Source organism: Sminthopsis crassicaudata, chromosome X (assembly GCF_048593235.1).
Source record: "Sminthopsis crassicaudata isolate SCR6 chromosome X, ASM4859323v1, whole genome shotgun sequence".
NCBI classification, from domain to species: Eukaryota; Metazoa; Chordata; class Mammalia; order Dasyuromorphia; family Dasyuridae; genus Sminthopsis; species Sminthopsis crassicaudata.
Window position 1 is genome coordinate 65,177,742 of NC_133623.1, and position 72,089 is coordinate 65,249,830.

The 72,089-nt window shown below is 43.9% G+C and overlaps 1 protein-coding gene across 2 annotated transcripts; it reads right to left on the reverse strand.

The window, feature by feature from the left end:
* Positions 1 to 3,565: 3,565 nt before the first annotated feature.
* LOC141548675 (heat shock factor protein 3-like) lies at positions 3,566 to 56,846 on the reverse strand. 2 transcript variants are annotated; one of them, XM_074277730.1, is made up of 13 exons: positions 56,616 to 56,805; positions 35,493 to 35,601; positions 32,444 to 32,565; positions 26,215 to 26,342; positions 21,727 to 21,802; positions 21,212 to 21,273; positions 19,395 to 19,476; positions 19,057 to 19,223; positions 14,643 to 14,867; positions 11,284 to 11,395; positions 10,293 to 10,358; positions 6,383 to 6,452; positions 3,566 to 5,463 (listed from the first exon to the last, which is right to left on the reverse strand). In XM_074277730.1, exons 1-13 carry the CDS (start codon positions 56,709 to 56,711, stop codon positions 5,135 to 5,137), a joined length of 1,644 nt encoding a protein of 547 aa, XP_074133831.1. In that variant the 5' UTR covers positions 56,712 to 56,805; the 3' UTR covers positions 3,566 to 5,134. The 2 variants fall into 2 exon arrangements, with proteins under 2 accessions (XP_074133831.1, XP_074133832.1); XM_074277731.1 differs by lacking the exons at positions 21,212 to 21,273; positions 21,727 to 21,802 and having other exon boundaries at positions 56,616 to 56,846.
* Between the last annotated feature and the right edge of the window lie 15,243 nt (positions 56,847 to 72,089).

Here is a 72,089-nt window from a genome sequence, read left to right on the forward strand (position 1 = left end):
TTACACAATAGAAGTTAAAAGGGGATTAAAATGAACCTAGAACTGGGGTGCTGACATAGGACAGGACAGAAATGGGAGGGAGTGGGAATGGTGAAACCCATAGGTTTAGGATGATTAAGATGTAGGAAAAAGATGGAATGATAGGGTGTTGGGGAGGAATAGAGAAATTTCAGAATTCTTGATAATGGAACCGAGATAAACTGTAGAAGTGACTGGGAGATCCAGAGAGTGACCATGCTTGAGAGTGAGCTGAGCTGAGATATTTGACAAGAGGCCAGGGATAACTTTGAAAGGAGCATCATTCTACTAGCTCTTCTAGCTGAATCCAGTGCCATTTGCTATCCCAAATACCAGTCCAAGGTCATTTTCTGGCTCTATATCAAATGCTCCAAACTGTGCCTTCTTTCAAAGGGAAGTTCTTCCTGTCTTTTCTCTTTTGGCTCCCCCCCTGGTGATCCCCAATGGGAGGTGGCTGTATTTCCTTGATCCTTCATATCATGGGGTCAGAAGGCTATGTTTGAACACTTCCCTCCCCTTTGTCAACTGACAGAGCGGGCAGAGACCTCAGTTACAGATGGGTGGGTCCCTGGGGCACACATATGCCCACGGAACAAAGGAAAAACTGGGAACTGTCATCTTTCTGTGTGCAATCACTTTTTCCGTCTTTGCCAAATCTTATTCCTTCACTGTTGCATCAGGATTGCAGGATGGGAAAGGCCAGATCAAATGAGATATTTGGAAAGTATTTTGCAAACCTCAAAGCACTATATAAATGCTTTGATGATGATGATGATGATGCTGCTGATGATGAATCATCAAGACATGGATTGCCCATGTCTTTTCCTTTTTCCTCCCTAATTTTAGACTTCCTAGTTCTCATTTTTGAAGAATAACCTCCTTCTTCAAAAAAAAAAAAAAAAAGAGGAAGTGAAAATATACAATGTAAAAGGGATTTGTATCCCTATTCAATGGGACTTGGCCTTGGAGGTCATATGAAATCCCCAGTGACAGTTGTTGACCACTTAAAGTTTCATCAAAGAGCAGGGGAATAGCCTGGGAAGCATACACCTTGGTTTCAAAGCCCAATTCTGTCATTAACTGCCAGTCACTTTGTTCTCTGGGTCTCAGTTTCCTCATCTGTAAAATGAGGATTACCCTTAGATGATCGAAGGTCCCTTAAGATTATCGTGGGAGGTAGATGTTATCATTATCCTCATTTTACAGGTGGGGAAAATAAGGCAAAGACATTTAAATCACTTTCCCAGACTCACATAGCTATTGAATCAAATCTTAACTCGGGAATCCCTGAATCCAGGTCTGGTGCTCTCACAACTGACTCTCAAATTGTTGATTACACCGTTAGGAATCTATCTCACCATTAAAAAAGCAGTCCCTAGTCTAGCAATTTACTATTTGCTTCTTGAAAAATGAATTGGCCCCAGATGCAGATGTTTTGGGGGCAGGTAGAAGAGAGGCCAAAGTTGGCCATTCTGCTTTGTACCCGTATCATTCTGTGCTTGAATTTGCTCATGGACACCCTAGCAAATGTTATTACAAAAACCTGTGCCATTGGGGACACTTGAGTGGTGGGTTCCCCTATTGGAAGGAGCTTTATCAGATTCAGCTGGGGAGGAAAGGGATCTCTGGGCACCATTCCCCCTTCCTCATGCTTGCCCCTACATCCCAAGTGTGGAGTTTAGAGAAAGGATCCTTTGACAGAGCAGCATGCTTCCTCAATATTTTGAGAAGTGGATTTCAATATATTTGGTTTCCTTTGAGATTGTGTATTTTATGCACTTAAAGACATGATTCTGAAAAGAGGTCCATGGACCTCAGCAGCCTGACCACCCAAGCATCCAGTATCCAAGGAAAGATGCAGAACCCTGGGTCTGGAATCTGTTTATGAGATTACCTAGACCAATATGTTGCCAGCGCAGCGATATTCAGAGCCTCTGAAGATTATGTTGGCCAACACATTGTCAGTCTTAGAGGGCATATTAATGTGACAAATATGGAATCCTGGATTTTCAAAGGACCTTAGGCTTCTAGTCCCTTAATCTTGCAAGGCCCAGTCTTAAGACTTATCCAGTCATCCCAATAGTTAAATGTCTTAAGGTGTTTTTTTCCCCCTGATAACAACTTTAGTGTCATTTATTTACACATGCCTATTTATATATCTACGCCCCATAACACGCCCCTCGATGTAACATTAGTTTTCTGATTAGCATCCTATGGTCGGTTCACTTGTCTTGAGCCCTCATTGGTTAGGAGCTAACAGCCTCTTCCTCACTGGTCTATTTGCTTGGCCTGCTTCTTATGTAGCACTCAGCTACTCTGAGCTCCTAAGACGATCCTTGTGAACCCAGAACTAAAAGAGCACTGGGCACTTTAATGATGTTTAATCGCTATCTATTAACTGATTCTAGGCAGGGTGGGGTTGCCCCTCTTCTTACTTCTCAGTCACTCTGGATCTCACAAGTATTTGCACTCCGTGCTGCTGAAATTACTTTGAATGTATTTTGCACAACTATCCCGGGTAGGTTTCTCCCCGAGAAGAGCAACTCCTCAAGGCAGCCAATTTGGACTTCTACCTTTGTATTTCTTGCCCAAACTCATGTTTTAGTGGTCCAGAGAACTTGCAATAAGGGAATCTCCATTCTCTTCAGGTGCAGCATTTAGTTTAGGGAATGGCCCAAGGGTATCGGGTGACCTGCCCAGGACCATTCTGCTCCTCTGGCTGCTATACTCAAATGTTGGTGAATTTTTGCCAATCTAACCCACAGCTCAACAGAGACTCTCTGCTCCCTCTTTTCACAACTGGCCATACAGCCATGTCTTAAAGGCTTCCTGGGATGGGAAATTCACTCCCTAATAAGGGTCCTTCATTTCAGTCTATATGTGCCCCAGTTAGGGACACAAAATTTATCAATTTCATTGCATCATCTTCCTCTTCCTTGAGGTCCTTTGCTTAATTTCTTATTACCCACAAGGATGAATTATAAGTCCCCACCCATAAGCTTGGAGGCTCTACTGGACCCCATTCTTTTTTCACTGTATGTATCAGCTAAGCCCATGTATGGGTCATTTCCTGAACATGGTTCTCTCTCTGTTAGTCATATGATCCTTGGACTCCAAATCTATTGTCCCTATGAAGTCTTCTTCAATTTAACACCCTCCATTGGGCGGCAGAGGGCAGACCTATTGAGGATGGAATTTCAGATAAGGAAATTCACTTGACCAGGATAGATCAGCAGCACATCTTCCATAACTACTGTCTTAAGAATTGCTTGCCGGTATCACATTAGCATATGTCTGAAGCAGAACTTGAATCCAGGCCTTCTGACTTGGGAGATCAGCCTTCTGGGTTACCTGTCTCATGCACACTCATTCCTACTACATTTGGCACCAAGCCATGCAGCCCATAGTTTCTGTATTGGGAGAAACACTGTCTCCTTATCAGTTAGCCCAGATACTTGTGAGGGATGGAGAACACACAGAAAGGTCAGAGGTAGTTTCTTTTGGGTTAGGCTGCAGGAAGGGTAAATAGAAAGCAAATCATCCAGCATTGGTGAAATTCTTTATTAACCTTGTGTAAAAAAGTTGCAACAGCATTTAAGCTACATGGCAGGAGACAATCATATCTCGTCGTTGTGTGAATTGTGCCAACTACAGCGAGCCAAACTTTTCTATGGATCAAAACCTAGGGTCTTCATTTTAGAAAGAAGACGACATTAGTTTGTCATGTATGTTGTCTAAGACGACATGCTGTTTGGAAGGCGATGCAGCTGGAAACTCTAATATTTGCCAGAATACAATTTCCCCAATGTGATATTTTTTATGGGGAAGGCACTAGAAGCACATGAAAGAGTGTATACAGAAAGCAGCGAGAAAGAGATACAAAAACAAAGCACACCAAAAAAAAAAAAAGGGACTAGAAGGACACAATTAACGGGGGGGGGGAATGGGGAGGGGTTGGGGGGGCTATTTTCTAAAAAGCAGAAATTGTTGAAGCTTGCTTTTCTTATAATGCACGCTATGCAAAATTTTAAATATCTTAGATGTTTAGGACATGTGCAAAATAAAAGTGAGATAGTTTGAGAGTTTAGTTTTGTTACTGGCTTTTTGGTACTTGACCCATTAGATAAAGGAGAAAGCAAAAAAGATAATGGGATAAAGTGTTGCTTCCTACCCCCTTGCCTCCCCATCCCTCTCCAACTTCTAAAGCACCATTGCCTGCAAAGGGAGCTACCCATCTGACCTACACTGGAGCACTGAGCCTGGCTAAGGTGCTAGAGGGGAGGGAAGGGGGTGGGCGGGTGGGAGGAACTGAACGGGGAGTTTGGGAAGCCTACTTTATCTTTTCTCATGTCATTCCAGGGAGCACTGTGTGTTCTGTGGTAATCAGCTTATGGAGAAATGGCATAGGCTTTCCCACCTTGGCCTTGGCCTGCCTTCGGGGGGTCCTTACACAAGGCCATACAGGTGTAGGTGGGGCTCAGCCCCAGGGAAGGGGCACCCTCAGATCGTAGGGGAAATGAATGGAGCATCCTTATGTAAAAATAACACTCCACGTTAAAAGTTGCGTTTTCCATAGGAAAAGAAAATTGTAAATAATCAAACTAGATTTTAGTCTAAGAGGTGAAAGAGAGCTACATGTGACTGGCTATGCAACTAAACTTGAAAAAAAGCTTTGTTCCATCTTTGAAGTACTAGAAAAAGCACCTGCTTCTATATGACAGACCAGATGAGCCCAGGGGAATCCTGGGATGGGAGATCTTATGGTGCACAAGGAAATGCTCTAATCCCTGGATCACAAAAGAAACAAGCCTATTTTATGACATCTGAAACACAGCTTTCTCACCTATATAAGAACAACATACCCTAAAAATTGCAGGTCGGAACTTTGGCTTGGAATGAATGGGCGCCTCCCCCTGCCTCCAGTGTAACCCACATCTTCCTCCTCGGCTAGACTTTTATCCCAGATGACGCAGGACATCTACTAACTCACTCACTCACCCTCCCAAGGGCCTGCCCTTTGACAGCGTGAGGAGGTTAGCCACTAATGGCCCTAGATGGTGGTGGGCTTCATGGACACGGGGAGGAAGCTAGGCAGGGGGGATCCAGCTCTGGGGACTCAGGTGGTGTTTTCGATTTCTGAGGCCTCTTCGACGAAGCTAGCGACGGGGCTGAGAAGCAACAGGGGGAATAGCTTATACTCCCCATTGGGGTCTTCTGAGAGCAGTGGGGACTCAAAAGACTCAAGCGGATTCTCATTATCATCTGACAGGCTGGGTGCCACCAAGCACAGAGGATCATCAGAATTCTCCGAGTAGGTGGGCACATGCTCATTCTCCAGGTCGGCCAGGAGGAAGTCTCTGGCATCTTGGGGTCTGTCTTCAAAGGAAGGCAGCTCTTCAAACAGCGAAAGCAGAGGGTTGCCCATGTATTGGACCAGCTGCATGTCTGCAGGGAAGACCACATCGAGTATTTGGTTATGCGACATAGGTGCCATTAGCGTCCTGGGATCAAAGAGCCCTCCGAGGGGACAAAGCTGAATGTGGCCAGGCCCTACACACGCCCTGCTATCAGCACCAAACTAGCCAGCCCAGGGACTGGGTCCACTGCCAAAGGCTGTGCCCGGCAAAGCCAGAGATGGCTTGCCCTGAAGCCGACATCAGTCCTCCTCCTTGGTCCTACTGTCTGTGGGGGCGCCCCCTCACCAAGATTACAGGCTTCATCTGGGATTCTGTGAGAAGCGCTTGAAAGCCCTGGGCACTCACCACTGGGACCAGGTGTTCTCTTGCACCTCACAGGCATGCACATCACCAGAATGAAACATGAGGTCTGACAGTTCCTCAGAGACGAGTCTAACTTTCTCTCATTCACAGGGAAGGAAATGGCTCACACTGGTGCTTAATGGCACAGGTAAGGTTCGAACCCAGGTCTTCTGACGCCAGTACTACACACGGCTCCCTAGAGCAGAAGCCCCCTGCCCCGTAGGGTCTCTGAGAGCTGCTAAGCTGGTGACAAGCCTCTGAACTTGACCAAACTAAACTTAAGGCACCAACCCATGGGGAACTGAGCCAAAGGGAGCCCCCAGGAGAAGAGAATTGGAACACTGTTGATCTTCCTCTATTCTCACATGGAATGGCCTTTCAGGAGCCTAAAATGTGTGGCTTTCCTTTAAGGAGCAGGGTATATCATCGCTTCCATCAGACAGAAGGGCAGTATGGCCTAAAAGGCCTATGAGGCCAGGCAAGGCAGTGCTAGGAGGCTCCCAGAAGGGCCATGACTTGCTTAAGGTGCCCAGATACATGACCCAGTAGGAGTGGGCCTAGAAGCCAGGGGGTCTGCCACTTGCCAGCCCAGGCCTCTCTCCTACCTTTATTTCCATCAGCTCCAAATTCACTGGTCATTCCACCTTCTTCAGCACTCCTTGTGAGAGCCAGGGTCTAGAGGGAACAAAGGGCAGGAATATATTTAGCGGCTCCTCATTCCTAGAGATAGAACTCAAATCTTAGGAATAAGGAAGCGCCCTTCTGCAGAGCCATTATGGGAACAGAGGCAAGAATCAGTCCATTTCTTCTCTCATTCCAAGGGTCTGACTTTTTTGGCTCACTGCTCTCCAGACATGGGGAGAAATCAATCAGTGGTGTTGCTGAGCCAAGTGTACCAAATGGTCCAGTTGCGATTCTGCCTGAGCTAATATTGACCAATATTTCTCTGAACGGACACCAGCAAACACTGAATGGGGGGACTGAAGTCCAAACAAGCCGACTTTTCAAACATGCCTGCTCTGTCTGACAGGAAGAGGAGAAGAAGGAGGCTTTCAAGTTCTCCTGGCTCAGTCGCAGCACCAGGGCCAGTGCCCTGGGAGAGGTCTGCCACTTAGAGTTTGATCAATGCCATTCATTCCCTTTCCCGGTTGCAAAAAGGTAGCTCTGGGCCAACAGAAGAGAGGACTTTGGAGGGGGGGGAAGCTCAAACAAATGAACCATTTCCCAGACAGAACAGACATGTGTGATGAGAAGGCAAGGTGGCAACTTCTGCTCAGCAGCAGAGTCCTCCTGCTATGCTCAGAGGGAAGGGGCAGCAGAGAGGGATCATGGGTTTCTTTGAGATATCCTTCCTGAACCATCATGACCTAGTTCACGTGTCAGTGGTGCAGGGCTGCTCCTTCTGGTGAGTTGAGATGGGCTTTCGGCCCCCTGGGACTTAGAAAACAGCCCAGGATGTGCCTGACTACCCCAAACATTCACAGGGAAACATGACATCCAGACAGGAAAAAACAAAGGATGAGAGGGCCACAGAGGGAAACGGTGTCAAAGAAACTCAATCAACTAAGGCCGCATGATGCTCTAACTCAGGAGTTGCTTATTTGTGGGAGATCTTCACCTGTAGCCTTCCTCCTTTGTAAAGTAAAGAGGGTGAACTGGATGGTCTCTGAGGTCCCTTCTAGATCAAGCTAATATTCTGAGTTCCAGTTCTGGTACTCTCTGAGGCCTCTCCTGTTTCTAAGGCCCTACAATTAATTCTATTCTAATGTGAAAAGGAGTACCTTCAGCCACTAGAGTGGAGTACTGAAGATAATTTTGTTACTCAAAATAACCGCGACAGGTAAATATCATTATTACAGATAAAGACTGGACTAAAGAAAGGCCTCATTTGTACAACTGTGGAAGGTGTGCTGGGGAAATAAAGTCACGGAGAAGAGTGCAGGGAGGTTGGCTCAACTAACTGAAGGGAAGAGCCTGTTTTCAAGCAATTGGCAGCTAATATGTTCATTGCAAATGCTCAGTGTATAGGTCCCCAAAGAATCTCGACTTGGCAACTCTGTGACTGAATCTGTGCACAGACCTGAAGCCTGTAAAGCCACAACTTGAGATCATCCAACTCCGTCAGTGAAGTGTATCCAGGTATATGAAGTAAAGAGCCACGTCTAGGTTGTCATAAGACACGGCCTGACCCATGAGAATGCCAGAGGTCCCCAACTAAGTGCCGGGGGCGGGCGCTAGACAGAGGGCAGGGAGGAGGGATGACGAAGAAGTTGCTCTCATCAGGATCCTCCTTTGCTTCCATAAAATCTTCCCAAGGAAGGCTTCAATGCCTCTACACGGCACTCAAGGACCTCCAAATTCTGCTGCCATTTTACCAACTGGCCTTATTGCATGTAACCCTAAATGTCCTCTGTGTTCCAACCAGACCAGCCTCTCTTCCCACCCCCCAAATGTGGCCATCCTCTCCCATCTGTTTCACTCACCTGTTGTCCATGTCCTTTCTTTATCCACCACATCCCTCCCCATCCTTTGACAGCACAACACACTTCCTCTCCCTGCTCATCTCTGCCTCCTGGTTACGTGTGCCCCTCACCCAAAAATTCACTTCTGCAGGAGGCCTTTCCCAGTTCCCCATCGACGCTAGTGCCTTCCCTCTGGATCTATCTTGAATGAATCCTGTCTAGATCTTGTTTAGACATGGGTGTTTGCGTGTTGTCTCCCCCATGAGGCTGTGAGCTCCTTCGGCCTCTTTGTATCCCCAGCACTCGGTGCAGTCTGGTGCATCAAGGCTTGTCATAGTGGCACGGCCCGCTACCAGACCAGAGGTTCCCCAGCAGCAAGGGTTGTATGTCCCAGAAATTTTATTTCCAAAACGCTCCACATGTGGCAAGCACTTCTACCTCTGTTCAGTATGTTCACATCTGTGATGTGAATGAGATGGAATGACCAACGTGAAGAACGAAGGGGAACCTGGGAAGATGTGCATGAAGTGAATGCGTGATGACGACTCTTGACGTAGGAACAATCTTGGATGGCCAAAAGCCTCTGAGAAACACTGGCCCCAGCAGAGCTGGGGACAGAGCAGCCTAGTGCATGAAATTGGCTTCCCCAGTGCTCGTGTCGCTTGGTTTTGGAAACCATTTGCTCTTCTCCCTTTGAAATCTCTGCCACATGGGATGACTGGCAGATATTTAGAAAAGATGATGATGCACAAAGGCTGACTCCAGACCAGTGGACCCCGGAACCGACCTCTCCAACTTAAAGCCCATGTTTCCCTTTAACCAATGTCAATTCTTGCAGAACCAGGCTACGTGTGCCATCAGCCAGAGTTACCCTTTCACGCTTTTTTTCAATTATGTTAACTGTAATGTTGTGGGGTTTGTAAGGATCATCTGATGAAACAGATCATTATTTTATGTAAGCGGATGTGTTTGCTCTGGACAACTTGAGATCCTTCACTCTGCTCCCTAGCCCTCTGTAGTCAGCCTCGTGATGGGATCTCTGTGAGGGGAAGGAGAGGAAACTTCTCTTCTCCAATCCCTCCTCTCTCCGGCTGCTTGATTAAGCCCAGGTCTGACCATGTCACTGCCCTGCTCAAGATACTCCAGGGCCTTCCTCTTGCCTCTCCAGAACACTCCAACGTTTTGTTCCCCCTTCTCCTTCCTTTGGCCCTGGGCATCATGCCTGAAATGCTGTCTGCAAGCTGCTTTGGAGAGTCAGTTCAGGACTTTGATGACTCCACAGGCAGGTCACTGTCACTCCAAAGACTTCAACTTCCTCAACTCTAAAATGAGGGCTTGGACTTCACGGCCTTTAAGGTGCCTTCCGGCTCTAGGGCTAGGGTCCCCAGAGAGTCAAAGTGACCTGGGTCCTCTTTGGGTCAGCGGGGATCTAGGAAGTTGGACAGTAGTGAACAACGAATGGTGTGTCTCAAACAGCAGTGTTTTGCCAATGGCAGGTAAAGCCCTCCATGAGAGCCTGCTAGAGTTCTCTAGACACTGCCCTCACAACCAGCCAGTACCCATCCCCTTCAACTGCCACAACTCGCTGAGTGGAGCTGGAAGGCACGAGACGGTAGCCCTGCTTCTCGTCTGCTCTCATTCCAGACGCCATTCCACCTTTAAGTGCGGGGGAGCTCTTGGGGCCATCGTGTCACACCATGGAGTCTTACAGAACCCACAGCCCACTAAAATCTCTTCATCTTTTTGTATGGACCCTTAGTGTATGGAGCCACACCTCCTTTGTCCGCCCCGCACCCAAATGTACTTTGATTCTACCCCCCCTCCCTTATCTTCCCAGTGTAGCTTTTTTATCAGCAACAAAGACCTTGATTTGTATGGACGTCATAGGCAATCAGGACAATACAGACAATACATCTCATTTGCAATTCTCTTGTTAGTGATCCCACCACTGGATGGAAATCTTTCACAGTGGGTAGCCAATACACAGTGTCATAACTTGACAGTAAATACATATATAGAGATCATCCTGGAGCTACTTGGAATTCATTCTTACATCAGAGATATCGGATGAGGGTCCTGCTTCATTCATGTTCAGGACTGGAAATTCAGGAATTGGAATCTGAGGAGAAAAAAAATAATGTCATACGCGCGATACTTTAAATTTAAGAACTTAGGTTTGACGTCCCCGGTATGACAGCACAAAAGGCTTCAGATGGGGCTGTCGGAGGGAACGCTGCCAGAGCCGGTTCTTATCAGCCTTTGTGAGTTACATTTTCAATTTTCAGTGTGAGCCCTTATACCTTGGAAACTGGCAAATGTTACAAACTGGGGCTTGACTTGTTTGTTAATTGTCCAGACTCAAATGAATGATTCAACTTAAAACTTCAAAAAGTTGGTGTGGCCATGATTCCCCTCCCCCACCTCGGTGAGCCACTTGTTAAATATGCACCAGCCCCACAAACTGCTTCTGAACAGAGATTATCGTGCTGGCAAGAAGGGAAAATCTGGCCACTCTAAACTTCATATTCAGTCTGGGCCCAGGCACTTCTCTGGAGCTTCAAATTCCAGATGGGCCGTTGATGAGGCAACAGCAAAGAGACTTTCCAGTCTGGGAGTTCCCTATAATGTAGAGTTATGGCTACACCAAGAAAAAGGTCCTGGTCCAGCAACCACTATACACATGCAACTCTTCATCTGCTTTTTACAAGGGCTGTTTTAAGTGAATGACATGACTCCGGTACCAGTGAGAACAATAATAAAGATCGCATCGCAAAGATATGCATGTTAGACGAGTTTGAAGAAGGGCTCTATTTTCTTTTGATTTTCTAGTTCAAAGACTGAAGGCTCAAAGTCACACCTTGCTGGGAAATAGTGAGATGAGTACTGTCCTAGGAATCACAAGGCCTGGCTCTGGCTCACTTCCCTCGCTTCTCAGTTGTTTGTGTAGGAGAGAAGAGTCAGCATGATATTCTTTAATACAAATGTTTGGGAATCCTACACCTCACGTTAGCCCTCCAGGTCCCAGAACAAATGGCTACCCTCACCTCATTCAGGAGGTCCAAGTCTGGTTCTGGAATCTGTTCTCTTGCAGATAGCATGGACTGAAGCTCCTCCAGGTTAGCTTCAATAGCATTCAGAAATTCCTGCATATCATCCCTTAAACGAAGAGGAGAGGGGAAGTTGAAAATCTATGCCGAAAAGCAAACGAAAGCCAATGGAAAACATGGTAATCTAGTTGACAGGGGATTCATAAAGCTTGAGCCCGACACCACAGGATATCCTTGGGCAAATACCACAAAACATAAATTTCACAGATTGTGGCACGTCCTAGAACATGAAACCACCAACCATATGGCCTTCTCCAGTCAAAGGGATTTCATGTCTAGCCTACAAAGCCCGCTGCTATTCAGAAGGATGGCAGCCCCATCACTCATTGGTTAGAAGTGAGACACAGTGCCACCCCTTCCAGGCAACATACCAGAGTTCTCAAGTCTGAGAGAGAGAAGGGTGAGTGTGTGCGAGCATGCAGCAAGTGTATGTACGTAGGCAGGCACAGACCCTAAAAATCCGAAATGGGAAATCCTCCCCCATCTTTTCCACAGGGAGTCTTTATGCCCAGGTTAGGAGGGGATCAAAATATTCCACTGATCTGAGAGGAAGGGAGGGAGGAGCTGCTAGGAATTTCAACAAGCTCGTCAATGTTGTAAAACGAATGGGATTTTGAAATAGCCTCATTTCTTCCAGCATCAAGTAACGTTCTATTTGTTTACTTTCTCTCTTAAGATAATAGGCATTTAGTGTTTGCAGTTGAATGAATGAATGAATTATACTTTGCTTGAAATTTGTCACTAGATAAGAGAAAAAAAATCATTAAGCCGATCTTGTAGGCACAGAAATATTTACAGCTTTTGACTTAGCCCCAAAGTGTAAGCAATCATTCATTCGATGAGGTCCGCTGAAAAACGGCTACCTCTTTCAATTGGCTATTTGTTAAGCACCTATCTTCTATAGGCCCAGTGTTCAGGGCAGGGAACATGAAGTTTCACAAGAATCAAGTTTTCAGTCTATCACTGGGAGGATCCCTTATGTACACAAGGGAGAAGTGAGATGGGGCAAAGGGGAGAGCCCCCGCCCTCGATATCCCACAGATCTGCTCTTGTTGAAGCACGGCTGCCAAGGTACCCAGTTAAATCTCTGAGAAATCCTGACTGAGCTCTCGGACCTAGTGCAAGGCAAGGAGAATATGAGGCGGGGCAGGGAGAGTGCACCGGCTCCTATTTCACTTCTCTCTTGCCAGAAAGAAAACAACAAGAGAGTGTGTGTGCAGCACTGGACTTTCTATCAGAATGGACCTGTTGGATGTGGGCTGTTCATTTGGCCAAACTACTGAGTTGTTTTTTTGTTTTTGTTTTTGTTTTTTCCCCCATTCTCATTTTTTTTTCCTTTGTTACGATGGATGGTTTAGGGAGTAATGGGAAACAAAGTAAAGTGTGAAGGAGAAATATAAAAACACAAAATTGGAACAAAAGTGTCATTTCATAAAAATGTAGAAAGGAGGTGACATTGAAATTGGCTTGCTCTAGACCTCAGTTTGTTCATCTGTAAAATGGAGGGGTAAGACCAGATGATCTTCAAGTTCCCTTCTTGTAAATTCTACATTCTATAATTCTATGTTACATTCTGTCTGAAAGATTTTGCAATACATTTTGCCATGTGAAAAGAAAAAAAAAAAAGGAAAAAGAAAATCTACAGACGGCTATGTGGTTGGATAAACTATTCATTTCCCTGGGCCTGGCAAAGTTCACTTGTGCCCACCCTCTCCCCACGAGCGGGGGAGCGAGAGCCCGGACGAGAAGGCCCAAAAAAGTGTGCCAACACCATCCGATTCTGCAAAGGCGTGCTGACGGGGCCGAAACCCGGGCCACCGCCTCTCCCTCGCATGCCATTTGCAGTTTTTTTCCTGGGTAGAGATCTGCTGACGCTAGTGTCTTCACAGCTCTGATTTAGTAAGGCTTTCTGCTGAAGCGCACACAACCTTCTCGCTTCAGGAAATGAAGACATCCTTTCTGCCATTGTTTTGGGGCCAAGCCTCAAATAGCTACTTGCACATGTAAGAATCCTGCCACGGAGGAATACCAACCCAAAGGGATTCCTCTCTGCCTCTGAAGATGCCCAGGCTCCTCTGTACCTTGACTCTACTTAATCCTTAAGCCTGGCTTTCCCTCCCTCCCTCCCCTCTTTTTTTTTTTTTTTTTTGGTCCGTCTCCCTCCCTCCCTTCCTCCTCTTTCTCTCCCTCCCTTCCCCCTCCTTTATTTTGGTCTACCTCCCTTCCTCCTCGATCTCCTTCTCTCTCTCCCTCCTACCTGTGACCTCCTCACTTACTGAATTCTTCCTGCTTCATCCCTTACAGTCCAATTCAAATATCACTTCTCCCCCCATGGGTCAGCTGTGCCCATCACTAGACCATGAGCTGCACGGTGGCAGGCACATGGGTATGGAACGAAGTGAAGGGAATTCAGGGCAAGGAGCCCAGGGCCTTCCTCTGTGCCTGGTCGTTGTTGGGGAGTGTTATTCTTGTTGTTGGGTTTTTGTTGTTGTTTTTTTTTGGGGGGGGTAGAGAAGAGAGGCAGACTTAGTGTCCTCGACCGCTTTTTGCTATCTCATTAAATTCTCCATGGCCACAGGGAGCCAAGGGCATGTTTTCAGAAGTCTTGAATTTGGAGTTGGAGGGGCTGGGTTCAAATGTCAACCATGCTAGTTACCAGATGCATGATTGTGGGCAAGTCACTTCTCTCTGGGCCTCAGTTTCCCGCCGTATGATGGGGTTCAATATAATGTCTCCTTTCAAAAGGAAGCACTCTACGCATAAGAGACAATCTGTTTCACACAAAGCCTGGCTTTGCTGTTCTCTATGGGAAGGTTCACATTTGCCACCACACTCTGTTCACTTCAGAGGACAGGCAGAGGAATAAGGCTGATGATTTCAATGACTATAAACAACTCCCCAGTGTTAATGAGGTGCCTGGGCCAGCATGGGTCAGAAGACTTGCACCCAGAGCTTTCAGGCTCAAAGGCCTGCTCTCCATACACCCTCAAAGCAGCCGAAGTAAGGAGGGTTTCAAGGTTCCTCCAATTTGGGACTTAACTGTAGCAATAAAGAAAGTGGTGGACTCGATTGTAAATAGTGCCCATCAGCTACTGCAACCACTCCCCTAGCAGAGCTCCTCATTTCCCTACTCCAGTCTGAGGACTTCCACTGTCAGCAGTGGCCCATTCTTGAGCCTTACCATGGAGGCCTCAAGGACTTCCAAGTGGAGCCACTTCCTGCATGAGCTTCACCCCGTGAAAACCTCACAGAACTCCCCCCAACTCTTCTGGCCCTCCCCGATGGGAGTAAGGTACCTGTCCAAAAAGTTCTGGGCAGTCATGCAGTTGTCGTTCAGGATGGACTCAATCATGGCAGCATGGTCCTCAGAATCAATGCCCTGGGAGGGGTGGAGCTCCAGAGGAAGGTCCATAATATCATTAGGCTCCAGAGGATCATCAGTGATTTGAAGTGGGCAGTCATTCATATCCAAGTCCAGCCCGAAGGATGGCATCATGTTCAGAGGGGACAGACTGTTACTCCTAAGGAATAATCAACATGCGGAAACCTTTCAGCTCAGACACCTCCCAGGATCTCTCCTCAGCCCCCACATAGGGGGCTGCCTATGCATTCAAAATCAAGCCAACAGTCCACAAGCATGTCCAGCTGAGCGCCTCTATTGACGGGGACCTCATCAGGGAAACGATAGTCATGGCAGCACTGCTGTGGCAGCCAACAACCAGAAACTGGGAGGGTGCCCATCAACTGGGAGTATGAATGTCATGAAATATCAATGTGAACAATGAATAATCGTTTCAGAGAAACTTAGATGAACTGATGCAAAGTGAAGGGAGCAGATCCAGGAGAAAGATTTACCCAACAGCAACATCATTAAGATAACAAATAACTGCTCAGTGTAATGGCCTATCAGGGTTCCCGACTCTGTGTCTGCAGAAGCAGACCTCCGGTTTCAGATAGGAGCAGTGTGTCGATCGGTTTGGCTTGGCTCTACTGATTTGTACCAACAGCCACCTTTTACTTTTTGGAAGGGAGAATTATGGGGAGCAGTAGCGGTGATACAAAAGTGAGAGAGATGATGATCATCAGCCCATTAAAAGACTCATAGAAAAGAGAAGGAAGTAGACTAGAAGATGCAGCCAGCAGTGTTTAAGCTAGTATATTCAACTTCATAAATACTTTTAAAAAACTTCTTCTTAAAAAGAGTAGAGGAGGCAAGTTTGCCCGAGCAGTACCTGGAAGCACACAGGCTAGGCCTGCAATGGATGTGAGTCTTTTCTTCAGTCCCCTGAGGGAAGACTCCGCTTCATACTACCACTGTGGGGCAGCCAGTCTTACCGCTCCCTCCCTCCACCTTGCTACTTCTGTACTGGGGCATGATGAGAACCTCTCCATGATGGCAAGAGCCATCCCTTTATCAATATGGGAGTGTGGTCCAAAGGAAAATGAACTCAATTTAGAATCAATGACGTGGGCTTCAAATCTCAGCTCTCCCACTTAATACCTGCACAACCCTACACAAGTCCCTTGCCCACCCTGGGCCTCACTTTCCCTCTTGATAAAACGGCCTCTACTGGCCCTTCATTCTTGCCCTAGGATCCTGTGAGTGATGTCGGACCATCACAAGGAGGGCTTGGTCTAGATAATCTCCCAAGTCCTATATACTCAGCAGTCTCTGACAATGCCAGATACCGTCTATTCTTCCCTACGTGTGACAAGCCGGAGGAGCTTGGAGTTCCACTCCTGCTCTTCCGGAAGCCAGGCTCCCATCGGCCACTTTGGCAACGAGGGACTACCATCGTCATTGCCCATCTTGCTGAAGCTTTTAGGGGCCACAAGAATTTTCTCACAACCTTGGGAGGAAGGACTTCAAGGATTACTTCTCCCATTTTCACTGATGGGGAAAGTGAGGCTCAGATTGGAGCAACAGCTTGTCTAGTCCCAGCCATTGTTGAAGCTGGCCTTCTGGACTTTTTGTTTTGTCCTTCCACCAGGAGTTTATGAGGCGCTTTTCTTACAGGAAGCCCCCAGCTCCCCTCCCCCCAAGGAAGTAAGAAAGGATAAGGAGCTGAAGTACAAAAAGGGGAGGGGGAAGGGAGGGGGAAGGGAGGCTTCCAGCTGCTAAGGCAGAGGCTAATTTTCCCAAAGGATCAAATGTTCCTTTGCACAAGGCTAATTAAGTTGGACTTCCAAGGCTAATTAAGTTGCTTAAGTAAGCGTGATTTTCCATCTCCTTTCTTACTTGCTAGTTTGGAGAGCTGTCAGTATGGCAGAGCTGCCCGAAAGCCCAAAGTGGATAATTGGGGCTCCTCCAACTCGATGTGCTGTAGACAGGCCCACTTAACAACCATCACTCACTGTATTATCTCCTAGGACATTTTAACAGCGGAGTTGGAACTCCACTTAGATCCCTGTTCATGTTATTCTGTCTCTGCTGCTGAGCCCTGCTGTGGACAGTTGGTATCCATCCCCCCCAATTCTTCCCTCCTAGTATCCCCATTATCTGCCAGCATTAAGACAGCAAACCTTTCTTTACTCTAATGCTTTTAGCAATAATCCCAGACCTGCGAGGTGCATAATGCTAAGCATCATCTTCTCCCTCCCCCTTTAAAAACAAAACAAAACAAAACAAAGCAATCAGAAGAGGACATTAAGGCTCAGCTCAGAGAGTTGAGCCGACTCATTCAACCCCTTCTCTCCCTGTGAGCCAAAGGCAGGGTAGAATGCCCGTCTCGGGATTCTGAGTCGTGGCCTCTTTCCACCACCCTACTCTGCAGGTGGTGAGGGAGCAAAAGCTTACCCAAAAGAGGTCAACATCTGGAGACCAACACCAGGCATGCAGCCATTTGTGCCTTGCCCCCATCTTCCCACCACAATCCACTGTTCAAAATAGCTATACAGGCAAAATTGTGGCCCCTTCTCCCCCCATTTCCCTGCTCCAACAGCTCTTGACTGCCAACTTCCCCCACCCTCCCCCCCAAATAGGTCCATCCCTTCTCCAGTGCCTCTTTCCCAATGCCAATATCCTGAGGCTCCTTCTGGGGCCAAAGGCTCCTCCTCTGGAATGTCCTCCTTCCTCAGCCAGCCTCTGCTCAGACCACCCAGACCTCGCCCATCCCCAGGCCTCTTTTAGCTCCCCAGGCCTCATTTCTGCCCGCCACAGAGGGCCCTTTATGCAGGCAAGCTGGAAAAATCGTCCCTATTTACCTCTGTGTTTGCTTTGGCAGTTATGCAGAACCTCACATTCACCAACGGACTTTAGGGCCTTTCCTAGGCGGCCCAAGTTTCCATTTCAATTTAATGCCTTCGTTTAATGATATTCTTTTAACAAGCCTGACATTTCTGGCCTCCATGAGTCTACTTTAAAACATTTTATTTCTCTGATGAGCAAATTAATTTGTTCAATTGAGTTCTTCGGTGTTAAGTGTCTTGTCTGAAGATGGTGAGCTCTGTGGCCCTGGAGTAATGATGGCTCCAGTCCCTCCGTGGGCTGAACCGGGGGCCTCTTCCTGGTGGGGAGGGGACCCTGGGCACTGGAACATCGGAGCCAGTGAGGCAGCAGGGTGTGAGAGCTCATGGGATTGGTACCAAGTGATCACAGAAATCCTAGCGCTAGAGCTGGCAGGACCTTCTGAGGCATCGAGGGCAAAGGCCCTTATCTTCCAGGGGAAGAACAATGATTTCAAGACAAAAGGACCATTGTGACCATTTGAGTAGTCAGACTGTGGCTCTACCCAATGATCATGTGAAGAACCCTTCTAGAGGGAGCTTGTGACCAAGGATGAGCCTTGAGAAGGCTGGAGAGGCTTATCACCAAAGGCTGGACCACAAGCCAGGCAGATTTTCTGCTACCCCAGTACTTGGGGGGGAGGCGGGGCCCATTCTCTAAAGAAATCCTGGTCTTCAAAAGGCACAATAATAGCAGCTCAGATTTCCATAACACTTTAAGCTTTGCAAAATGCTTTTTGCCTGTTAGCATGATTTAAAAACAACCTGGGAGGTCACAGAAGGAAAAAAAAAAAAAAAAACAAAACTGAGGCCCAGGGAAGAGAACTGCCCAGGGTCACTCGGATAAGTAAGTGGCCAAGAATTTGAACCCCTAATATCTGTGAAGCACTTAGCATGGTTCCTGGTATTTACAGGAACTTAATGAACGTTCCCTTCCTTCCTCCTTCCCTAACTCCAAGGCCATGCCACCAAGTCCCAGAGACAGACATCAGGGGGCGTAGATTGACCAGTGTAGAACCCGTCAGCCACAACTGGGACAGTAATGAAAAGTGTGGGTTCTGTTGACCAAGAATGAGACGTGCTCCATGATTAGGGCAACAAATAGACTATTGAATTTGGAGTCAGGAAGACCCGAGTTCCAATCCCACACCAAATACTTAATCGCTGGGTGCCCTTCCTCTCACTAGGCCTCAGTTTCCCCTGTACAATGAGGGGTTTGGACTTTATGGAGGTTCTTGCCAGCTCTAGACTTAGGATCCCATGGGCAACCCGGGGCAAGTCCCTTCTTCGCTCTGTGACTTATTTTCCTCCTCTGTAAAAGGAGGAGGTTGGACTGGACAATCTAGGATCCCGTGACTCTTGCCCCTATTTGAAACATCCCTAAAAGTCAATTGGCACTTTCCCAGCACCTCACCCTTGGTCCCGAGGGTAACCTTTTTCCTCTGTAGGCACCAAAAATTCCAAAAGGGGAATTCCCATGCTTACCCGTCCATCAGGCTTGGCAGATCTTCAGAAAAAGTTGGAGATCCCATGAAAGTGGAATCTGGGACCCCAAAGTCAATGAGGTCATCATCAATAGCAGCTGAGATATCTTGGATCGTGATGTTATCGGAGTCTTGGACAGTTGGAGGAACAGGCTCCAACACATCCACCTGAACAGAAGCAAAGGGGATAGGAACTGGGGATGAACAGCCTGCTTATATTGACATTTGGTTTTCCACAGCTCCGATGACACAAAAAAGGACCAGAGAATTCACCAGCACTAACATATGGACACAACTGGAACCTCCCCTCCCCACCATCACTCTCTCCATCAAACTCACAGCTTCCCCACTCTCCACAGGGATCGAGACACATTGGCGGCTGAACTTCGAAGGCGGGGAACCAGACACGTCTGGCAATGACCTGCAATGACACCGCAGTCCCATGCACTATTAGCAGTAAGAATCACATAAAGTTGGGCCCACAGACTCCAGGACATCTGGTGAGGCTGTCCCAGTGGGAACAGATTGTCTTGAGTTTAGGTCTCTCACTGGAAATAACTCTAGGCAAGGGTTTACTCAAACTCAACACTCCGACCCTACAAGGGGGGGATTCTTTTTTTTTTAAACTCAGGCTTAAACAAATGTAATATTGAGAACAGTTAATGGAAGCAGGCTTTGTTCACAGACATCATCTCTCCTTTGTTTAGACAGTCTGAGGACGGGCCCTCCAGTCTGGCTCCAACCTCCTTTTTTCCAGCCTTATCTCATGCAAATCTCCTTCATGCGACAAGCAAGACGTCCCGGTTCAAAGGGTGATGGCATTGGGAGTCAGGAGCCCCCTGGGTTTGGATCCCACCTCTGGCATCTACTAGATAACGGACCATAGACCAAGTCACATATGATCTCTCTGAGTCAGCTTTTCCTCTCATCTGTGAAACAGGGAGACTATAGGTATTGCTTTCCAGGGCTTACAATGCCCTTACAGGTCACTCTGCACCCCTTCAAAGCACTAGCAGAACCCCCAGGAAGATCAATGCAAACCCCAGTCGCCCCCCTCTCCCCTAGTGAGAGGAGCCCTCTCCCTTGTCCCCTCTCCGGGCATCAGGCCGGAACCCAGCAGGCCTTTGTGTTTTTCCCACACTTTGTGCTGTGTAAAGATGGTCTGTGTCTTAGTTCTCTGCCTCCTTGGCGCTTACCATACCGGTGCCTTCCACACAGGTGGTGATTAACCAAAGCCTGCTGCCTTCGACTGGAGAGTCAAATCCCTGGCAGGGTACCAAGGGGCTGGTGGGAAGGGTGTCCTGTAGGGAATGCTCTGAAGCCCATTGCTTTCTCCCTTCGAGACTAACACAACGTGCTCGTGACCTTGGGACACCACAGGCCAGGGCTAGAGCTGAGGGACACAGGATGGGTCTGGGGAAGCTCCTGAGAATGCCAGGGCTTGGGGATGGAGGATGAATGCTTGGCTGCATCCCCACCGTGGCTCCAGGACCACCTCTGGGGGCTGGGAGCTGGTTTAAGATGTTGCTGGGGCAGGGCCGGGGAAAATCAATTTCAGAAAGGACTCGGTGCTGTTTCTCCCTGGACCTTAAATCTCTAACAACATTCATAGCTCGGCTAAGGTTTACCAAGCACTGTCCTCACAACAACCCTGTGAGGTAGGTGGTACGCGTGCTATGATCCCTCAGAAGAACAAAGAGCCTCCAAGAAGGTAGTCTTCAGGCAGGGTCAAAAGAACGAGACACTTTCTGAGCTGGAAAACAACCTTATGGCTCTCGACTCGAGCCAAGCCCCCATCCCCCTTCTCCATCATCCTCCCTGGAGCTAAACCAAAGCCCTAGGATGTCTGGTCACTGCCCAGGCCAACCCCAGCTCTGAGATGTCCTAAAAGAAAACTTTTGGTGCCAGCAACTGGGGTCCGCCCACCTTGGGACCAGGCTGCACCGAGGCAGCTTGTCATTAACCCACTTCAAAAACCACGTGCTGCTGCAGCCAGCAGCTCCCTGAGGGCCCAGCCGGCTCTCCTGAAAGGTACCGCTCCCCACCCACAAAATGCACGAGCCACATGTGGGCCTGACTAAATGCCAAAAGCTAAGAAGTGCATTGGGGAAATTATGGCCAGTTCCGGAGAGAATACTAGGGACCAGTAATTTCACCTTTTTCTCTCGACGCCCAAAATGTAGTTTTCTCTCATCAAACCAAGTATGAACTGGAAGATCTGAGAACACAAAGTATATATTTCAATCAGCACCCTAGGCTTCACGTGAACAGAGATTCTCTGAAGCACTACTAGATGCCAACACATTCGCCTAACCTTCAGTTGATGAAAATTTTATGGCAGCCCAAGGGCTCAAGGCTCGGGCAAGTTCCACTCTGCTGGAAAGACTTCCGGCATGGCCTAAGTGGCCCAGAGAGTGCAATGTTCTTGGGGCTAGGCCTGGCTGAGTAAGCATGCAGAGGTTCCCTACCAGTAGGCAGGCCATCAAGAGAGGGAAGGAAGGAGGGCAGGACAGAGGGAGGGAAGAAAGGATGAAGGAAGGGAAGAGTTCTTTGGGAAAACCCAACCCATAAAATCATGGCCAAATAAAGCTCCTTGCTGAAGGGGGTTTCCTGTGCTAACATCAATTCAAAGAAGAGTAAAAAGGAAAAGCCTATGGAGGGCAACTGCTACCTTTGATAACAGCTGCTGCTGTTGGTTGTACTTCTGTCTTAGGTTGCCCAATTCCTTCCAGAGAGCGTTATTATTCCTGTAACATACAACATACAATAGACCCCCAAAATGAAAAGGACAGGAAGCAGCTGGGCCTCTGGATAAGAAGCCGGCTGGCATCTGGGCACTGACAGATGGGTGTCATGTACAGCAGCAGCCCGGCATGTCATCACTGCCTGTCCTTGTCCGGCCAGCGCCCAGGATGTTGTACTTCGGTATTCCCAAAGCTGTGGCCTGCCTTCACGCGGAGTCCTGTCGGTTTTCTCAGCCTGCTCCTTCTTCCCTCCATCTTGATAAATGTCCCATCTCGGAGGACTGCCATGGGTCATTTCAGATGCAAAACCTTTAACTGGGAATTCATATTTAGCTCCTTTTGGCCTCCTAGGTAATCAACTAGTCTGGGGAATTTATGATAATCTTCCCTCCTTAGGAGCGGAGATTTCTAAGAGGTTTCCTAAGCCTGAAAAGACCAGGATTCTCTCCCCAGTGTGAGGAGTGGAAAGAATGATGGAGTCAGGAAGTTTGGATTCAAATTCTGCCTCTTCCACTCACTTGACTGTGTGACCTTGGACAAGTCTCTTCTCCCTTCCTAAGGTAGGCCTTCCTCACCTCTTGGGGGGGGGTTGGTTAGATTCTGCCCAAGGTCCCTTTTGTGTCTCAAATCCCAGGGTTTTGAGTCCATGTCACCTCTGCTGGAAATCCTCATTTTGTCACAATCACGGCGGACAAAGCCTTTCGGGCACATGGTCACGGGCACCCATCTTTCCTCTGCCCCTCCTCACTGGCCTGATGGGTAGGCAGAAAGGCTCAAATGGGGGAGGGAAAGGTCCTTGAGATGGCAAGGGGTCAAATCCAAGGTTGTGAGCTCCAGAACAGCCCATGAAGCTTTTACGTGGGGGGAGTGTCTCCATCAAAATAAAAGAAGTACCACTGACAAATGATGGCAGCACCGGCCTAGAGAGCTCACGCTTCCCTCCGACTCCTCAAAGTGCAGCGGGCTCCACAAATGACAGAGTGCTGTGGGAGGATGGTGGAGTGGTAGCCCCTACCCTCAGTTGATCCTTTGAAATCGCAGAATGTTGCTGAGTATCTTTTCTCTTTGTCGAAGGCTGACTGGGACTAGAGGATAGAATGACCCATTAACCCCTAAGATGTAGCGAGGAGCCCAAAGTTCCCCAGCTCGGACACCAGCCTGTCTATATTGCTGTCCCAGGCTCGGTGCTCATAGGGCTGGGAGATGGGTCACGGCTAAGGGATCCATGGCCCCCACAAACAATCCTGGAGATTGGGATAGCAGATAGCTGTTATTTCAGTTCAAATCAACAAGCACTTAGAAAGCACTGAGTACTCTGCCAGGCGCAGGCAACCCAAAGACAAAAACCAGCACTCTCTGCCTTCGAAGACTTTACAATCTATAAGGAAATAACATGAAATTCCGGGAGTAAACACAAAATATCAAGTTGACACAAAGGCCTTTTGGTGGGGGAAGCTGAAAAGGCCTGGGCAAAGCTAATTCTTGGAGGTAGCTTCCAAGCCGAGGCCTGAAAGTGGCCAAAGACTCCAAGAGATGGAAGTAAGGAACCAGAAGGTAGACATGGAGTGTCACAGTCAGGGAAGAGCAAACAGGTTGGGTTGACCGGAACAGAGACCGCCAAGAAAGGTAACAATAGGAAACTGCTCTGGAATCTGAGGTTCTGATGAAAGCAATCTGATGATGGCCATGATACTTACGCAACTGAGTCCATTCCCAGAAGAATAGTGGGTGCAAAAAGTCTACAGATTCAAGAAGAACAATCCATTTGTGAATTGATTTGTGGAAAAAAAAAAAAAAAAGATTTGTGAAGGGGATTTTGGAGGGGCGATTTTCTTGCTTGTTTCCACAGCTGACACTATGTAAGAGAAGGAAACAAAAGAGACAGGCTTGTGCCAGACTCTGAAAGGTAAGGCTTTAAATGCCAAAGAGAGGAATTTGAATTTCATCTAAGGGGCCATGGGGAGCTATCGGAACTCACAGAACTAGTGGGTGATGCAGACACCTTAGCTTAGGAATATCAATTTGGCTGTCAAGGGGACAACAGATGGGAAAGAGAAGAGCCTCGAGTCAGGGAAAACAATTAAAAGGCTATTGTAGTGGGAAAAAAAAAATCTTTGTGGCAAGTTTCTCTGATAAAGATCTAATTTCTAAGGGAACTGATTTAAATTTATCAGAATAAGGACTGTTGTTCAATTGATAAATGGTCAAAAGATGTGAAGGGACCATTCTCAGGGGAAAAAGCCAAGCTATCTATAACAAATTAAGTTGCAAATTAAAACAACGCTGAGGTACATCTCACACCCAACAAATCAGCGAGGAAAAGGCCAAGCACTGACGGGGCAGTGGAAAAGCAGATCTATTATTAATGGCCTGAGTGGAACATGAACTGGTCCGGTCATTCAAGAAAGCAATTTGGAACTAGGCCCAAAATGTAACTTGTGCATGCCCTTGGACCCAGCGATACCAACATTAGGTATGAATTCCAAAGAGATTAAAGGAGGAGGAAAAGGATTCAGATGTCCACAAATCTTCCCGGCAGCTCCTTTAGTGGTGGTAAAGAACTGGAAATGGGGTTGCTGGTACCCAAAACTTGAGGAAAGGCTGACATATGAATTTGATGGAATAGTAGGTGCTCTTAGAGATGATATGATAAAGGAGAGGTTTCAGAAAATCCTGGGGAGACTTGTATGAGCTGAGGCAGAGGGAAATGAGCAAAGCAGGAGGACAACTTATACAATGACAACAGTATTGGAGAGACACACAACTTTCAGACTTAGGAACTCTAATCAATCACGATTCCAGAGAGCTCATGAAGAAACCCATTACTCCCCTCTTGACAGAGAGATGATGGATGAACTCAGGGTACAAACTGAGGGAGAAGAGGTAGATTTTTGTTGATTAAAAACATCAAAATATAATTTTGTAAAAGGCTACTTTGATAATTCAAGTGAGAAGTGTTGTGAGCACTGACTAAGGTGGAGGATACCAGAGATGCTGGCAAGAAAGAAGTTATAAGATTTACAAGCAGGGAAGCCAATCAAGAGGCTACTGTGATCCAGCTAAGAGGTGCCAAGCACCTAAACAAGCGGAGAAAGGAGCGGAGATGAGATATGGTGTACAGGGAGAATTCGTGGATAGATCCAAAGGTGGGAGGAGGGTTAGAGAAGCTAAGAGTCAAGAACTGGAAATGTCTTTGGGGTTGTGAGTCTGGCCATGTAAGAGGCTGGTGGCACTGTCGACAGAAATAAACAAGATGGGAAGAAGAGTCCGTTTCTGAAGAAAGCTAGATATGAGCAACAAGTAGCCCGTGATAGAATGTAGGCCAGGGGAGTCAGGATAGGAGGACACATGGAGGGAGCTGGGAGGGTGGGATATATAAGCTGCTAAAAGTTTAAAATGACATGGTGAAGTTTGGGGATACCTTGTATAGATCTGGGATCCAGCTACTAGGGAAGATCATTAAACCCACGGAAGCTAAAGAGATCACCAAGAATGTGGAGAGATACAATGAGGATCTAGTAAGAGTCTGAGAAGGCAGAATCGGACAGTTAAAACAATCACCAAGAACAGGGGATATCACGTAGGTCCAGAGAGCAGAGAATCCCCAGAAGGAGAGGGGGTAGTCAAGACAGAGGCTAAGAAGGCTAAAAAGGGTCATCCCTATGCAAAGGGCCTGAGAAGTGAGTGAAGGAGTAGAAGTGGTCCTTTTTACAGACGAGGAAACTGAGGCTCAGAGAGATCCTGAGACTTCCATACAGTCACACAGGCATTAAGTGTTCGAGACAGAGATTTGAACCCAAGTATCTCCTGACTCCAAGACCAGCACTCTTTCCAACATACTTCTTCAACCAAATGGCAAACGCTAGAATATTCTGTTCGGTTGTAACAGTCAGCTCAGATACCAGTTACCTGATCTGCTTAGCACAGAATTGGGGACCAGCTTTTCTGAGTCCCTCACTTTACTGAACCATGTGCAGGGAAGGCAGAGCCTGAAACGAGAAGTTTTGTCTTCTAAATCCAAGTTGTGTTCTTTTTATATCCAGCTAGACAGAACATGATGAAAAATGAGTTGAGATCAGTAAAAACTCCCATCCCTAGAGTTTTGCTCACAATAACTCTTAAGTATTACCATGCCCATTTCACAGATGAACAAGCTGAGGTTCAGAGAGGTCAGGTGACTCACCCAAGGTCGCAAAGCTATTTCAGGGCAGGACTGGGCCTGGAATGCCAGGCTCCTGATGCTGCCAGAATCTAGCATATGATGCGATGTGGGGGAAAGGAAAAAGGGGAGAAAAGGGGCTAGATTAGAGAATGGAAGGGGCAGCCCCCAAACTCCAGCCTTGCACTCTGATGGGCAAGGAGCTTGGAGTTTCTGCCAGAAGGGCGGGGCCCCTGGCACCTGGATCTACACCCACCTCTTCAGGTTTGCCATCGTGTCATCCGTGCCATTCTGCTGCTCCTTGAGCTCGTGCACGTCAGCAGCAAGATTTTTCTGCAAGTCATCGGAACCCCCTCTGGGATCCTCGCTTCTCCCAGCTGACACCTAAAACCGAAAGGGTTACACACAGGTACAGCCGGCCAAAAATTGCCCTTGGGCTCCACACACTGCCCCCCCAGGAGTCTTGCTCGCTCCTCCTGCCCAAATCCCTACCTGTAGTCGTGCCAGGCTGCTTCCATATTGCTGTTGTGTGAAAACTAATGTTAACGTGAGTACTCCTGAGATCCAGAAGGGAGGCAAGAAGTTGAACAGAACAAGAAGTGGTTGTGCCACTCCATTTGGATTCCAGTGCTGACTGGAACACTTACTAAAGGAGATTGCACATCTATCCAAGTCTCAGGCTCCCCATCTAAAAAATATCCCCGGCCAATAGTATACATCCCACTAATCTTCACAGGCCTCTGGTGTCCTGTAAGTCAAAGGCTACTGCAATGGAAATTATTACTATTATTATTGTAGATGAGCACCCAGCCCGCAGCTGAGAAGTTCCATGATTGGCCCAGGTCACATGGCTGGTATGTTTCCGAGGTAGGGCTTCAACACAGGCCTTTCTGGCTCTGAGGCTGGCTCTCAATTTCCTATGGCAGGCTGCTTCTACCATTATTGTTCTGGTTGTCCTTATCATTATTTACATTTAAATTGAAAAGGAGAAAATTGACCCTTTATATATATTTAGCAAGTTATATATTCTGTAGCTACATATAATGGCAGGCACTCAGAAGTTCACAGGAGTTGGAGTACAAGAAAGGAGGCAGTCACCAACCCCATGGCCTACCCGTGTCTATTCACAGAGGCACAAAATAGGACTAACAATCGAGATGAACAAGAGATTCTAAAAGGCAAGAAGGCAAATTAGAGCTCAGGGGTAACCCTGAGAACATGAGACTCTCGTGGATGAGAAATGTGGCTCAGGATGGGCACCCCACTTTATTCAAAAGAAACGGGTTCAAATACACTTTTGTCACATGAGGAGGTCCAAGAACCAGAAAAGGGAAAGCATTATGAAAAACCACCGATGATCCATCACCAAACTGAATGATTGATCATTTTTCACCTGATGATTTTTTTTTTTTTGTTCACTGACATATACTAGAGATCACTTGGATGGCAAGAGGAAGTAATGAGAGATTTGGGCAACGTTACAAGGCTGGGACAGAGGTGAAGAAGGAAAGATGGCTTTGCCTATCTAGACAACTGCTGGGGATCTGGCTGCCCAAAGCAGGGGAACTTATACTTCTTAAAAGGCAGGAACAAAAAGGGGTCAATCCATTCGGGATACAATTCTCGGTAACAGGGAGAAACTGGTTACCAAGGTAGAAACAAAGAAAAGACATGACAGAAAGACGAAAGATAGTTCTTTTAGAGTTTCTAATGGAAGAGAGAAGAATAGTCTGACTTAGACCTAAAATTTTTGGGGGGAAAATTTCAAAGGGCTAAGAAGGGTAGGAAGGACCACCCCTAGTAAAAAGACCTCAAGAGAAGTTAGCCCAGGAAGGAGGGGCAATGCTCAAGAATAAAATTCTGAAGAAACAAAGGGAAACCATTCCCTTGAGAAGGCAAAAGGGGATTATCCAAAGGGACCACTCATTAAACAACACAGAAGACTGGAAACAAGGACAGGTTGTTACCTGTTACAGGTTGTTACTTCTGTTGGGACCACAAAAGTATTGTATGGACCTGTAATAGTGTCAGGAATGTTAACTCTCAGATACAGGGAAAGCTAAGAACAGCCAAAGAGGCCGTCTTTGTAACTCTCTCAGACAAAGGAAGAGGCTCAAAAAGAGACTGGAATCCTTCCTTTGGATTGATGGGGTGCTAACTCATTAATGGGAGAAGAGTTGCATAATTCTAATTCTGCTTCCATTTTCTCTACCCAGGAGATTGACCTGTGGACTGAAAAGAATAGAACAAAAGTGACTAATGGGAAGTTGATAGCAAAGATCAAACATGGAGATAATGAGAGAGAGCTTAGTGGCCAGTGATGACTTCAAGTCACCTGACAAAGATGAACTGCATCCTCAGAATTGCAAGAAGAGGCAGGCATGAGTGCTAAGCCTGGTCAGTGACCTTTGACAGACTGGAGACAATGGAACTAGAGAAGGGCACTCTGGAAGACTCAATTTTCACAAAAATGGTAGGGAATGGTAGCTAATCTCTGACATGCCCCTGGGGCTCTCCAAGTCTCTGGGCTTAGAAGGAGACCATCAACATACAATATACTGTGTCCCCTTTCAGCTGAATCTCAGGTTGCTGAAGGGCCAGTGAGCTTAACATAACATACATTCCTGGCAAAATCCTGCAAGGTCTTATTCAAGGGATGATTAGTAAACATCTGAGGAGGAGGCAGCCATTGCCAAGAGCCAGCCTGGCTACGTGGAGCCCAGGCAAATGAGGGGGAGGATCTGATTCCCCTCCTCACAGGGTCTATGTGATGCAAGAGAGCACCACAGGGACAGCCTCAGCACACTATTCCCTACAGTGGTTCAAGTCTTCTTGTGTAAAAAGATGGAGTGGAGTGATGGGAGCCACGTGAGGAGACAATTAGATGGCATCAAAACTGGCGCTCAGCCTGGGTAACAGCAAACCAAAAGCACAGCCATGAATGGGAACGGTTTGATGTCCAACTAGGAAGAGTGGCCAAAGCCCCAGGGATCTTGTCTTCAGCCTTGGCTGTTTAACCTTTCGTAGACAAAGGGCTAGAAGGCATGCTTGTAAAGCATGCCGCCAATACCAAACTGGGAAGGAGAGCCAAGACACTGTACGACAGCCCAAAAGATCTTGGCTGCCTAGCACACTGCAGTGGAGGCACTAAGATAAAATTCAAGAGGGCTAAGTGTAGTTTTGCATTTGGGTTATCCAAATCCATCTCACATACTAGAGAGTGGGAGCAGGCCTGGCTAAATAGCCAGAAGCTCGGGTGAAAAAGATCTAGAAGTTGTAGTGGACTGCAAGCTTCCCGTGGGCTGTGAATGTGGCAGTCTCTGCAAAGCGGTTCTGCCCCGGTCGAACCACAGGCCACTCATTAAGAGCAAGAAAGCAAGAGGGTAAAGGCCCTCCTCCTGCTTGTTCCATGAGAACAGAAAGACCTGAGGACGTCTAGGCTAACGAATGGAAGACTTGGGGGTAAGATTTGGGGTCTTCTGAAGCCTCTTTCACGTGTGTGTGCTCTTAATCTGCTACGGTGACAGCTGTCTTCAAGAATGTGAAAGGCTAAATAGGAAAGGGAGGTAGCTTCTTCTCTTGGACCCCCAGAGGGCAGAAATGGAAGTAATAGATGCAAGATCCAAAGGGTAAACTGAGGCTTGCCTAAGGGAAAACTTTGTACTGGAGCTGTGTGGAGTAGAATGGACTGCCTCCAGGGATGGTGGGCTCCCCCTCTTTGGGGTACAAAGATAGAATAATACTTGGTTGGAAATGTCGTAAAGACAAGTCTTTGGGGGTATATGGGCTTTCACCTGTGAAATTCAAAGACTCGGCATCTTTGGCCTATGATTGCTACCCTATACTTTTCAGCCACGTGGCCCTCATCCATCCTGTGGGCTTTTAGCCTCTTCCCTGCCATCAGCAGATTCATCTGATGGGCACACAGTATATTGTATGTTGAACCCAGAGACTTGGAGAGTCACGGGGGCCTATCAGAGATTAGTTACCACCTTCTTCTCCACAAATCTAGTGCCCGCCTGCCCACCCGCCTTGTATTCAGTTTACATTTCTTCTCTCTGTTCCATGCAGACTTAGAGATGTGCATGCTGTCTGTCCCCCCACCCCAAAGAATGCCAGCTCCTTGGGAACATACTGGCAGGCACATGGCAGTTAGGGGAATGCCTGCTGCTTAATGGAGCTAGTCCTGCCCTCTCATTTTTACAGACAAGGAAACTGAGACTCCTGAGGTGACTTCCCCAACTTCAAGCAATAAATGACCCAGAGGCCAAGCCCTCCAACTTCAGTGCCCAGCCAGCCCAGGCCATAAAGGCTCCCCCCAGATGTCTCTGTTTTCTGTCTGCCTCTGAGTTTCTAAGAACACTTGGGTTGTTTCTCAGAACATGGAGGCTGAGTGCAAATTTAAATCACAATTGGTGTTTACTAAGCATTTCAATGTTTACAAAGCAGGTCATACAAGCAAATTATCCTGCAGGTACAGAGGGGGCAGTGCCCTGGCCACAGTGGCACCAGGTGGGTCAAAGCCTCTTTGGCTTTATGAGAACAACAAGGTTGACTGCGGGAGGCGGCTTGCACGGCGGGCAGAGCTGCCAGCTGCATTAGTCCCGCCGAGTTTAAAGAGCCTTAAAGTGGATTCCTTCCCTCGGACCCCCATGGCACTGTTCCTTGCCGACGCCACTAATAATCCAGGTAAAAAGTGAACTATGTAAAACAACATGGTGCACTTACCGCCTCTTCATGTACCTTCATTTACGCATTACACTGAGTCACGAAGGGAACCAGGCGTGGGCTGGGACCATCAGGCAAGTGCAGCCACAGGCTCTGAGCTGTGTCTCTGACTGCCCCCAGCCAAAAACTGGGCCTTGCTGCCTCAGTGCCCGAGCCCCCATGTGCCAGTACCTGGGTATGGAGCGGTGGGGCCCCACACTCACCCCATCAACAGTCGGGTGAGGAAAGAAATCTTAGGGTCACAGGGCAAATTCCCGGTGTGGAAAGGAGGGGACTCCCGCTACAGTCACCGATTCAAGTCAACGTGTCCTTGGCAATGAAAAAGGAACCACCTGGGCCACCCTCACAAAGCTAGTCTCTGTCAGTCATGACTTGAACTCTTATCTTCCTGAGTACAGGGCCTCTTCCAGAGGAAAACAGAATCAGAAGGCCTGTGTATGGACACAGACTGTGGGATTTCATCTGCCTGAGCCTGTCCCCTCATTGGTTAAATGGGGATAAGAACACACCTTTAGACTATTTCCTGTTCACAAAATCAAAGGGATCAGAAGATCCTAATGACTCTAGAGATGACCTAATCCAATGCCCTCGTTTTCTAAAGGAGTTAGAAATGAACAAAGGCAGGGTTTGAACCCAGGACTTCAAACACCAACGCAAGTGCTCAATCTATGATATGACACTGTGCTTTTGGGACTATGATATGCTGCAGAAGGATCAACTAGACTAATTTTGGTCACAGAAAAATATCTGTGTGCCTAAGCTGTACTACGTGTCTGTGTATCCTACGTGATCTGACCCCGTTGCTGTCAAGCAAAGTAATTGTGCCTTTTCCAAACCTTAGCTGTCTCTTATAGCTTTCCCATTCCAGTACTTTGCACATAGTAGGGAGGTGAGACAAGGCTGGTGTGATCAGGGCTAGAAAAACAGAATATGTTCTAATGGGGCAAATCAGCAGGAAGAAGTACATGCCATAATCCCCACCAATTTCCACATAAAATGCACTGCCCCACAAAATAACTGTTACATTAGAGAATGCTGACAGTCCTTCGAACTGGGCCCAGAGCCATCTGCCCATTACTAGAGCCCGTTACAATCCCATTGCAAGAGGTCTCAGAAGGAAGGGATGCCATACAGGGCACGTGGGCCACCGTTGCGCCTCACTCCTGGTTAACATTTCACCATGTCTTCCTCCTCCCTTCTTTCGATTGCCATAACAGAGAAGGGCATGACCACATGACTAGAAATGCCATTGGGATTGGCTTTTGCAGAGTGGGCCACAAGCTGACCTAACTGAGGCAATGTTCCAAGTTTCCTGGCCTTGCTGGGATACATACTTCAGTTTGGTCAAGAATCATGGCATCCATGTGCACTGTTAACAACGTCAATACATGATTCAGACCCACATCCTATCTACAGAAGCAGTAAAATCAGTCTGGCAATTCTAGAGCTTGCTGGCAGGAAGCTGTGGGGACCTGAAGAGACAGGGCCCAGACTAAGCCCAGCAGCTGCTGCTAAACCACATATGGGGCTCATTGAGCAAACCAGCAAAATCCAGTTTCTCCTTTGGCCACTATCTAAGGCATTAGGGAGGATTCGTAGACTTGAAGGGCAGTGATCAGAAGAGGGAGGGGTTCCTGATGGAGGACCCCAAGTGATAGCAGCAGCATCCCGAGCCCCAGGGATCACTGAGTCAAATGGTCACTGTAAAAATGCCTGGGAGGTCCCTCCCAAACCAAAGCTGGCACTAGGTGGCATACCTTACGCTTGATGTTCTCCAGAAGGTTTACTTCCCCTTTTTTGAAGTACATATGCTGGAACTCAATGGCAGTATTCTTCTCAGCCATCCCATTGTCCACTGCAGCCACCTTGCGAAAACCATCTGGCAAATAAAGAGCAAAGGTCACTGGGACGGTACCGAGCACAAAGTGGAAAATCACCCAAATAACTAAGCAACAATTGCCAAACATTTTTACGTCCCTGAGGACAGTAATGGGCTCTAATAACTAGGCTGCTTTTTAAATGTAGGGATTCAGAGCTCCAAAGCCTGGCTTTTTGCATGGTGGTGTTTTTTTTTTTAATAGCACATAATGACCAATTTCAGGATAATGGGCCACAGGGAGAGCAGAGACAATTGAAATCCATAGATGGTCCTCAAATCTCCTTCAACCAATGGCGTCAATACTTTGGCAAGCCCCCACCAACTCTTTCTCCAGTGTTGCCTGGGAAGAAAATGGAAAGGCTTGGAGTGAGTTTTTTTCCTGTCTCTTGCCCTGTCACTGGAAATGACTCAAAAAGAGGTAGGAGGAAGGAGGACAAACCCTAGGAAGCAATGGTCCCTGGGTAATGACGGCAACTGCAATGGGGATGGGAGTCTTGGAGGGTCTGGGGGCCTGGGAGCAATCGTCGAGTGCTTGGTAGTTCTCTCTGATTTCCTCTGAGCCATGGGGCCCTTGGGCAGGCTACTGAAATCCTGAAGGTGCTTTTCTTAGAGGAAAGTTTTGAAATAACTTCTTAAGTCATTATTGAAGGAAATGCTAACTTTCCACTAGAGGTTGGTCAACAGAAGATGTCTTTTTCTTCTGTTCAAGTTCATGAAGCCCCTGAAATCCATCCCCAGACAGTTCATGGCTCGCCAGCTAAATCACCCGAGCACTAACCTCAGACAGGAGATTTGACTCAGTGTTCCCAATCCAAGTCAGAGGCCAGACATATTAAAGGAAGAGGACTAGAGGCCCAGGATGGTACAGTGTTCACCCCTTGATGAGAAGTTTCCCCAGAATTCTTCCTCAGGCTCTCTGAGACTGTGGAGTCCTCCTGGGATATCCAGGGCTGACTTTACCTTCTCAAGGGCTGCGCTATGCAGAGCCCAACAGTGGGCCCAGCCCACTAAGCCAGAGAGACCTGAACAGCAGCCCAGCCATGGGCTGACCATGAAACTCATCCAAAGGCTAGCCTGGCTGAGTGAGGTGAGCTCCCAGCCATGTGGGTCATGGGCAAAGGAACAGTGACCTCCTGGTCTCCAAAGCAGGCCACAGGAGAATAGGTCTCACAAGCTGGGAAACAAAATTTGCCATCAGCCAGCAGACTGGCTTCGGCTTTCAGCCAAAGGCTGACCATCGGTAGCAACTAGCAGGGCCACCCTCAGACGCCGGGGAACAACTCCGGAACAAACTCACTTGAAAAGGCAAAAACTTCCCTTTCTAAGATGAGCTCTGAAAGCTTAACTTCCCCCTCATGTGGTCAGAAGTCTAAGTTGCCATTTTAATGCCTTCTCCCTTCTCCAAAATTTGACAGAAAGCAGCCTGCTCTCGGGGCCTGGCTTCTGTTCCCTCAAAAGCTGAAGCTCTCTTAACAGAGAACACAAAGATGTCAGCAAGAGCCAGCTGCGGCCTTCGGACCCAGAACAGTCTCAATGACTGACTTCTTCCCCTGCTGGCACAACAGGAGGTTCACTGCGCCACATGAACCAAGGTCAGGTCCTACTCACTGGGTTCCTAGCTTGGCCTGTAGGACCTGCCTTTGAGGAGGAAGAAATACCTCCTTCATCCCTCTGAAGGCACGAGAGGTACTCTATCTAGCCAAACCCCATCCTCTGTTCCCCAACCTTGATTCCTCTCTCTCAGGCCTTGGGAACAAAGCCTCAGAATAGTTTGAAAGCCAGGCCTGAATTTTTGAGAAGGAAGAAATCCACCCACGCCGAGACCTGAGGGACCCTGATGTGCGTCAGGACGTTGGCCACGGGCTATGTGTGCTGCTTTCTTTTTAGGCACCTGCTCACATGTCAGACGTTGGAAAAGACTGGAAACTGGTTTCCTGAAACAAGCCAGCCAAGACATAGGAAATGCTTGGCTCCAGGCCTGCCTTTCCATGTCTGCAGTGACCAGGAGCTAACCTGGAGAAAACACCCAGAGCCGGCATAGGCCCTCGCTCACATGGGAGTGCCAAGGACCAAACTCTCTGCCTTGGAGGTGCCACAGAGTCTGGCACGTCATGGCCTAGGCGAGCCAAGGCAGAATAGCGCTTTTTCCTTCCTAAGTATGAAGAAGCAGAAAGGGTGTGAAATCATTTCACATCCTTCTCAAGCACTATCTTAAGAGCCTAAACCCAGCCTAGAGAAAGAGAAAGGCAGTGTGGCACAATGGTTAGAATGCTAGTTTCGAGAGTTGGAAAGGCCTAAGTCCCAGCTTAACTTCTCTCTCATCCTGGTTGTGGAATACCTTCTCTGAGGGTGCCCAGGCACTCTCTAAAATAGCAAACTGCAGAGAAGGCATAAGATTGGTACAGGGAGCTTCCCAGACTCTTCTTGAAGTGGGTACTTCCTATCAGGACAGGAGATTCAATAGATTAAAACGGGTCCCATTGGTCTGAGCCCTCTGTGGCACACTCAGGCCCTCTAGTTCGGTTGCATGTATTTATTTCTTCTCATAAATACAAGCCTGGCTTTCCTATTCTGATGCTGAGCAAGATGGACAGACAGACCGACACCCTACACACACACTATCTACCCCTTGAGCTAATTCACTGGCTCCTTGTTCTCCCAAGAACAAATCGTTTACAGATCTAACATCTATAGGGAAGAAGGCACAGAGGTCTGAATGAATAGTTTTTATTCCTCAAAGAACTGGAAACTTGGGCCTCGACTCTGAAAGGTCCCAAAATTTTACTGAGACAAGATCTAAACCTTCAGCTTAGAACAGAAGGCCCTAGGAAGAGAAACTTCTAGTGTTTGGATAGTGATTTAATGCTAACAGGCAACTGGAGTGGCTGCATCAAATGCGGAATGAGGGTGTAAAGCATTGTACTTACACATATTGAGCTGGCGGATGAAGCTGGAGATATTGTTATGTTTGAAATATTTGGGAAGCAGCTCTTTGGAAAACTTCTGTTCATCCAAGATGGAGAAGCTCTGGCCACTCTAGAACAAAGAAAAGGTCACACATTGAAGACCAACATATACGATGAAGAATGGAGTGTCCAGAGGATGGATAAGCACATCCTGTCCAATGCAAGGGACCCACATAAAACTACAGCAAAGTTTTGTGATCCCCTTTAGAGAGACACAGGCAACTTAGTCACAAACCTCCATCCTAGTGTATACACAACAAACTCTAAGTTCATATGTATAGCAGCGGGATAGGGGTTGGAGAACCACAAAGGCATAATATTAATAATTTAATTTCACAAAGATTTTCAAAGTACTTACTATATATGCAAAACAATACCATTAAAAAACAAAACAAAAAAAAACAACAAAAACCAAACAAACAAACAAAAAAAAAACCCAAACCACATCTCTGCCCTCCAGGAATTGACCTTCTATTCTAAATACAGAATACAAAAGGGCATGTAGCCAATACAAGAGAAAGAGTACTAACAAACCAGGGACTCCAACCAAGGAGGGCCTCCTGCAGGAGGTAGCATCAAAGCTGGGCCTTGAAGGAAGCCAGCGATTCTCAGAGGTGGAAATGCTAGGTGCTTGCTAGCACAGTAGGAACAGGCCACTCCAGACTAACCGTATTTCCTTTCCTGACAGTAGATTCAGAGAATGCTAGAGATAAGAGTCCATTATGAGTTTAGCTAAATATTGGATAAACTACCTCATTTACTTCTTGGAATAAAAATGAAGAGGTGGCCCAGATGGCAGTATGATTGGATGGTTTTAGAACTGGTTGAATGGATGGCCCCCAAGAGTAGTCATTAATTCATTTGCTTCAACCTAGAAGTGGGTCTTTCAAGAATTATATTGTCAGTGACTAGGGTAAAGGTCAATTTGTTGATTTGAAGACATCATCAAGCTGAGGGGAGAGGGAGGTTAATACACACTGGATGATAGAGTCAAGTTCCAAAAGGGTCTTGACAGGCTGGAGCACTGGGCTGGATACATTAAGCTAAGCCCAAGATATGAATGAATTTCACACATCCAATAGGAGAGAGCCATGGATAGACAATAGTTTATCTGAAAAATACCATGAATTTGTGAACTGCAAGCTCAATGAGTCAACAACAGTGTTGCTCAATGGCAGGGGGGAAAGTTAATGAAATCTTGAGCCGCAAGGAGAGAGTAGTCAAGCTACCAGGAACAAGGAGGCAATTCAGTCTCAGGCTTCTTCCTAGGTCAGACTCCCTAAGGCATATTGGCAACCACCCTTAGTACTGGGAACAGTTCAGAAAATAGAGTAACAAATTGGAAAGCATTTAGAGGAGGAAAACCGTTAACAGTGAAAGACCCTGAATCTCCACCATATATAGAGATAATATTGAGGAATTATGGATATTAAACCTATTGAAAATTACAGTGGGAGGAATGGGGCATGACAGCTGTCTTCAAACATAAAAACCTATCTTCTAGAAGAAGGATTAGGCTTGTTCTCCTCAGCAAAGACAGAACAAGGCGGAAATGGCCAAGAAGCAAATTTAGGCTTGATAGAAGAAAACCATTCCTCCCAATTAGAACTGTCCCCAAGTGAAATGGGCTGACTCCAAGATGGTGGATTTCTCCTCATTGGAAAGAATAATGTGCCAGGCACTGTGTGAAGCACTAGAGATGCAAATTAGCAAAAAAAAATAGTCCCTGCATTCTAATAGAGGAAAAGATACATCTGAGGAATACTTGCCAGGGCAAAATATTTTGGAGGGCAAAATCACTGGGACACTGATTGCCCCTGCATCCTTTAAATGAGTACTAGGGATGAATTACTGTTTTCAGCACTCCAAGTGAAAAGCAGTGGACAGGGAGAAGAGAATAGCATGTATGCAGGGGCTCATAAATATTGTGGTTGGTCTGAGTTTAGGCTAGAGGACGAATACTTGAATTCAAAAGCTTAAGGTTTTAGGATGGAAATGTTAAATTCCAAGAGAACAGGACTGAATGGAAGGTTCATTGAAGGTTTTCAAGCAAGGCGAGGTGACCACTTTTATCACGTGTGGATTGGAGCAATGGTTACTAGGACTCTCAAATTCTACAACTCTGTTATAAAATCTATCAGCCTTGGCAAATGACTGCATATGGGGCGATGGAGGAAAATCAAGATGATTCTTGGTTGTAGACCCAGGACACTCAAAGGATGGTGAAGTGGGGACCCTAAACTGAAGTGAGTCAAGTTGGAAGAAATGTAGTTCTAAGAAAGGACGTGGACTTTGACAAGCTGATAACCTTAACTTTTAATTCTATGGGCCATGGTCGCTAGAAAGTACTTTAATCATTATCTCATATAAAATTTCCAGTGGCCTTGGAAGGCAGGTAGCACAAGTACTATTATATATATATATATAGATAGATATATATATATAGATATATAGATATATAGATATATATAGATATATATAGATATATATATATCTCGCTTAGCAAGCTGAAGGAGCCTGAAAGATGGGTCTATGGAAGGTCTGCTAGAAAATAGCCAACCAACTTTCAGCAGGACAAGCCTCATTACCAAGCTGACCACAGGGCAAGGTGGATTTTGACCAAGGCAATTCTTGAAGCCTACTTACAAAATCATCTAAGGGTTGGAATTTTTCCCATTGGAATCATGGAACTCAGAAGTGAACAAGTGATGAGGCAAAATTGACAAGCTTGCTTTCCTTTCAAAGACCCTGTGAGGTCAATATTCACATTTCCTCTAGAAACTGACCTATAAAGTGATTAGGAATGGGCAGTCACCATTTGAACCACTCACTGTCTTAGATTAAGTTCAAATTGACCAATAATCCAAAAATCTTTGTTTCCTTCCCCTTTGGGAAAAAGGACTATTTCCTCCCCCAAAAGAGAAAGAGAGATATCGTGGAGTTAACTCAGAATTTAGATCTTTCCATTTTTGAATTTTAAATGGCCTAATGAAAAAAGTAGAAATCATATGGTCCAACTTCCTTATTTTACAGATTTAAAAAAAATAAAATAAAAATGATCAGAACAAGGACATTTGGTAGTTTGTTCAGGTCACAAGCTAAGTCAGTTGCAGAGAAGACTATATATGAAGTCTTATATAAGTTTCCTGACTTCCAGAGCACAATGTTCTAACAAACACAAACTGACTCTTTTTCAGGACTGAGTCAGTCCAATTTCTAAGGTCTCTTACCTTCTCTTCCTGCCTTAATTCTCCGGTAATTGACTATAAAGACATTGTATATTAATATTGGCAGCAATTATTTAGTCTTACACCCTCATTCTATAATTGGGGAAACTATATTAAAAAAAAAGAAAGAAGCAACTCACAATGAAATACCTAATCAGTGGTAGAACTGGGCAAGCCTAATTCAGTGCTGAAGAAATCTAAGGACTCAGATCTGGACGCTCCCCACTTAACACATCCTCTACCCCTACTCCCAGCCCCAAGGAAGATCCAAACTAGCTCCCAGGGATCCAGTCACCCTGGATGGCTAGGTCCAGTCTAGGTTTGTTGTGTCTGGTAACAACTTAAAAAAGTCTGAAATCCCTGGGTGGTCAATGGACTGGGAGCTCCAAGTGGGTGTTCTACTGGGGGAGGGAGGGGCGAAAAGCACTGGATTAGGAATTAGCCAAATCTGGGCTTTCTTTTACCTCCTGCTGATAAAATCATGTCTAGTATTCACTGTGGTTCACATCTGTGTTCCTGAAGTTAACCTGGATTTGACTGCCCTGAAGGACATAAGAACCCCCAGGAAGTGGAAATTCTATCCAAGGTCTTTTTAGCCTCTCCCTTCCTTTGTTTGTCCTTTGAAAGACATCAAATAGCCCATACAGGGACTAGAAAGAAAGAAAGAAAGAAAGAAAAAAAAAGACGAGGAAAAGGAGTTCGCATCAGTCAACAAATTGGATAATTGGCACCTGAACAAGCAATGGCTTGACTGTGGGCATGAGAGAGTTAAATCAAATTGGGCAATATCCTTTCCAATTTCCTCAGTGTAATATCTAGTGCTTATATACTAACCCAAGACTGCAGGTGTGCTATCCTTAAAAAAAAAAAAAAGTAACAATAGATGATAAAAATCCCAACTTAATGGATGAATTGAGGAGGCCAATTGACTTGGCAAAAGGATTCAACTCCAGCATGTTTAAATAGCAAGCCCCTCCTCAGGAATTTAAAAACGTCCCTTGGATTTGCAAATTCCACACAAAGACTGGAACACCTGTTTATGCCTGACTTTTATTTGGGGCATGAATGGATAATTTCATTAATGTAGAAAGGTCCCCCACTAAGTACTGGTATCTTTTCTAGCACTTCTGGTCTTGGGGGGCTGCCTGGGGCACTGAGACATTAGATGCCACACAGCCAGTATGTGTGAGAAGCTGAACTAGGTTTGTTCCTAATTCCAAGGAGAGCTCCTGCCCGTTTGCCTCATCATGTATTATTCGGGTAATTTTTCTAAATTTGGTTAAGGATAGAAGAGGGGCCGTTTGTTTCATTGCTATGGGGAACTCACCTTCTCTTTAGCTTCTTCTCACCAAGTCTTGAAGGGCCTTACCCACAGGCCCCTCCAGACAGGATGTGCCAGGGGTGGCCTTCTGGGCTCCTAGGCCAGCTCTCTGACCATTAAAACAAGCTACCTTTTTTTGTTAGCAGCATGAAAATTATTGAGAATTTTTATTAATAAACAAGTCTGTAGATTATAAATTGTCATAATTTGAAAACAATATAATTTGAGAAATACATTTGCATGGGTTGTGTTATGAAAAAGGTACGAGGAGAGTACATTTTTTTTTAAATTTCCATCAAAATGAAGAACCCTTTTTGTTGCGTGTGGCTGCTGAGCTCACAAAACAAGGGGCTGGACCCTCCATCCCTGTGGCCCCCATCATGTTTATTTTGAAAACCCAGCTTCTGAGGCAGCTTTTTTCCCCAAGCCCCGCCAGATGGCAGCATTCCCCAGGATGGCCTCCTCCAGCCAGTGCCCATTCTTTGCTACTTAACCTCCTGCTATAAATATCCAAATCTAATCACTCAGATACAGGAACTGCCAAAAGAGAGTACATCACTTCAAGGAAAATCAGTTTGTTTTTCACCAGCCTGCAACTGGGCTCAAAGTCTAGCCCAGAGAAAACAATTTAACAAAGATTCCACCATTGGCCAGAGCTCAACGTTTCCCTCACTCAGGGGCTACACAAGCCAAACAAGGCAGAATGTCTGACCAATTAATTAGAGCAGTCTAAAGGCCCCTTACAATGGAGGCTGACTTCTTTGTTCCTTGGAGGGCCTTTGGGGGGAGGTCATTTTGTTTGGGGGCACCTGCACTCGAGTACAAGAGACTATTTTAAAGGGCCCCCAAATCTTGGCATATCCTAGCTAATCAAAAGTGAACAGGACCAATGAGCCCAGTCCCTTAGTTTGCTGGTGAATACAGAGATGCCCACATTACAGTGTCAACTTACAGAGCAGTGTTTGAAAAACAGGTCTCCAGGATACACTAAAGCATAGAATTTCAGAACTGGAAGGAACTGGGTGTTCAAAATACACACACACACACACACACACACACACACACACACACACACACACACACACGAGCATTCAAGTCATAATCTCCCTGGGCCTTAATTTCCTTATATTTAAAATGAAGGGATTAGCCTAGGAAACCTCTGCTGAAGTCCCTTCCAGCTAGAAAATTAGTGGTTTACCAAGTTGGGTGCATGAGCTGACTCAGGTGCTATTACTAACACCAGTAGTCCCTGTCCCTGCACCCAGTCATTTGCTACAGCAGCTCGGCCCTCACAGATCATCTGGGCCTGGCTCCACTCTGGGACTTTTTCTCCCCACCAAGGGAGCCCCAGAGGAGCAGGCACAGCTGCAATGGCTGCCAACGGGCTTGGGGATTAAGTGGTCTGTAGCCCTATTCCCAAGACCTCCATCCCACAGGATAACACAGAAGCCAATCATGAAAAGCACTGAGCCCTAGGTGATCAGGGACTACCCAGCTATCCATATGGATCTAAAGGGATTTTTGAGGGATTTTTTCAAGCTATAATAGCAATTAAAATTAATTACCAGGATAACTCAAAACAAGATCTTTGGATTGCTGCATTATCAAGTCTTACACTAAAAAATGTTAAAAGAATGAGCTTTATCTATCATGCTGCTCCCATTCCAAACTTCTCATTTTACCTGAGAATATTAAAGTTTTTCTATATCATTATTAAATAAGTCTGTATGAATATTGTCATCTTTAAATCATGTCCTTTTAATTTGGGGCTGGCTTCTTTACGTTTATAATCCCACATCCCTTGAGGTTCCTTCATCTACTTTTCCCTCACCCAGACAGACCTAGAAAACATACCAGACTGAACTTTGGTCAGGAAAATTCAAGAAAAACAGTGAAATGTTTTTCCAATCAAGGTTGACATGAGACAAAGAGGTCTCTGGATCTAGAATGGAGCAGTGGTGGGGTGTGATCTGGTCTGTAAAAAAAACAAACTTGGGAAGTTTTAGGAGCTCTGCACAATATAATGATGAACCATCATACTGGAGGCCTAATGAAACATCCACTTCTGACAGAGAGGTGAAGTATTTGGAAAACTAGCTTTATTTATTAAGCACATTTTTCACAGGAGGGGTTGTTTGTTTTATTTGGGGTATTTTTGGGAGGAGGTACACTGGACTGTACTTCTTCCTACTCCTCTACCATCATATTGACTCTTCCTCATGGCTCAATTTATTTTTATTTTATTATTTTTAAAAATATTTATTTATTTATTTTAATACATATTGCTTTATGAATTATGTTGGGAGAGAAAAATCAGAACAAAAGGAAAAGCCATGGGAGAGGGAAAAAAAACAGAAAAAAGAGATGAGCATAGCATGTTGACTTATATTCAATCTCCAACGCTGTCTTCCTCGAGGCAGATGGCATTTTCTGTCCAAGATCTATTGGGATTGCTTTGATCACTGAACCACTGAGAAGAACCAAGTCATTCATAGTTGATCATCATACATTATTGCTGTTATTGCGTACAATGTATTCCTGGTTCTGCTTGTTTGGCTCAGCATCAGTTCCTGTAAATTTTTCCAGGCATTTCTAAAAATCAAGCTTGTTCCTCATTTTTTACAGAACAATAATATTCCGTTACTTTCATATACCATAGCTTATTCAGCCCTTCCCCAATTGAAGGGCATTTACTCATTTTCCAATTCTTTGTTACCACTATGGCTCACTTTAAAAGTGTTCCCCACACAATAATCCCAGGAGGTGAAGAGAGTATGATTATCCTATGAAGGACCAAACTTAACTCGGAGTACAAATGAACTGGCCAAGGCCAGTGTTAGTTAGAGACGGAGCTGAGACTTGAACCAAGTTTTCTAATCCCAAGGCTACTAGCACTCTTTACCCTATGCAGCAGTCAGAAAATGGGAACATGTGGGGCTGTGTCTGCGCTGTGCGTCAAACAGAAGACCCAGAGCTTTGTGAATAAAAGAAATTAACTCGGGCAAACATTTGACAAACTCACAAACATTGGTTGCTTTCTCCTTATGGGACTATGGAACATGGGACACTCTCACGACCTCACAACAGGACTGCCTCAGAGCAGGCAAAGAAAGCCAAATGAGTGACAATGGCTTTCAGTCTCAGCCTGGTTTTCTCCCTCAGCAGGTGCTAGATCAATCAACCAACTGATCAATTGGGACTTCAGGAGTATTGGCAATAGTATTAGCGCCAGCAAATAGGCAGGCAGACTAAGGAGCAGGCATGGCTAATGGACTAAGATGATCCCATTCAATTAGATAAATCTCTGCTATAAAAACCCCAAACAACAACTGCTTTCTTTAAAAAACATTCCATTAGGTACTAGGCATGGTCCTAGAAATGTATACTCAATGAGAGGCAAGGTAGGGAAGTGGTGAGACCACAGGTTTTAGCAGCAGCACTCTCAGTCTTAGGATTCCATTTCTTCCACTTCCTATGTGACCTCCAAGTACAAATCATGTCTCTGGGCCTCAGATCTCTGCCCTAGAAAATCACACCAGGTCCATCTGGCCAGTTTGAAAACAAAGACTTGTTAAAAAGGAAACAAATATTAACTACTAAAACCCAGCAGGACAAAATAGAAAAAGAAATCCTGACCAAATATGTGTATGTGTGCATAAAATATAGCCATACATGTACACATATATTATAGTATATAGTTACATATCTAATAATATTTCTGATATGTATATATTATTTATGTGTTTTATATATATATATATATATATATATATATACACACACACACACATATATATATATACACACACATATACATATATACACACACATATACATATATACATATACAGAGAGAGGGGGGTGCAGGCATATATACCTATTTACTACATGAGAGACAAGACACAACCTGGGCTTGTTATGAGTGATATGAAAAACACTTTTTATAAAAATAAATTAAGAAATAAAAACAACAACAAATCAACTGGCACTGAATGCTGTGAAATCAAGGCTAAGCTTGGCCTAAGAGGAGATAAGGGATCACCCATCCTTTTTTGCAGAGTGGAATACTACATAGGATAGAATATTTTTTTCAATGAGTTGTTTACTTTTGTTGAACTGGTTTCCAGATAAGATGTATGTCCGAACAGATGCAGACTCCCTCAAACCTCCAGCTTCTACTTAGTTACTCTAATAAAAAAAAAAATGGAATTTGTACCAGATACCATCCAATGAGAAACAAGTGATTTCTACCCCAAAACTGCACAAAAAGTTAATCTTTAAGTCCAAGGGCAAAAGGAAAGAGAAGACCAACAACAAAATTACCACCAGCACCAAGGTAGATAATTCAGAGGGCAGCCTAGTAGTGTGATCCCAAACTACTCTGAGGGAAGGCCAGAGACATCAAGAGTTTCTAAAGCACTGTAAAAGAGTATACTACCAGGAGCTAGAGGTCAGCACAGGAACCCTGGGGATGGAGGGAAAGACCAAGCAGGGTCAAACCCTCAACAGATGAAGGAGCCTAGCACAATGCACCAATTCAAGAACTAAAATTAAAGAGATGAGGAAAGCAAGCTACTGAACTAGTATCCAGAATTATTCTAGATGTAGAGATGCCCTAAAATTCATCCTAAATGGAGACAAAGTTTCTGATAACTCCAAACAGAGACTCAAAAGGAAAACAATGGATTTTTTTAAAAAGGACTACATGAACAGCAAGAAATGAAAGGATTTTGAAAATGAAAATCTCTGGAGAAAAGAATTGGAAAGAGAAAATGTTGCTTAGAACAGAAAATGGTAAGTCTTGCCTAAAAAATGTACTATTCCCTGAAGCACTTAGGTGACATAATGGCTAGAACATCAACCCTGGAGTTAGGAGGACGTGAGTTCAAACTGGAGCTCAGATATTTACTAGCTGCATGACCCTAACAAGTCACTTAACTTTGCCTCAAAGAAGCAGATTAAAAACAAAACAAAACAAAAAGCAAAAACAAAACAAAAACAAAAACAAAAAAAACAACAACAAATGCACTCCAAGAAAGTTAGAAGAGGAAAAAACAAATCAATGACTCCATGAAAAACAAATATTAGAACAAAATCCAAGATTGAAGAAACAGAATGAAAATATACTTTATTTAATATCAAACATAACTGACTTGGAAAATGTCAAGGAAAAAAATAATTTACGAATCAGACTCCCTGAAAACTATGTTTTAAAAAAAATCCTGGAAAGTTCAAGAAATTGTAAATGAAAATTACCCAGATGTTAGAAACAGAGAACAAAGTGAAGATGAAAACAGAATACCAATCATCTCCTGACATAAACCCCAAAAGGAAAAATTCCAGAACTATCAGAGCCAAAATCTAGAGATCCTACACTTCAAGGAACTCCAAATAGCAAATATGAAAGGAGCCAAAAGCAAGATTCCATCATAAACAAGAGATCTAAAGGACCAAAAATATAGGTGTATATCTCCCCCAAAAAACAATCTTGAAAAGCTGAGTATCATCTTACAGATAAAAAAAAATAAAGCTTAATGTAATAGAGGACTTTAGAGTTAAGCTGAGTAGGGAACTCTGAAATAAAAATATAGGAGTCCAGAGAAATCTAGAAAGGGAAATGATCTCCAAAGATGGAGAAACTGTCTCCATCTAGGATGGATTTTGGGGCATCTCTACATCTAATCAACTGGAAGGAGCTGAATGATCATGCAGTACTAAAATTCTAATCCATGTAGAAGAAATCAGGATCCCTTCAGAATCTTAATACCTTCCAAGGGTATTGAAGGAGTTAAAATAAGAAAGGCAGAGGATCCTGGGAATGTGAATCAGTTCCATTCTGAGGGTTTGAAGAGGGGAAACAAGGGAAGACCAAAGGAAAAATACAATGCTGTAGAAAGGAGGAAGAATGGGGATAGAACTATTTTTCATCACCAGAATGCATGAGAATATGCCAATTAGGAAGAAAGAGTGAAGAGAGAAGACATCAGACTAACCCCAAGAAAGGCTGAATGTACACACTAGCAGAGAAATCCATCAAACTGACCAGTCAAACAAATGAAGATGGGCAAGTTGAGAAGGAGTGCTCATGTGGGAGTGAGCAAAACCAACTCCTGAATTTTTAAAAAGGAAGATGAAAAGAAAAGAACAGAACAGGGATCTAAAGGGCAAACTATGAAGTGGGAAATGACTGAACAAATTGGGTTACATGAATGTAACAAAACATCATTACACTGCAAGAAATGACGACAAATGAGTTCAAAGAATCCTGAGTAGTAAGAACCTTGAGAGCAACTTCTAAAGCATAACATTGTAAAGAAAAACAACTCTGAAAGATGATTCATGCCTGACAGCCCCCTTCTCTAGTGACGATGAAGCGTATTCTCCACCTTGTGAGAGAGAGGCCATAGATTGGGGGTATAGGGTGTCACAAGGGGCACACATTTTTGGATATGGCCTCTAATGGATTTGTGTTGCTTTACTAGACTTAGTGGTTACAAGGGTCTGCTTGTTTTATTCACTAAGTTTTTATTGGGGGGAAGGGAGGTTGGCAATAGTGATGCCAAAAAAAGTCATTGAAACCTTAAAAAAAATAAACACAGAAAAGAAGGAAGTTCAGAAGGAAACACAAAATAGTATGGAAAGTAATATGTGGAATTTATCTCATATATATATATATATATTTTTTTTTTTAAAGTAAGAGGGTGAAATAGAGTCTCACTGTTTCATATACAATCCTCCTTTTATGTTCTGTTGGATATATAGAAATACTCAAAGTTTATTTGGTATTTAAATACAGAATAAAATAATTTAATTTAATTTGAAAATGATAGTGATATAAAAATAGTAAAAATTTATTTTAAAGAGGGTATGAAAGGGGAAAAAGAAGTAAAAAAGAATTTACAAGTAAAGATGGACAGTTATGAATATAATTTCATCTACTAATATACATATATATATGCATATCTTTTTTGATGTGGTAGTTCATTGTTATATATTTTGAGTCCTTCTTGATGTTCTGCTGGGCTCATGACAATATTCTCTTTTGTCCTGTATTCCTTTTCTACTTTTCTTTTTTCTTATTTTTAAAAAATAAAATAAAATTTTTAAAAAGCCATATAAATTGAGGGATGCTAATTGTTTGCAGTCATATTAAGGTAATAAAAAATGACACCGCCAGCTAAATTTAAGTTACAGAACTAGTCAATGGTGTCTAACTCAAATGGAAATGGGGTCAATAAACTGTCCATGAAGATCCATATGCACACCACATGGATTTAATTTCAAAATCTGTTTTATTGTATGTTTATTTATTTTATTAAATATTTTCCAAATCTATTTTAATCTGTTCTGCACTCTAGACACCTCAGAAAATTAGATAAAATAATTAAATGTATCTGAAGGAAAAGATAAATGATCTCAATGAGGAAATTTTTTAAAAAAGGAACAATGAATTATATTGCAAAGAGTACTCATCAAAATAATTTGGTATCGGCCAAAAACTAGGAAAAAAATAATGTGTCAATGGAAAAAATTAGGTAAAGAGAGCCCAGATTGTACCTAGAAACAACCAAACACAGTAGCACAGTGTTCGATAAGCCCAAATACACCAGCTAAAGCCATAAGAACCCCTAATTATTCCACAAAAACTAGTGGACAAACTAGAAAACAGTCTGGAAGAAATTAGGCTTAAACCCAACACTCCCACCACATATCACTATAAACTCTAAATGAGTATATAATCATATACACAAGAGCTCTTAGAGTTAAAAAATTAACTTTTGATTTCATTGGTATGGGTGGTTTTTAAGTTGCAGGGAGGGTTAGTAAACATTGATTTCAGACAAAGTTAAAGCCAAAATGGATTTAATCAAAAGGAAAAAAAAAAAAAAAAAACAGAGAAACTACATTATGCCAGCCTTATGAATCAATAATGCTTTAGACTATTTAAAATAAGGTTGGAATATTGCTGTGGTGTAGGAAATGACGAATTGATACTTATAGATGTATGTGTAAATATGCTGCAACTATACATATCTATGCATATGTATATGTGTGTATATATAAATATATTCATGCTTAACTGTTGCCTTCTTGGGGGAAGTAGAGGGGAGGAAAGGGGAAAAAAGAATAAAATTAAAAGTGCACAGCAGAGAACAAAAAAAAGAGATGGACAGTTTTGTATTTATTTATTATATTTATTTATTTATTTGTTATACAGGCTTTCTCAAAATGAAATTTATTGTCATAGTTTGAATTGTCTTATTACTACTATATATATATATATACATATATATATATATATGCCAGAGTTTTTTTCCTTTTCCTGTTTCTTTTTCTATTTTGTACTTACGTTTTAAATAAATAAAATTTAATTTAAAAAAGAAATGTAAAAAATAAAGTCTTAGAAAGTTGCCTAGAGCGTAGAGTCACAAAGCCAGGGTGGCTTAGTTTGAGGAAGGATTTGAAGCCAAGACTTCCTTACTTTGTGACTGGCTCTCTATCCTTGCCACCATGCTGCCACTTTATCAAAACCTCTCCCACCACATCAAATAAATTTGAAGGGAAGAGAATACCACATGGGGAAAAAATGCTCCAAGTGACTACTAGTGAGACCAGTAACACCTCACACCCATGAAACAGAAAGATGGATCAAATGACTGAAGGGTAAGTGAGAAGAGGCACACACATGCCCTGCTGGTCTCACCAGGAATTGGCCTGACCATTCTGAAAGGTAATTTGCTTTTAAAAATTTTTTTTTCCCCAAAAGTCACTCAGTTGTACATACCCATACCCTTTGACAGGCAACTCCACTAAGCATAAACCTCAGAGATCAAAGGCAGGAGGGAAAGGCTTTGTGTATTCTAGAATCAAGACAACAGCCTTCATGTGGTATAGAGTGGGTACTCATCACTTGGGAAATGGCTAAACACGTTGTACTCGCCAGACGGAATGGAGTATTAACTGCTTGCTGTATACAAAACATTAGGGATACAACAGGAGAAGACGATACCCATGGAAGGGGGCGGCAGCAAAGCAGATGCTGATGCCTCTTCTTCAATGGCATTGCCTCTGATCTGATTAGATATGTTTCTGATGTTGACTTGTTTGACAAGGCCAGGCATTTAGGTGGCAAAAACAGGCACATGTAGGCAATACATTAGGTGAAAGCTATGAATATTCCTTAATCACTCTTGGCCCATTCTCCTTCTGGGACCACCTATGCTTTGCCAGGTAATGTTTTTATCTCAAAACATAGAAATGTTAATTAAATTAAAAAAAAAAAAAAAACAAACCTCAACTCTGGTGTTTAAACTTTGTTAGTTGGTTATTAGAAGATAAGCTTTATTAGCATTTGTTGATGGATCCTCTTCAGGACTCTCTAGGGCCCTTCCAGTTTGGCCTCTGGAGGCTGGACCTAGCCTAATTAGGGGGCCTATTGAGGAACTTTGAGGCAGGCCTAGGAGAAAAAGCACATCATTCTCCTGGGCTACCAACACCCCCCCACACACACTGCTAACTCAGTCTCTGGTATTTAGACAACTTAGAAAGACTCAAGAAAGCCTATCAATGTGAGTCCATGGCAGACTTTCAGAAGTTACTTGCTTCCCAGGCATCAGTGGAGACTGAGATCCACTTCCAGCCACAGTCCATTCACTGATCTGCTTGATCAGACTTACTTGCTACAAGAGAGCTTCCATTTGTTATGGGGACTAAATGAGATTAGGACATGGGTAAAATGCTTTGCAAAGCCTAAAAGGCTAGAACCATGTTAGCTATTATGATTGGAGTTGGTGGGTGGTGGGAAGGATGCCAAAGAGGCCCCAGGAAGCATTTTAAATAAGACACAGAAGAAAGCAAGAAGTCATTCAATTTTGTTACCATCATGTTACAATTAAAAAAGAAATACCAACCTGGACAGAAGGAGGTTCAGCTTCATATGACACTGAAATATTGATATTTATTAAGTTCATGATAAAAAATAGACATTTTTAAAAAGAGAGAGAGAGAACAGGGTGTTTTAGAACTTTATGGACTTACTTTCAATCCACAGATCTGTGATTTCAGACTTCTCAAGTTGCTGAGGCTAAAAAAAAATTCCCACTCTCGGGATGACAAGTCTTTCTGAGGTGGATCCCAGTGACATAGAACCTTCACAGGCCCCAGATCCAAGCCTCTCCAACCCAGCAGGCCCAGTGCCCTACTGGCTTAGCCATCGAGAGGTCTAGGCACTAGGAGAGGACTTGAGTGAAAGACAAATATAATTTGATGGAATTAATAGAGTGACAAAATTGGACTGATATGAACAGCCCAAATTTGATTTGCTATTCATTTTACTCTTCAATACTTGGATTCATTCTAGAATTAATTTCATTAACTGACAAGACAGAAAGAACATAGTTTTTCTCCTGCAAATAAATACTTTTTTTCAGTCTCTGCCTTCCTCCCCTCCCCTGGCCAAGAACAAGGAGCAATTCTAACCTATGCAATGTCGGACATTTTTAGATGGTGTTCCACAGTAACCTAGCATGTATGTGCCCTAACGGGAACTAGGAAAATACCAGCAGGGTTATAACACGGTGTTTGTGGACAGGGGAGCCATTCTGGCATAAACCCCAAAAGGAAATGGTAATAGGCATGAGGCTTCGTCTGTATGCCTCCTGGAGTGAGCAGGGAGACTATGCAGCACATACACACTTGCACCCATGTAAGAGCTTCCAAGAGATCAGTGGGAATCTGGGGGCACAGGGAAGAGCTTAGTTTTGTTCAAATCTGTTCTGACTTGCCCCACATTTCCTGTACCCCCCCCCCCGCCCCAAACCCTGCTCCCGACTTTGGTACCTCACTTCCTTCTCTGAGCCTGCTTCCAAATCTGGAGAATGAGGGAAGGAGCTGTACCAAATGATCCCCAAGGTCTCTTCTGAGGGGGAGATTCTGTAATCCTTGTAAGCAAGTCACAATGAAGGCCAATGAGTATATATATTAACAATCAGTTTGGGACTACTGTGCCACTGAACAATAGAGGGGAGGGGGCTACCTGCTGTAATTCAACCAGTAAGTACTTACTAAGTACCTTCTTCTTTGTGCCTGGCATCATGCTAGGTGACAAGACACTGAGACAAAAATAGCCCCCACTTTGGAGTAGTTTACATGGTGTCTTGCTGGAGACACACATATCAACAAATGTTTGCAAAATCATGGAGTATGAGGGGGCCAGAGAAAGGGGAGAGCTGATTTTTTTGAACTCCAAGGGGAAGACGACATTGATCCCTATGAAATTCTGTCTAAGGAGGTACCAACAGCTGGGAGAGATCACAAATGGCTTCAAGAAGAAGATGGTTCTCAGGCTGGCCTTTCAAGTTCGCTAGAGGATTCTAAGAGGAATTGCAGCTGGTCCGGCAAGCCATCTGGTGGTACCCAGGCAGCTGGCTTCAGTACCCTCTGGCTCTGAGGCCCAGCTCTCACATTACAGTGCTCTCTGCCCTACCTCGATCTTGGCTCTGGAGAACTATGTGGGGTGGATTCTAGCTCGTTTCTTGGGCTAAGAGTTTCCCAGAGCAATCATACATGTGTTACTTAACACATGCAAATTTAACCACACAGGCCCTTTGGGACTTAGAAATGACTTAACCCCTGAGTTCTTTGAAGCATCAGCACAAAAGAAACTCTAATATATTGTCTGTAAATGAGGCATCTATTTTGGGAGCCCTTAGAGTGAGTGAGCTTAGACTGCTTCACAGTGATTTGAGTTCAAGGTCCATTTTTGCATCCACTCCCTATCAAGACTTTAAGTGAATCCCCTCTGCACTCTGGACCCCAGTATCTTCATCTGTAAAATGATAGTGCTTAGACTGGCTTGTCTCTAGGTCCAGTCTAGCTCTAATACTGTGTGATTTATGACAATCTATGACTTTTAAAAATTATGCAACTTAGCAAACTACTATTTGAGGTCATTCTCCTAAGCTTTAAGAATTGGGCCAATCAACTAGTACAAAGACCTGGGAAGTAAAAGTTAAGAAGTGGTTAAACTGCACCATTTGGGGGTGGCACTGAACTTAGAGCCAGCCTCTCCCCCCCATTTTTTTCCTATGGAGAATAGGGAGAGTGTTTATAGAACTGAGAAACCTGGAAGGAAGATTGTGCAAAAATGGGGACAGGAGACTATAAAAGTCTAGGGAAAGTGATATGATTGACAAGAGGCAGTCTATCTGATCTCTGGCAAAGGGTGATCACCAAGGTACAGTCTTTTATGCTGAGGTCATTTGGGCCAAGGGGCCAGGGTCTAGAGCTGAAAAGGACCTCATTTTACAGGGAGGTGCAGGAATTGATTCACTGGCACACAGGTGATTTGTAACAAAGCTGGGACTGAAGCCAGCTTCTCAACTCCAGAGACTGCCCTTGCTAACCAGAACCTCCAAACTTTTCTTTTGCTCACCTCCCTCCATAGCCACAAATAGGACATACTCTAGGCTTAGTAAATATTAAAATTCATTCTGATGTCAATTGACAGTCAGATGGGCAAACAAGCATAAAAAAAAACCAGAATTGGGCACCAAATAAATACACTGCTTTAAAATAGTGGTTATTGATCACCAACTAGCTCTAGTTGCCCCACCCTTCGTCTTTGTTTGTACTCAAGCTGTTAACCTAGCACTTGACTGTGTTTAAACTCAAGGGGTCTAATTCTAGCTCACACAAGGGCTGAGCTGGGCACTTTCTGAGGTCCAGAACAACCTGGAGCTTGGTGATTACCGCTGAGAAAGCTGCCTCATTAGACAGAGGTATTTGGGTATTATCAACAAAAGATGGGAATGAGAAAGAAGCTTTCTGAGGCACTTTCTAGCTCTGCAATTTTACAGTTTGGCAATAATTAGGAGTTCCTAAGAGTCCCAGTGTGTGGGGGGGAAATAAAGGATTTCTACAGAATGTGCTCTTCAGACTTCAGTGAGGGGGAGAGGGGGGAATAACTTGTCTTCAAATATTTGAAAGGATCCGCCTTGTGCTTGGCCCCAGAGGGCAGACAGAACTGCCATAAAATTAGCAAAAATACCAAGCAGAACAGGCTGTCCACCTGGGGGGGGAGGGGGACTGAGCTCCAAGACAGTCAATATGTGCCAGGTACTGTGCTAAGTTTGGCAAGGGAAAGGAAAGCTAACTGATCAGTCAACAAACATCAAGTATTTATTAAGAGGTTTCCCAAATTCAAAGATTGGGAACAAAAAGAAACAAGTTTCTTCCCTCAAAAAAGCGTCACCTGTGGAACATGCATCAGGCTGGACAAGGAATCTGAAATTAATTTCAATTCAACAAAAATATCAAATTATTAGATAGAAAATGTTAATAATTTAATAATAGATAGCATTGATATATTAATATTGTTCAATAATAAATTAAATAAATAAAAAATAAATTAAAAAATAAAATAAAATCAATGATTTAATATCAATGATTTAATAATAAATTAAATAATATTAAGTTATGCTAATATTATTAAATAATTATTTAGTATCAATAATTTAATAATAAATAGAATTATTAAATATATTAAGCTATACCATTATTGTTATTAAATGATCATTTCATATCAATAATTTAATAAGAAATAGAAGTATTAAATAATATTAAGCTATACCATTATTGGTATTAAATAATTATTTCATATCAATAATTTAATAATAAATAGAAGTATTAAATAATATTAAGCTATACCATTATTGGTATTAAATAATTATTTCATATCAATAATTTAATAATAAATAGAAGTATTAAATAATATTAAGCTATACCATTATTGGTATTAAATAATTATTTCATATCAATAATTTAATAATAAATAGAAGTATTAAATAATATTAAGCTATACCATTATTGGTATTAAATAATTATTTCATATCAATAATTTAATAATAGAAGTATTAAATAATACTAAGCTATACCATTATTGGTATTAAATAATTATTTCATATCAATAATTTAATAATAGAAGTATTAAATAATATTAAGCCTATACCATTATTGTTATTAAATAATTATTTAATATCAATAATTTAATAATAGAATTATTCAATAATATTAAGCTATACTATTATTAAATGATTATTTAATATCAATAATTTAATAATAAAGATAAAATAAAATGATAAATAAAATTATCAAATTATAAAGCATTATTAAACTATAGACAGAAGTTGTTCAGTAGCAATGGGGAGAACCAGTCCTTGCCTTCAGATAGCCTTCCAATAGAATAGAGGCTATAACCTTCTATACATAAGTAAATACATACAAAGGAATCTGAAGGAAAGGATTGCTAATTACTGGGGGGGGGGGGGCCTCTGGAAAGGCTTCCTATAGCATGCTAGGACTAGAGCTGGAAAGAATGTCAGAGGTCGAGTCATTTTTTACTTTTTTTTTTTTTTTTTTTTTTTTTTTTTTTTAATTTTCCCTTGTTTTTAACATGGGAAAACTGAGGCTCAGGGAAGTAAAGAGACTTGGACAAAGTCACACTTTGCATCCTGAAAGAGACCTGGAAGTGCTCTAAATCTAATCCACCTTATTCATTTTACAGAAGAAACTGAGGTCTGGGGATTTAAAAGAGACTTAGCAAGGTGACACAGGTGATGACCTGAGCCTACAAGGAAGATGGGCCATTTAAATGGCAAGGGGCCGGGAGGGCTGATTTATATGGAGGAGGGGGGGGGTATGGGGCCAGCAAGCCTTCCCCATTGCAGTTTGGGAACGCTATACTTGTAAGGGACGAGAGGGAACAAACACGCAGTTGTAGAAGAAGAGAAAGCAAACTCTTTTAGTCAATAAATTGTAGGGGGGGGGCAAGACCAGTGGGCTCTCCAAGCACGAGGAAAGCTTCCAGAAACTTTCCCGCCTTGGAAAATGTTGTTGGCAAGATCGGACCCTTGCACACTCCCACCCTGCAAACCGCTATCCCAGTTTTCAGGCAGTGAAGCCCTGCAAACTCAGACAAGAGGAGCTTCTACCCAAACTCTTGCCCCTCCCCTTAAACAAAACAAAAACGCCTCTTGCCAGTAGAAGCAACCCTTTGCAAAATTTGCCGGCTAGAAAAGTCACCCTTCCCCCCCCCCCCCCCCCCCGAAAGTCTTGTGGCGCCCTCCTCAGTGGTGGCCTGAAGTCTCCTAGCACACTCTCGCCCTGCAGTGTTGCAGGTAACCACATCGCCCCTGTGCGCCTCGGGCTGCCCCGCCCTGTCTCGTGCCTCCCCGCCCTGCCCCGCCCTGCCTCGTGCCATCTCGTGCGGCGCCTTCGTGCCTTCCCGCCTTCCCGCCGCGGCCCCCCCTCAGCCGTCCCCCTCTCCCCCTCTCCTCAGGAGAAGTAGCCGTCCTGCAAACTTTTTATTCTTAAAACTCTTAGACCAAATAATCACCCCCAAACTCTAGCTCCCCATTTTCCAGGAGTCGCCCTCTTGCAGATAAGAATAGTCACCCCCAAATAAATCTGACTTAAATTCTCTGAAGTAATGGTTCCCAAACTCCCTCCCCCCCCAAAAAAGCTACCGCACCGACTCTGAAAAATATCCCGGAGCAGTGGCTTCCCAATTTTCTCAACCTCCGAACTTATTGGGGGAAAAGTACCTCCTCCAAAATCTCTCCGTCATCATCAAACTCCTAGGGGCACAAGTAGCCTAGCCACCTCCTAACTTTCCCGTTCCGTAAACTTTATAAGGCCAGAATAAGCCCCCCCCCCCCCAATCCGCAAGCCTGGAAAAACTTTGGAGCAGGACCTTTACAAGTCTCCCGTTCTGCTAAACCACTGGAACAAGAGTGGCCCGTCAACTCTCCCATCCCGCAATCTCCTGGGGGGGACGGTGGCTCTCCCCCAAACTCTCCCACTTTGAAAAACTTCCTGAGGAAAAAAAATTTTCCACCTCCGATTCTCCCACCCGGAAAACTCCTTAGTGCAAGAATAGCCCCCTCCCGTCTTACAAAACTCCTTGGGTAGCACCCCCCACTTTCCCGTCCTGCCACTCCTCGCGAAATAGCCCCCCCCCCCAAAAAAAAAAAAAAGTTTTCTAGTCCCGTAACAACTCGAGGCAAGAGAAACTTTATCCACGGCAAATTCTTATTGGCAATATTCTCCACTAAGTCTCCCATCCCGCAGGAGTAATCCCCCCCCCCAAATAAAGTTCTATGGGGCGGGACGCCCCCCCCCACACTATAAACTCTATAGGGCAAGGACCACCCATCCCGGCAAACTTGAGCGCAAAGAGGGATCTCAGGGGGTCTCCTAAGGTTGGCTTCGGGCACTTTGGGCATCACGAGGGGAACGCCCCCACCCTCCCGGGCCCGAAACGGTGTCGCCTCAGAGGAGGCCGAGAGCCACGGGGAATGTGGAGCGGGAAGAGGGGCGCATGCGTATCCCGGGGCGCTGGGGCGGCCCACTCCCCACGCACCCGGGCCCGCGAGGCATCCAGCAGCGCGGGGCGCTCCGACACCTCACGCAGCCCAGGCCCCCCACTCGCGCCCCAACCCACTCTCGCCGCGCACGCGCAGCCACCCTGGCCCTTACCGGGTTCCAGCCGATCACGTCGTCGGTGGTCGAGTCATCGACCAGAGTCCAGAGCTTGGCCAGGAAGCCCGGCACCACAGATGAAGCCCCCTCCATGACGCTCAGAGCCCGACCGGGATGAGGAGACAGAAGAAGCTGCGTAGCCGAAAGCTGAACTCCGACAACTGGGTAAGAAGCGCGAGGCGGTATAGGGCAAACCAGCCTCTAGCCCCGCCCCACTCTTGGGGGGCGGAGTCCCGAGCCCGAAAAAGATCTCCGATTGGTGGCTGGACAGGACACGTTACCGCTGGGGCAGGGGGACACGTGACCTCGAGGCACGCGTAGAGGGGGGGGGAAGGCTAGGAAAGGGCAAGATGCTGAGGGGGGAAGGGGGCGTGCCCTTGCCCTTGTTTTTTGTGCTCTCTCGGGGGCGCCACCTGAATCCTTCAATCTTGTCCTGAAGCAGTTAACCCCTTGATGGGTTTAGCAACCCCCAGACCTCGACTTAAAGTACGAGTTATAACCTTGTGAATTGGGGCAAGCCTGTCACTTATTGCTGCCGAGGGTCTTTAGAAATGCACCTCGTCCCATTAGCTTCCTTTCGGCGAGGAAAGAACCGGAGACGTTCGAGCTGCAATGACTCGACCAAGATCACACAGATTAGGCGCTATTCGGAAAGCAGGACCTCTGATCTCAGACCCATTATCGATAAAAGTTCATAAAAGACAGGCTGCAGGGACCTTAGGGATCGTCCATCCAATCCACAAATCCTCCACCCTTTCTAGCCCACTTTCCTGTGCCTTGATTTCAGTAAACTTCAGAGCACCCCCTATTCAACATAAATAAAATAGAGATCCATTAAGAGTAGGTGCTTAATCCGGTGCCTGTGGCTATAATCGACGTGGAATTGTACAGGGCTTTACCAAGTATTCCCGTACCACTTTCCCCACCCACTTCATACATTTAACTCCAGGTCCCGGACCTCGGATCTGACCCAACCCCCCCCCCCCCTCTTTTGATGAAAGGGAAGGAATAAGCCTTAAAGAAAGGATGTCAGAACTAGAGGGTCTTTAGAAGGGCGATTAACTTTAACCATTCATGTCCCAGGTCACTCCTTCTCCTTCCCCTTCCCCATCCTTGAGACCCTGACAAGCTCTCTTTCCCAGCCTTCCTTCAAATCCTAAATAAAATCGGCCCTTTGGGGAAGCCTTCCCTCTGTTGATTCTTTCAAATATTTGCTGATAATAAATCAGAAATACATGTTTATTGATTGATTTATTTCAAACCATTTATTTGCTGATAATAAATCAGAAAGAAATTTATTTCAAACCATTTCTTTGGTGTAGATACCATCTTACCATTTGGTAAGAGGAAAGGAAATTTGTATCCTAATGAGGCGGCCAGATTTGTTGTTTTTACATAGATTTGTATCCTAATGAGATGGATAGAGTTGTTATTTTGACAGAAAAATTCAATCTTGACACAATGTTCAATTCCTTTTTACTGTGGTCAAAAGTTTTTCAAGACCCTCCCCCCATATTGTTACCCGATCCCATGCTGGGGCTTGACCCACAGTTTTAAAAGCTTTGACCGAGGAGATGGATACAAGGCTAGTGAAAAGCATTTGTCTGCAAGTCTTACCTTTGACAGTTTATAGGAGCTATGAACCTGTGGGCAAGTCCCTTGAATCTCTCCGTGTGGCAGACAAATCAGTAGAGGGATTTCTATTCTGAGAGTTCCATTACAGGGATAGGATCACAGATCTGGAACACAAAGAAAAAATGGCAAAGTTTAGGGAGATGATTGTCTCAGTAATACTCAAAGGCCTTCTCTATGCCCTTTTTTCCTGAAATAATATTAGTAGTAACAATATCATATTGGTGTCTGATTCTTTGTGACTCAGTGGACCATACTTGTCTATGTGGTTTTCTTGGCAAAGATGCTGGAGTGTGCATTGCCATTTCCTTTGCCAGTGGGTTAAGAAAACAAAACAAAACAAAACAAAACTTAAGTGACTTGCCTAAGGTCACACAACTAGTAAGTGTCAGAGACTAGATTTGAACTCAAGTTTATCTTGATTCCAGGTACAAGGCTTTATCTAGCTGCTCCAGTAATAGGATAAATAGCATGTATACAGTTCTTCAAAGTTTACAAAATGCTTTATACACATTATCTCATTTATCCTCATAACAGCCCAGGAAAGTAGGTGCTATTATTAGTCCCATTGTACAGGTGAAGAAATTGAGGCAGACAGAGCTTGCCCAAGGTCACAGAACTGGTAACAATCTAAATTTGAATCCAGGCTTTCCTCACTGCAGAACCAGTGCTGTGAATTGTTGTTTTCTCCAGTCACCTTTCTCCCTGACTTTCCTACCCCAAACACTGTTCTCCGGCCAGCACGCCTCTTTGGGTGTTCTCTTCCTATACTAGGATACGTGCCCTTGAAGAAGGGACTGTCTTGCTTGCTTGTATTGGGGGGAAGAGAAGGCCATGGATGTCCTGTTTCCCGATTCTGATGGCCAAGGAACTTCCCCCAGCATCTTTCTCAAGCTAGCACACCCTCTTGCCCTGTCCCCAGTGGAAAACCTCCTGTCTCTCCACCACATATCTTAGCATTCTCTCTCTCTGACCAGTTAGGACAAAGGCCTAAATAAGATGATTGAGGCCATTTCCACTGATCTTGTGGCGATGAGAGCCATCTCCATACAGAGCGAGGCCTGGGGGACCTGAGGGTGGATCACAACATAGCATTTTCACTCTTTTTTCTTGTTGCTTGCATTTTGTTTTCTTTCTCATTTTTTTCTGGTTTGATTTGATTTTTCATGTGCAGCAAGATAACTGTATAAGTATGTATGCATATATTGGATTTAACATATATTTCCACTATGTTTAACATATATTGGATTACTTGCCACCTGGGGGAGGGGGGGAGGGAAGGGAGGAAAATTGGAACACAAGGTTCTGCAAGGCTTAATGTTGAAGAACTGTCTATCTTTTGAAAAGTAAAAAGCTTTCATTAAAAAAAAAAAAGGAAAAAAAAAGAACAAGGGCATATTGTATATTTGTGTTTTTCCCCTAGATCTCCTGGAGATGTTTCTAGGTCCTCTCTTATCTCAGTTAAATCCCCCGTGACTGGAAGTGCCTCCTCCTTTCTGCCTCTTGAGATCCAGCTCTTCCATCTGGGGTCCCCTCGAAGTACTCTTTTCCCTCATCTTCTCCTCTACCCCCCAATTGTTTGTACTCTTCCTTTATCAAATTTCTCTTAGCACTTTCTTTCCAGCTCTCCTTTGCGGTGGCCCTACTCTATTTTGTATTAGTTGTTTCCATAAGTGTCTTATGGCTCCATTTATGAGCTCCTAGACTCATCTCTAATATCGCTTCAGAAGGCTTTTCTACCCATATTCTGGCCCCAGTCATTAAGGCCTTCCCTTCCTTCCATCGCTCACTATGTCTCCTATGTGCAAGTCACATTAGAATGGCCAAGTTCTCTATCCTCTGCAGCCCCTGGCTGCCTCAGGGGAGGGTTTGGGGGGAAAGCTAACGAGTTCAACTGAGTTTAAAATAATTATGAGACATAGAGTTTGTAACATCCAATAGACAGTTGGACATCTGGCTCTGGAAGTCAGGAGAGCAGTTTGAGTTGGATAAATAGATTGGAAAATAGAACACCAAATAAACTAGTATAGACGGCCCAGGACAGAGTGGGGCACCCCATGTTGCACCCCAGCTGAGCAAGTGAGCTCTAAGTGAAGCTTCACAAGGATGACTAAGAAGGAGAGGGGGAAATAGTGTCACCAGTGGCACAGGCTGCACATGGTGGAAGGGCCATGGTTTTGGCAACTAAGAGCCCATTGATGATTTTGGAGGGAGCAGATTCAATGGAATGATGAGGCTGAAAGACTGCAGAAAATGAAGAGTGAAAGGAAAGAAAGTGGAAGCAGCCATTGTCAATGTAGATGGCCTTCTCAAAACATTTAATCACCAAAGGTCGTAGAGATATGGAGTTTAAGCCTAGCGGATAGAGCACTGAGCTAGCACTCAGGAATACCAGAGCTAGAATCCTGTCTCAAACACTTAATAATTGTGTGACTTTGGGCAAGTCACTTTACCCTGTTTGCCTCAGTTCCTCATCTGTAAAGTGGGAGTAATACTAACATCTACTTCCCAGGATTGTTGTGAGGGTCAAGTGTACATGTGTATGTGTGTGCATGTATATGTGTATTTGTGTATATGTGTTTACACATATATGTATGTGTATATATATACATACACATACCAAGAAAGACACAGCAGCCTCCAAAATATATAAAGAAACAAAGGGGAGGGAGTAGGGTAAGGTGGGTTCTAGAAGGCTGTGAAGATTTATGGCAGTGGGACAAGGTGGCTAGACGAATAGGAATGGAATAAAGAGAGAGGGAAAGCGTCGGCCGAGAAGGTAAAGGAGGGATCCGTTGTGGGACTATGTGTGGTTAGGGAGGTTAAATAATAGCAAGGCAAGTTAACAGGTAGAAATAAAGTAGAAGAGTAGAACAGAGAGCAAATAAGAGATACAATTAAATACAATAACAGTTATCAGGAGCAATCATTGGTCTCAAAGGCAAAGTTTAAAAAGATTAAATCAAAAGAGAATCTATATAATCTGTCAACTATATTAATATCATTTTAGATGTAAGTATGTGTGCATATAAAGTGAGTGGGCATATATGTGTGTGTACCTATGTGTTTCCATAAACATATCTGTGCTTAACCTTCTTGGGGGAGATGAGAGGAAAGGACAGGGGGAAAAACAAAATGGGGAGCAGAAAACAAAATAACCTACAAAGAAACAAAGATGGCCAGTTATAAATATAATGTATTCTTGAGCTTTCTGGAAATGTATTGTTACATATTTTCAATCTTCTCTGTTGTCCAGCAGGACCCACGACAATGAGTTTTTTGGTTTGTTTTTCATTTTCTTTTCCTGTTTTTTTTATTTTTTTATTTTGTCTTTTCTTATTTGGCATTTAAAGTTCAAATAAATAAATGCACAAAAATTAAAGTTCCACCTTCTACAGGAAGCCTTCTCCAACCCCTCTTCATTCCAGTGCCCCTTCCCTGTTTAGCCTACATTGCTCTGTAGATATTTATTTGCACGTCGTGTCTCCTATTATTACATTGCAAGTTTCTTGAGAGCAGGGGCTGCTTTTTGCCTTTTCTTCTATCCCCAGAGCTTAGCACATAGTCTGGTATACACCAGGCACTTAATAAATGTTTATTGATTGATTGTGCTTATCTGACCTTCAGATCCTAACTCCAATGCCTCCTCCTCCTAGGATCCTTCTCTGATTCCCCCTGGCACATTAATGAACCCATGTAGCATTTGATTTGAACTTTTTACACGTATTTCTCAATACTATTTGAAAAAGCAACTTGTACTGGCATTTTCCCTTTCGTATACTGTCCTGGAGGACAGAGGCTACCTGAGCATGCTATGGTGTGAAGGATGCTGGATTTAAGTTAAAATCCTGGCTCCGCTGGCTATGTGATCTTGCACAACTTTATATGGGTCTCAGTTTTCTCAGAGGTTAGGATGTTTTTAAATGTATCAATCTTTTGTTCTTATATGACCTTCATTTCTAAATATGTCCAGCCTTCCTTCCCTCCCCAGAGAGCCATCATTTGTAACAAAATACAAAAGAGAGCAAGAGGAAAAAAAAACACTTCAGTGAAGCTAAATCCAACAATATCTTTGATGTCCCAAACCACCCATAGTTTCTTACCTGTCCCATTAAGGAAGAGAAGTACATTTTGTCCTCTGGGCACAGAGGCCAAGCTTGATCACTATACTGTGTCCTTCAGTTTTATTGGGGGGAGGTAGCCTTTCCATTTATATTGTAGTCCTTGTGAATATTACTTTCCTAACTGCTGAATTTACTTATTTTTTAATACTTTATTTTTATTTTTTCCAATTAACAAGCGTTTTAAAATTTCCTTTCCACTACTCTCATAATAGAGCAAATCTCCCCCCCACATATACACACACACAAAACACATTCATTGACAAAAAAGACATGCATACATCCTACATGTGTACATACATAGCTGCATAATTCAGCAAATTCCCCTTTTAGCCATGTCTGAAAATGTATCCCCTTTCCTGCGTTCATCAGCTCTCTATCAGGAGGAGAGGGGTGTACTTCATCTTCATTCTTTTGGCTTCATGGTTTATCAAAGTAATTTTTCTCTAGCATGTTGTTATCATTGTATAAACATTGTTATCATTGTTCACTTTGTCCTCCTCGATTCCTCTGAAATGATCCATTCCTTCCGTTCTATAGTTTTTGGGTGAGGTAAAAGGGATCATTCTCTGCCTCATTTCTTACCCAGCCTTAATCACTAATGGGTGTGACCTCAGTCAAACTCAGACCAGTTGATGACTTTCACATAAAAAGACCAAGGTCTTCCTCCCCCTGTATCCAGGGCCATCTCCAGCCATCCTGATCTCTATCTGGCCACTGGAGTCAGATGGCTCTGGAGGGGAGAGTGGGGTAGGTGACCTTGCACAGCCCTCCTTCCCTCTTACTTAAATCCCACTCACTTATATGTCATGGCATCCCTGACATTATGTCCTCTTCAAGAATGAAGGACGAACAACAATAGAAGTACATGACAATATTCCATGACATTCATATGAAAAGATGCTCTAAATCAGTACTGATCAGAGGAAATGCAAATTAAGACAACTCTGAGATAGCACTACACACCTCTCAGATTGGCTAAGATGACAGGAAAAGATAATGCTGAATGTGGGAAAACTGGGACACTGATATGTTGTTGGTGGAACTGTGAATGGGTCCAACCATTCTGAAGAGCAATTTAGAACTATGCTCAAAAATTATCAAACTGGGCATGCCCTTTGACCCAGCAGTGTTTCTACTGGGCTTATATCTCAAAGAGATCATTAAAAAGGGAAAAGGACTCACATGTACCAAAACGTTTGTGGCAGCCCTTTTTTGTAGTGGCCAGAAACTGGAAACTGAGTGGATGCCCATCAATTGGAGAATGGCTAGATACGTTGTGATATATGAATGTTATGGAATATTATTGTTCTGTAACAAATGACCAGCAGGATAATTTCAGAGAGGCTGGGGAGACTTAAATGGAATGAGCAGAACCAGGAGATCACTGTACATGGCAAGAGTAAGATTATGTCATGATCAATTCTGATGGATGTGGCTCTTCTCAAGTGAGATGATTCAGACCAGTTCTAATGATCTTGTGATACAGAGAACCATATCTGAACTCAGAGAGAGGACTATGGGAACCAAGTATGGATCACACCACAGCATTGTCACTCTTTTTGTTGTTGTTTTTTGGCATTTTATTTTCTCTCTCATTTTTTTCCTTTTTGATCTGATTTTTCTTGTGCAGCAAGATAATTATATAAACATGTATGCCTATATTTAACATATATCTTTATTATTATATAATATATACATATATTACTATATATTTACCATATATTTTTACCATGTTTAACATATTGGATTACTTGCCACCTAAGGGAGGGAGTGGGGGGAAAGGGGGAAAATTGGAACACAAGGTTTTTCAAGAGTCATTGTTGAAAAATTATCCTTGCATATGTTTTCAAAATAAAAAAAACTTCACGGACTGCAATTTGTTTAACCATTCCTTTGTCCAGGACTTCGTAAACTTTTTCCACTCAGGACTCCTTACCATATACATACTACTTCACTATTTTTATGTACTTCAAAGTCTTGTGGTAATAGCTAAGTGTTGAAATAGTTAGTGTTGATACACTGGGAGTTGTAGTCACAACCCCACACATAGGTGGCCTAGGCCATCGAGTTCTCTTCTCATTGGCCTTGAAGCAGCAGTGGGATTGGGCAGCTCCCAGGGTGTCTGAGCAGCCTTCTTAAGAACTACAGTGCTCACCTCCTGATGTGAGGAAAGGGCTAGAAAAGGTGACTTAAAGATTGTCTGCTTCTCATAATCCTGGCGTATTTAACTGTGGTAGGTGGGGATCCCATTGTGTGATTGTAACACTCAGAGAAAATACAGAAACTTTTGCAAAGATGATACCCCTCGCCATTGGTACACTGAATGTGCACATGCTTGTGGACAATAAGAAATCCTATAGACCTGAAAGATAAACAGCTCTTGTTGAGAGAGAACTCCACAGGAATGACATTCAAATAGCAGCCCCGAGTGAAATAAGGCTGACCAATGAAGGCCAGTTTCAGTAAACTGGAGCCAAATACATGTTTTTTGGAGTGGCTGCAGTGATGGGGAATGCCATAAAGTTGGCTTAGGTTTTGCAACAGAAACTAATCTAGTCAAGATGCTTGTATGTTTACCAAAAAGACTGACTGACAGGCTCATGACAATGTGATTACTACTTGCGAGAAAGGCCCACACCGCCATCATATCAGTGTCTATGCTCCCACCATGATGAACCCTGATGAGGACAAAAAAATGTATGACAACCTGGAGGTCATCGAGGTGCTGAAAGGGGAAAAACTTGTAATTCTAGAGTAGGGACTGATGTGGAAGGCAGTCCTTGGGAGGAATGGAATCAGAAACAGCGAGAACAATGGCCACTTACTACAGAAGACTTGTGCATCTCATGACCTCATCCCCAACATCACCTTCCATTTACCTAAACACAATTAAACTTCACGGATGCACCCTTGCGGCAAACAGTGCCATTTAATAGATGTCATCACAAGGGGAAAAGACAGACAAGATGTGAGAGCAAGGAAGGCAACATGTGGCACGGAACGCTGGACCAATCATAGATACATCTTCTTCAAGTTAAGCATTCTTATTCAACAAAAAGTGTTGTCTCCAAGGCAAGAAGACAACCAGAAGACAAAGTCAACTGATTATAGCCCTTCCCCAAGCGTGAACAGTTTGTTGCTGTGTTGAAAGATTATTTATACAATATCTTCTGCTATATTTAGAAAATGTGAACTAAGACTTTACAGGAAAGTGAAGATGAAACTTCTATTTTCCAGCTTCATTTATTATGGCACACGGCCAATGTTAGATTGTCTCAAATGATTGCAGTGATGCATGAGACAAGGTGGATGGTGGTCTGTAAGGCATCAAATTCACTGTTTAAGGCAGTTTTGAAAAGACATTCAATGTTCAGCGCTCAGATACGTAGGAAGGAGTATTATAGACTGGGAGGGGTGAGGTAGCAAATGTGTGGAATTTTTAAACATTTTGCCATAGTTGCACAATTTTGCATTTTTACTAAATGTCATCTAAGTTTAATATAACAAAATGTATTCTTGTTGAAAAACATCACTGGCTTAAAAGATTTCTTAACGTCTTAAACCTCACTAGTACAATCCACTAGTAATCGTTTCTTACACGTTCTTTAAAACTGGCAGCTAGGTGCTGCTGACTCTGGAGTCAAGAAGATCTGAGTTCAAATCCAGCCTCAGACACTTTAGTTGTTTGACTCTGGGGAAGTCACTTCACTCCTGTTTGCCTCAGTTTCCTCAACTGTGAAAGGGGCATAATAATAGCATATACCTCCCAGGATTGTTGTGAGGATCAAATGAGATGACAGTTATGAAGAGCTTAACATATGTGCCTGTCACATAGTAACCTTATATATAAACATTAAAAACTATATATATGTATATATGTATATATGTATGTGTGTATATATATATATATATATACACACACACACACACACACACACACATACACACTATAAAAACATTAGTTGTGGTTGTAATGATGGGAACTCTAAACTACCTTGTAAACAAATCCAGCTTATTCCCAGGAATTTTAAAATGAGCCCACCCTGTTCCTATTAGTAATCATAATCGGGTCAGTTCTCCTAGACTGTTTTGTTTGCAAAGAATGATATGAAGCTGGAGACCATTGTTAATCCATTCACTATATCTTCAACCTCTGAGACTGTCTCAATTAGCTTATTATTGTTATTATTACTCTGGCACTTATCTCCTGGGTGTTCTTAGATGGGTCACTTGCCCTCTCTGCATCTCAGTTTCTTCATCTGTAAAATGAGGGGCTGGCCTCCAAAATCTTATTGAATCTTCCCAATATCCTTTGGAGGAACGGTCAGGGTGCAGGGAGAAGTGAAAAGGATTATATCCCTATATCAAAATGGGAATCCTGAGGCTCAGAGAAGTTAAGAGACTTGTCCAAGGTTATACAACTAGTAAGACAAGAGATGGAAGTTGAAAACATGGCCAAGAAAACTCAGTATGATATATATAGTACAAGGGTTCCCAAGCTAGGTAAGCATACATCCTTAGGGTATGAGATTGTCAAGGGGGAGGTATAGGGAATATTTGGCAAATAACTATTATCCTACTGAAATATTTTCAAAAGAAGTCAGTGAATAATGGGTGGATTGTACAGAGAACTATGAAGTGGTCCATAGGAGAATTATTGTGCCTATGAAAAATTTGACAGGGATAGTTGTAGAAATAATTCTTACTGTCTAAAGCCAAGTGAATGAGGTTTGAGAATGAAATCCTTTTAATGTTGAGCCAGAAAAATCAACAATAAGGAATCATTGTCAACAAGTTGATTGATCTCTACAATAGTCAGCAACTCCAGATTGATTTTCAGTCAATAAAGTTGCAAAATGTTCAGTGCACCCTTAGAGAATCAGTTTTACTAACTGTGCTCATAAGGTTTAAATTTTCTTTATAACAACTTATCTTTGTGAATCAGGATTCTCGGTTCTGTTCCCAATCAAATCCAAAGCAAGAAACAAATTGGAGGCTACACATGGCATGTAGGTTTCTGTTTCGAAAACTTGGAGAATAAAACTGTTGTTGGCTCACTAAGAAAATCAAAAACTGAAAAACCAGAACTGAACACCTCACCTCATTTATTTATCTGACTGTGTTCTGATTAACATTTAACAACTTTATGCTACTAAAAATGTCGTTATATATAAAATAAAGCTTTCTTTATGAAAAATTAATCTCTTTATTGAAATACCTCCTTGGCCATAAGAGACACGTGCTGCATGCTGGGTATGCAATGGCAGATTTAAGTTCTAATTGGCTGAGAGAATGCTGAGTTCAGTGTTGTAGGTTTTCTGGTTTTAGAACTTGTCTCCAACACTTCTCCTTATCTTCTAATATTCCCTTCCTGTGCTCCCTTAGCCTGATGCTCAAATTCAGGGCAGTTATAACCTAACCACTACTTGGACAGCTGTGTATGTACCATTGGGAAAATTCCATCACCCTTCTCCCTCTGCCACCCCCCCCCCATTGCCACAGATCAGTCTATGTATCAGTCAGAGGGTGAGTTCTAGGATCTAAGGCCTGTAAGTCCCACAGCACAAGCAGGGAGGATTTGGGTTCTGGTATCCATCTCAGATCTCAGATAAGATTCTCTTATCTCCCCACAACCACAACTTTTTTCCCCTGAGGCAATTAGTGTTAAGTGACTTGCCCAGGGTCACATAGCCAGGAAGTGTTAAGGGTCTTAGGTCAAATTTAAACTCAGGTCCTCCTGACTTCAAAGCTGGTGCTCTATCCACTGTGCCATTAGTTGCCCCCAAAACCACAACTTTCAACTTTCTTATTTTCTGTCAAGGGCATCATCCTCCTTCTAATCACTTCAGTTGACAGTGTCAGAATCTTCCTCTCTCCTTCATCCCATGTATCCAATCAATTGTCAGATTTCATAGCTTCTACCTCCACAAGATCATCTTCTCTCTACTCTCATAGTCACCAGCCTCGTTCAGGCCCTCATCACCTCTTGCCTAGACTACTTCAATAGCCTCCTAAGTAGCCTCCCTGCCTCCAGTTTCTCCTCCTCTTAAACCCAACTTTTGCTTAGCTGCCAAAGTGATTTTCTTAAAGCACAAACAAGCTTAACCATGTGGCTCTCTTGCTCAAGAAGCCTCTGGGGCCCCTTATGCCTTTATGTTCAAATATCATTCTATCTTTTAGTTCACCATTTCCAAATGGGTGTTTTTGTGTAAATTGTATGATGTTTATGGATGTTACTACAGTCGTCCCTTTATAGGGATAGGGCCTGACTCGATAATTTCATTAGCTTCTGGCTAAGCAACATCCTCTTGCCAATGGAGTTTACCACTTTTTCTTCTACCTTATTGTCTCAGAGTTGGTTTTCTGGAGCATTGAGAGGATAATAAATAGAGACAGGAAGGCACATGTGCGCGCGTGCATGTATGTGTGTGTGTGTGTGTATGTATGTATTATATATATATATATATATATATATACATACATATGAATAAAATATGTGTAATTGGACCACAATAAACACTATGTATAAGACACACCTATATGCATCTGTATACAAGTTAATGGAACATCCTTCATGACCAATGGTCATTGAGTGACAATTAAATTCAATAATCACACAAAAAAAATCCAGGATGGCTTAGAGACATAACAAAGATTAGGTCTTTATGGCTTCAAGGACATCTTTCTCTTCACTACCACTCACAGCCTCTCTGCACATAGACATAATTTAGAAATAATTACATATGCACATGCTCAACGTCTTTATATTGATAGAGAAGAATGATGAAAAAATTTTGAAGACTCCTGGCCTAGAGGGAGCAGATAGTGCCCACAGTTGGCCATTATCTCTTGTCTACTGGCTGTCTCCCTTTTGTTCAGGCCACCTGGCTCCCTGGCTCCCCAGGGACCTTCTTCCAATATTTCCTGAGATATGTACTCAAGGATTGGCGAGGGTTTTAATTCATCTGCAGATATAGACTGTAGTCCTTACACATCTTGGTAAAATGTTATTTCGTCATGAGTTGTTATGGACAAAATTAAAATTCATCCTCTTGGATCAACCTTCTGGCACTGGCCTTGGATAGCAAGACAAACAGCTCAGCATCAGGGGGCATTCTGGGAGATTTTCTAGCTATGGGTAGGTTTTATAGAGGCTAGCGGCCTTCTTCATAACTTGAGACATCAAAGGGGAGATTTTAGTGGGAGCCCCTGGGGCCCCACAGCACCTGTTGTCTGCCTCTACTAGGCAGATGAGATGCAGATTTGGGAACTTTGGGGAGTTATCAGGGGTAGCCCCTTTTTGGGGAATGGTACGGTCATCTGCTGGAAATAACAGGTTACTTAGGTCCACTTCTATCCTCAATAAATGACATCTATCCTTGGACCCAGAGCCAGCTCCATTAGATAAAATTAAGAGCAATATTGCTAGAGGTTTTCAAAATAACAGATGCTAATAGATGTGTCTGGAATTTAATTGAAAGGACCCTGAGAGATAATAAACTAATATGATTGGAGATTTTTTCTTAATATTTGGAACACAGAATGTCAGGCTCATGACCTTAGAATCTTATATACAGAACATCCTTCCATCTGTCTCTCCCTACTTTGATACATTCTTTATTTAATTGTCAAATGAGTTTTTGGAGTTAATTCAATTGAATAAATATTTATTAAGTACCCACTGTGTACCAGGCACTGTGCTAAGCACCGGGGATATACATGTGAAAAAGGAAACCAGTCCCTGCCCTCAAGAAGCTTACAGTATAAAGGGGAAGACTATATACAAAGGAAAGTTGGAAAAGAATGGAGGGGAAATGGGGGTACTTGGCATGGGGTGGGACATGATGTTCTATGGAGTCAAAACCAAGTAGAATTGCTTTCAGAAGATGGAGAATTACCTAGAAAGTTCTGAGCCCTCTATAAAGGAAATCTTTGGGAGTTTATTGCTCTACTCCCCAGTTCTTCAAAATGAGCCATCTGCATGCTAATGAAATTTCAGAGGATCAGCTTATCCTAGGAGAGGTACAATATTTTTGGTGGAGTTGAAACAAAGCAGAGCTGCTAATGAAAAATGGTGTACCGTGCACCACCTAGGTCTCTGGGGAAAGGAAAGGGATTAGGTTTATAGCTTAGCTCAGTTCCCATAGAGCACAGTCCTAGTTCCAAGTCCAAAATCCCCCTCCGGCTCGAGTCCCAGGTTCCCTGGCTTTTCAGGGCTTCCATGCTGGGTTGGCTAGTGACCCCATTCCTGAAATCCTGGCTCCAAAGTCTCCATGGCACTAACTCCTAGTGCTTGTGAGAACTTCCAGCACCTCAAACTGAGGACAAATAACACAAAACAGAATCAAATCTCCCCAGGCTCATTTCTCAGAGCCAAGGTAAAAGAAAAGGAACAGGGGAAGGAGACTCTTATTGCAGCTTACCGATTCAGTTCATGGTCTACACTGGGTACAGCAGCTTACCTAAAAGAGCGGTTGTTTCAGCCCCCCAGTTTTAAAGACAAAGGCAAATAATCAAAGGAGGCTACTCCCACCTACATGATAAGAAGTGCAGAAGCTTCCACATTAGACAATTCAGATGTGTGCCAGAGGCCCCTCATAAACTGGACATCACTGGATCAGCCTAGGTTCCAGATCTCCCCTGATTTGAAATTTGCTGTCCCTTAAAAAACCGCAGAGGTGCATTTCTTTGCCTTTCTTTTTTTCACTCCACATGACTAGTCTTTAATTTAGAACAGCTCTCGATGTAAGTTCTCTATATAAGCAATGTTAATTCACTTTGCTCCCCAGTCCCTTCTAGTTGAGTCTCTAATTCAATTTACATTATCATGGAACTCAATCTCACCTTATCATATGCAATCTCACATGTAAAAATTGCAATTATCTCTAAATACGGAATTTTGAAGATTTGGGGAAGAAAGAACATTTCAGAAAGTTCCCCAATCAGTCAACAAGAGATATTTTTTTAAACAAAATTTGCCAAATATCTCTGTTTGCTTAGCTTTATTATCCCTACTGGACCTCTCAACCTACAATTGAAAGAGCAAAGATAAAGAAAATTGGCTTCTGTCTCAAACAGAAACTGGTCCACACTGAGCTTTCCAAGCTACATGGAGCTCACCCCACAGGGGTCTGAGGTCAACTTGGCGTTTCTCCTTTCTCCTAAGTCCCAAGTAGAAACTCTTCCACGAGTCCAGTACAATAAGGCCATCCAACTAGAGTCTAAACAGTGTCCCTTTTCTACCCATTGAAAATTCTCTAGGGGTCCTGTTTGCACAGGCAATCCCCATAGAACCCCAGGCAATTTCCTCTGGGTCCCTTTTCTTGAAGGGCACCCAAAATTCCCTCATGGCAAGAATTGAAATTTTACCCAGCAGGCAAGAAGATAAGTAAACTCAGAGAAATAGAAAAAGAAGTGAGAACTACCTGTGGATTTTAGGCATGGGTTTTGCTTTCCCAAAATGCAAGCAGTTTAGGTGTGTTGAAATATAAAATGAACAACATGAATGTTTCTACTAGTGATTTTTTAAATTTCTCACACTGAATTCAATACAAGTACTTATATAGGAATCCACAATAGAGCATGTTGATATTCAGGCCTTATATAGAATTCAGTACCACAAAAGTGGTACTGAAGTATTTAAACAAGTGAGCAATCAATAAACGATAAGTGTGTAAAATTATAGTACCTGCTCTTGCCCCTACTCAACAATTTC

Bases quoted from the DNA above. Each gene is read 5' to 3' on its own strand.
- LOC141548675 (XM_074277730.1), bottom strand. From the start codon at position 56,711: ATGGAGGGGGCTTCATCTGTGGTGCCGGGCTTCCTGGCCAAGCTCTGG. The intron at 21,803-26,214 runs GTGGGTGTAGAT...TGTATGTTACAG, and splicing joins ACGATGGCAAACCTGAAGAG to GAATAATAACGCTCTCTGGA. The intron at 5,464-6,382 runs GTAGGAGAGAGG...TCTTCCCTGCAG, and splicing joins TGGAGCTGATGGAAATAAAG to ACATGCAGCTGGTCCAATAC.